Raw genomic sequence first — 71834 nt, forward strand, 5'->3', positions numbered from 1 at the left:
TATTTTTCTGGACATTGCAAGTCTTGGCTTTCAGTGAGCAAGGATTACTTTAGAATCAGAAAACAACAAAGACATGTACCCAAGGTGTGGCTGCCCACTGTTCACTTCTGCTGGTGTACCTCCATCTAGCTCTTTTAGTTCAACAAACATTTATTGAGTACTTGTTGCAGTATTCCAACAGCCAGGGATAAAGCAGAAAACAGGACAAGGTGTTTACAGTCCAGCAGGGAAAGTAAACAAGCACAATGCATCATGTATCAGTCAGATGGGTTGATGCCTTGGAGAGACATAAAGCAGGGAAAGAGGATGGAGTGTGACTGTTGGGCAGGGCAGTTACAGTTTTAAATAGAGAATTCTGGGAAGGCCTCACTGAGTAGGTGCTGTGTGACTGATGAATTGCAGGAGGTGAGGACCTGAGCCAGAAGGTGTTGGGGGAAGAGGATCCCCATGGAGAGAACAAGGATTGCAGAGGCCCTGACATGAGAACATGCCTGGTGTGTATGAGGAAGAGCAGGGAGGCCACTGAAACTTGAATAGAGTGACCAAGGGGGAGATGGGAGAAGAGGGAACAGGGAGGTGACAGGGCTATCAATTAAAACATTATGGGGCTTCCCTGGTGGCGCAGTGGTTAAGAATCCTTCTGCCAATGCAGGGTACATGGGTTCCAGCCCTGGTCTGGGAAGATCCCACATGCTGCGGAGCAACCAAGCCCATGTGCCACAACTACTGAAGCCCACACGCTCTACAGCCCGTGCTCTGCAACAAGAGAAGTCCCCGCAATGAGAAGCCTGAGCACCACAACGAAGAGTAGCCCCTGCTCACCGCAACTAGAGAAAGCCCGTGCACAGCAATGAAGACCCAACGCAGCCAAAAATAAATAAATAAATTTTTTTAAAAAAGGCTATGCCCTGGGTCTCTCTCAGATTCAGCTGTTAGCCCTGGTGTAGAGAAGCCCAACATCCAGTTGCAGCATCTCCAAAGCAAGAGCTGCTCCAAGGAGAGAGTTTTCCTCTTGCATTGCCCTGCGGGGTGTGGGGGTGGGGTTGGTGTTCCTAATTTGTATGAAGGTGAGGTGTAGACTATCAGCGGCCCTGCTGCGGTCTCAGCCAGGAGCAGGCTGAAAGAGTGCAAGGAGGACCAGGAGAAAGAGGGAAAGGGCAGGAAAGAGTTTTCCTTAATGCCTGTGCTAGTTTTCTATTGTTGCCATAACAAAGTCCCACAAACATAGCTTAAAACAACGCATATTTATTATCTCATAGCCTTAATTAACTCAGTGACCTTCCCTCTGACGCTGCCTCCATAGGAACAAGTCAAACTTCCAAGGGGAGCCACCCCGGGGCTCCAAGGCTATGCCAACCAGTGTGAGCAGCTCTCAGCCAGCCAGCACTGCAGGGCCTCAGGAGGGATGCTCCCAGGTCCTCCCAGACCTCTCTGTAGCCTCCTACTCCCCATTCCCGGAGACCCACCCTCTTCTTCACAATAACACCCTCTCATGATCCAACTCCCAAAGAAAGAAGTTATTCTTAGGCCCTGAGCTGTGGGATGCTGATTCAGAGAAGTTTCTGCCGAGATGCCCCCATCCATGCTTACAACTGCCCTGCGACCCTGACTTAGCCACTTCTGGTTTTAAAAAGGTCCAAGGAAAACCCAAACTCACCTCTTTTTATCTCTACCTTTTTATTCCTCATCAAATGATTATAACAATGTATGATTTGTGATAGAAGAAAAATCATACACAAGTAACAGTCACTTAGGAGACCCCATGTTTATTTCTCCATGATCAACTCCCAACCTACATCCGTATGTGTGCACACTTTACATGGCAAATCTTCTATTTTATGCTTTTGGTTGCCGGCCATATTATAAGCGTTTTCAATATGGCAACAAAACCTTTATCATCATGGTTTGGCATGGTTGCATGGAGCAAATCATAAGTGTCCCAAATGAACAATGAGGGGTGACAACGTAAACATAACAACTCAGTGTTTTTCTGTTTGTTTGTCTCAACAACTAAAACAACGCATCATATTTCTCAGCAGCAGCCCTTTCCTTCTTAGGAGAACCTGCTTTGGTCTCCATATTAAGAGGGATAACATCACTGTTCATTCACAAGCGACTTCCTCACCCAGGTGCCCCTGCTGAGACGAGTCCTCAGCACCTGGCAGGAATGTAACGTGGAAATACATTCAAATGTCAATCCGCAGTAATTCTGTGGTTGCTGTGAGCTGGAGCACTGTGTGGGGTTTTCTCACCAGCATGCCTTTGCTGACACAGCTAAGACAGCAAGGGCTCCTGCCGACAGCCTCCCTTGCTGGATTCCAGTAAGAGTTTGCTTACGTACAGTAAGGCAGACACTCCCTCTTAAAGGATTCCTCTTCCTGATTACACAGGCTCTTTCCAGTTTAAGGACTCGGATGTACGGGTAGGTGAGTTCTCCAGGGAAGTATCTACCTGACTTTCTCAGGTTTTATTCCAGTGTATACACTATCATGTTTGGTACAGGCTGAATCATCCCTGAAGCCTTTGCCACATTTACTACCATCCTGTATCCTCTGCAAGAGTTCCCTAATGTATAGGCTTAACAGGATGGCTAAGGAATGTCTCACATCCACCAGTTCGCTGGACAGCTCGGAGCAGTCTTTTCCACTGACAGGGAGGAGCCACCCCTGAAGACACTTCTCCCTCACATAGGTTTTTGAGAGCCAGTCGGAAGATGAGTGTGGCCCACGTTCATTAAATATCCACGGGTTGTTCTCCAGGGTGTGATCTTTGGTGTCGGATGAGGGAAGAGCTCCTTCTGAATGTTTTCCCACACTGAGGACAATGACTGGGACCCTCCCTGCTGTGGAGCCTCTGATGTACTGCCAGGTGAGAGTTCTGCTTGAAGGACTTTCCACAATCTGGACACTGGTACGGGGTCTCCTTAGTGTGAATTCTCTGGTGTTTGGTCAGACAGGAGCTGTCCCTGAAAGCTTTGCCACACTGATTACACTCATAGGGCTTCTCGCCAGTATGAGTCCTCTGGTGACGGACGAGGCCGGCAATGTTCCTGAAAAGTTTCTGACACTGGTCACAGCCATAGGGCTTCTCACCAGTATGAATCCTCTGGTGCCTGATGAGGTAAGCACTCTCAATGAACGTTTTCCCACATTCTTTACACTCATAGGGTTTCTCCCCAGAATGGATTTTCTGATGCACAATGAGGTGAGAGTTACGGTTGAAGGATTTCCCACATTCCACACATTCAAAGGGCTTCTCTCCCGTGTGAGTCCTCTCGTGCTGGGTGAGGTATGAGCCATCTCGGAAGGCCTTTCCGCATTTGCTACATTCATAAGGCTTCTCCCCAGTGTGGATTCTGAGATGCACAGTGAGGTGGGAGATGTCAGTGAAAGGTTTTCCACACTCATTACATCTATATGGTTTTTCCCCTGTATGAGTTCTTTGATGCAGAATGAGGGACGAATTTCGGTTGAAGGTTTTCCCACATTCTAGACATTCGTAAGGTTTCTCCCCAGTGTGAATTCTCTGGTGTTGTGTCAGAGCTGACCCATCACTGAAGGCTTTCCCGCATTTACTGCATTTATAGGGCTTCTCTCCTGTATGGATTCTTTGATGCACAATTAGGTTATAGTTCTTGGAGAAGGATTTTCCACACTCATTACAGGTATAAGGTTTCTCTCCAGTGTGAGTTCGGTGATGCAAAACAAGAGAAGAGTTCCGTTTGAAGCACTTGCCACATTCAGTACATGTGTACAGTTTTTCTCCAGGGCTGTTCCTCCTGTTTTCATTAAGAGATGAACTCAGGGTAAAGATGTCCCCAAAGTCCTTACCTTCATACAGTTTCTTCCCTCTTTTCATTATTTTTTGTTCACCAAGAGGGGCAAAATGGTTGAAAGACTTAACACTTTCAGGGTATTTATAGGGTTTCTCTCTAGTTTGAGTTCTTCCAAATTGAATAACTTCCATGGAATGGTTGAAGGCTTTCCCACAGGTGTCACTGTCACCCGTTCTCTTAGCTATATAACTTTTCTGACAATTGTGTAAAGCTGGGTCACAATCCAGGCTTTTAACACCCGAGCCACGTACATGGAAACCGTTTCTTGTGGAAACTCTCTGACGTCGTGGAAGGTCTGGGCTCAGGCTCAAATGCTCCCCAAATCCGGGATATTCACGAATTGCTTCCTGAGCTCCTGGTTCCTCCTGAGTTAAGGCTGATTGCCTCAAATGTCCCTCCTGGTTCTCACAGTCCCAACTGTTACCTAGAATGGAGAAATGAGGACCATCTCGTGTAAATCCTTCCAGCTCCATGTCACAGGACAGTTCTTCCTCAGGAATATTCTCAGCTGTCATTTTCAATCTTCTGTCCCAGGCTGGAAAGCAAAGAATGAAAAAGACAGACTTAAATACATGAAGCCATGTGTGGAAGAGGAATGAAAGATGGTGACAGGCCAAGTGTGTGAGTTTGTCTTTTTCCTTGTTTTCTTTTTGAAATTCAGATCTATATGAGGGGGAGATACTGTGAGTCGAGGGATGGAGCCAAGAACAGGTTCAAGAAGAGCCACATGGCATTTCCATCCTCCTAGAGAACAGGCAGGGGGAATGGTGTTGGGGGTAAATATCACCAAAAGTATTAGCCTGAGACATGGGAGATCAGAGGCCAGGTGTCACTCTGATCACACAGGAACACATCTCGGCCACTGTGTGCTTGTCCCCATCACCCACTTCCCCTACCAATAATCAGTACACACTCCAGATCTTCCACTTCACAATGGGTTTACAATAGCATTGAACGAGCAGTTTTCACCCCACCTTTGTGGTCAGAGTTCTGCCTTCGTGGATGGGACACAACACAGGCCTGGTGGCCTGAAAGTTCTGAAATTCCTAGATCTGTCAACGATCTTCCTGCAGGGTCATTATGAGAATTACATCATGTGTGCTGGCTCTGAGCTGGGGAACAGACAGTACTGTAAGTGGCTGCCAGTGTCTTCACTGTTACGGCTATTTCTCTAACCATGCTCCCACCCCTTTGACTTGAAGATATCACGAAAACTGGCTTCGGGCTTCCTTGGTGGCACAGTAGTTAAGAACCTGCCTGCCAATGAAGGGGACATGGGTTTGAGCCCTGGTCCGGGAAGATCCCACATGCCACAGAGCAACTAAGCCCATGTGCCACAACTACTGAGCCTGCGCTCTAGAGCCCACGAGCCACAACTACTGAGCCTGCGTCCCACAACTACTGAAGCCCATGCACCTGGAGCCCGTGCTCTGCAAGAAGAGAAGCCACCAGAGTGAGAAGCCCGCGCACCACAATGAAGAGTAGCCCCTGCTCACCGCAACTAGAGAAAGCCCGTGCACAGCAACAAAGACCCAGCACAGCCAAAACTAAAATTAATTAATTAATTAATTTTTAAAAAATTCCAAACAACAAAAAACAGAGTAAGAGTCAAAATACAAGTGGCAGGTGGAGAGACGATACTATAAAGTATAAAAGAGACAAAGGAATAGTGCCGAAGATCTATAAAAAAATTCTTACAGAACAGCACATAAAAGGGAAAAAAATGGGTAAAGGATACAAAGAGGAACTTGATGGAGAGAAAATAGAAATGTCCTGAATACATGAATTCTTGCTCATTCGCACCTAAAGGTATTTACAAACTGTAACTTTAAGAATACAAAGTATGCACATTTCACACTAGTAAAAGTAAAACAAGGTATGATAATATAATGCTTGAGCAGGTCATGCAAGAAGAGAGTTGGTGGGCACGTAAAGAGGTCAGTCCACTTGGCGGTGTAACTTGGTAGTGGCCATCGAAACATAAAACAGGCACATTCCGCCACCTTGCAATTCCACTTGGTGGTGTCTTAGATTCAAAAAGCCTGAGTCCCAGGCATAACTGGACATCAAGCTATACCTAAGGAGATGGTCTTAAAGGCCACCAGGAAAAAGACCACTAATGAAGGAATGAACAGTACTGTGATTAACTTGGTAACAAAAATAGAAACCTGATAGTAATGGAAGATTACCATCAAAGTGCCGAGGGAAAAAACTGTCAGAGTGAAAGTAAGGGACTTCCCTGGTGGCACAGTGGTTGGGAATCTGCCTGCCAATGCAGGGGACACGGGTTCAAGCCCTGGTCTGGGAAGATCCCACATGCTGCAGAGCAACTAAGCCTGTGCACCACAACTACTAAGCCTGCACTCTAGAACTCACAAGCCACAACTACTGAGCCCTCATGCCACAACTACTGAAGCCCGTGCCCCTAGAGCCCGTGCTCCGCAACAAGAGAAGCCACTGCTTCTCACTGCCCGCGCACAACAAAGAGTAGCCCCCGCTCACCACAACTAGAGAAAGCCCACATGCAGCAACGAAGACCCAACGCAGCCAAAGTTAAATTAAAAAAAAAAAAAGAGTGAAAGACAAAGGCAGCTTCAGAAATGCAAAAGCAGGGTTTATATCCAAGGACACTTGCCAAAAGAATTAGAAAAAAACTGTTCTTCAGGGGGAAAAAAAACCCAGAAGGAAGGAATAGAGAGAACATGTATTTAAATAAAATCCAGCACTGACCACATAAAATGAACAGTAACAATGACTCAGGGGTTAACAATGGGATGGACTAAAATACTGAATGGCAGTGGCCTGTGAGATGAAAACAGGGTAGCAAAATTAAGTGTCCTGACATTCTCATATTGTTCATGATTCATGTTAGACCTGGTCAAGTCAGGAATATGTAAAACTTCCAAGCCCACAGAACAGTGGTTCTCAACCAGAGACGGTTTTACCCTCAAAAGACACTTGGCAACATCTGGGAACATTTTTGGCTGTCATGACTTGGCGTCAGATGCTATTGGAATCTAGGGATGCTGTGAAATACATTTAAAACGCAAGACAGCCTCTCACACATAGAATGACCAGCCTCAAAACTCAAATGTAAATAGTGCTGAAGTGGAAAAACCCTGTTACAGGAGAAAAGAATAATAAAGAAAAGGAAAAAAGATCAATCCAGAAGAAGGTGCTAAGGGGGAAAGCTCAAAAAGGACAGGTTAAGATAGAAAGTATAAAATAGGACATCACCAATAACAATAAATGTAAGTGGCTTTGATGGGCAAGATAAACACTGTGTCAGACTGTATTAAAAAATGTGTTTGTAACAGACACCAAAAGCAAAAGGACACAGAAGACAAAAGCAAAAGTTCGGAACAGACAAATGCTAACCAAACAAAGATTGAATGGTGCTTTGCTAACCAACAATAAACTTCAAGGATGATAACAGGGCAATATAACAATGGCAAAGATGTCTACATTAACAGCATGCCTCCAAACACAGAGCAAAGTCAGCAAATCCAACCATACTGGGAGGGTTTATGAACCTCTTTCAGAAATGGAAATGCAGAAAGACTGAATAGAGACAAGCATAAGAGAATGTAATTAGCCAGCCTGGTCACACAGCTGAATGAAGACCCACTACCAACAATTAGAGCCAAAGGCTTTCCAAGCACAAGTGGAACATTTGCTAACATTGGTCATAAACCAGGCCAAAGAATAAGTTCAACAAAGACCAGACAACAGTCTCTTGACTACAAATGTGGTCAAGTTAAAAACCAGTAACAGAAAGAACGCCAAATACAAAAAATAATAGTAAGTTTTTTTAAAAAAAAAAACCCTATTTATTTGGAAAAATGAAAACCTGTTTCTCAGTAGTTCACAGAGAAATCTTGATGCAAATTAGAAAGCATCTACTTAGAAAACACGGAGAACTGAACAACTGATGATGATGGCACATCTCAAAACATGCAGCAGGGCCTCCCTGGTGGCGCAGTGGTTGAGAGTCTGCCTGCCGATGCAGGGGATACGGGTTCGTGCCCCGGTCTGGGAGGATCCCATATGCCGCGGAGCGGCTGGGCCCGTGAGCCATGGCCGCTGGGCCTGCGCATCCGGAGCCTGTGCTCCGCAACGGGGGAGGCCACAACAGTGAGAGGCCCGCATACCGCCAAAAGAAAAAAAAAAAAAAAAAAAAACATGCAGCAAAGGAGGATGCTGCTAAAGAAGTTCCTAGGTGAAAAATGCTGGTCTTTGTGGGGCTTTTTTTTGGTTTGGTTTTTTTTATTATTGTTTTTTGTTTTTATTTTGTTTTGTTTTTGTTTTTGTTTTTTGTGGCCATGCCATGCGGCTTGCAGGACCTTAGTTCCCCAACCAGGGATTGAACCTGAGCCCTCAGCAGTGAAAGCGCAGAGTCCTAACCACTGGACTGCCAGGGAAGTCCCTGATGCTTGTATTTTAAAGAGAAGACTGAAAGTTAGTGAGATCACTGTTCGACTTAAGAAGTAAGGGAAAGAGCCACAGAGAAAACCAACAGGAGGTGAAAGGAAGGTGATAATAAAGGTAAGATCAAAAATTACAGAAACCAAAAACAAGGAAACAGCCAAGAACATGAAGAAAACCAAAAGTCTGTTATTTGAAAAGACTAATGAAATTACTTTTGGCAAGAGTAATCATAAAATAAAGAACAAGAAGGCATACATAGGTGATATTCGTCATAAAAAGGGGATTTAATTAAGAAACAGAAGAAAGTTATCAAAATGGCAACATTAGATTTATCCTACAAAGGAAGGCCTATGAAACATTAGAACACCTACTGATACGATGCCCGACATTTTCAGATTAAAGTAGAAGACAGCCCCCTACATCCTATCTCAATAAATTCAGAAAGTAATTTGAACAAATCTCACCCAGACTCTTGATCAAAATGCTCTCAGATTAAAGTAGACCCCTTTACCCTACGTCAATAAACTGATAAGGTATTTTAAGGAAAGCTCCAACTCATGATGAAAATTCTTATCAACTATGAACACAGGGAATTAAGGTAAACATCACACGTGAGGAAACATGAGAATTGTTCAGTCTGAAGCCAAGGCCAAGACCCCAGATGCCTGCTAGGTCCACAGCATTCAACAGTGATGCGGAGGGGCCAGCTGGCCAGGAGGACCATATCCCCAGCTGTCACTCCTGGCCGCTCCTGCTTTTCAGACCTCCGGAGGCTGCCTTATTACCATGCTGCATGTTTCCTCTACTGAGCCTTCTGAGTAGACTGGGGCCTGGGTGGCCTACAGTTGTCCTGTGGAAACAAGAGATGGAGAGCACCTCCCTACAAGTCTGTAAGGGGAGGATGTATGTGTGCACTTAAAAGAAATGAGGTAAGTCAGACATATATAGGATGATACCACTTAGTGAAAATTTTTAGACACACAAAGTATTCTCGAAGTAAAAATATTAAAATGCCCTGGCAACACATCTACCAAAGCTGTGATCATGACTGTCTTGGGAGTGTGGAAGGGAACAGCCCTAGAGGAGCAAAGGGAATGTCCATTTCATCTATAATAGATACTTCCTTTATTGAAATAAGACTTACATACCACTAAGAAAGTGAAAAGACAGCCTACCAAACAGGAGAAAATATTTACAAAGCACGTATCTGATAAAGGACTTGCAGAAGATATAAAAAACTCTTATAGCCCAATAATTACAGAACAACCCAAATTTTAAAAATAGGCAAAGGATCTGAATAAACATTTCTCCAAAGAAGACATACAGATGGCCAATAAGCACGTGAAAAGATGATCAACATCATTAGTTATTAGGGAAATGCTAATCAAAACCCAGGCTTAGGGGCTTCCCTGGTGGCACAGTGGTTGAGAGTCCGCCTGCTGATGCAGGGGACATGGGTTCGTGCCCCGGTCCGGGAAGATCTCACATGCTGCGGAGCGGCTAGACCCGTGAGCCATGGCCGCTGAGCCTGCACGTCCGGAGCCTGTGCTCCACAACGGGAGAGGCCACAACAGTGAGAGGCCCGCGTACCGCAAAAAAAAAAAAAACAAAAAAAAAAACCCAGGCTTTCACTGCCATAGGCCTGGATTCAATCCATGGTTGAGGTCAAGCTGCACAGCACTGCAAAAAAAAAAAAAAAAAAAAAAAAAAAGACAATAACAAGTGTTGTGAGCATGTGGAGAAACTGAAACCCTCACACACTGTTGGGGGGAATGTAAAATGGTACAGCTGGGACCTCCCTGGTGGCGCAGTGGTTAAGAATTCACCTGCCAATGCAGGGGACACAGGTTTGATCCCTGGTCCGGGAAAATCCCACATGCCATGGAGCAACCAAGTCCATGTGCCGTAACTACTGAAGCCCGCGCACCTAGAGCCTGTGCTCTAGCCCCTGCTCGCCACAACTAGAGAAAGCCCGCGAGCAACAACAGACCTAACGTAGCCAAAAAATAAATAAATAGATAAAATGGTGCAGCTGCTTTGGAAAAAAGTCTGACAGTTTCTCAAAAAGTTAAACAGAGTTATCATATGACCCTGCAATTCCACTCCTAGGTATCTACTCAAGAAAAGTGTAAACATATGTCTACACATAAACTTCTCCATGAACTATGAGTACATAACCGCACTATTCATGATAAACAAAAGCGGAAACAACCCAAATAAATGTCTACCAACCAATGAATGGATAAACAAAGTGTCGAAATACACACAATGGAGTATTCTTCGGGCTTAAGAAGGAGTGAAATACTGATAAATGCTTCAATAACACAGATGAATCCTAAAAACATTATACGCAGTAAAAGAACTCAGACACAAAAGACTCCATATTGTATGATCACACTTAAGTGAAACATCCGGAAGAGGCAATTCCATACACACTGAAAGTCAATTAGTGGCTGCCAGGAGCTGAGAGAAGGCAGTATGGGGAGTGACTCCTAATTGGTATGGGGTTTCTTCTTGGATTGATGAAAACGTTTTGGAAATATATAGTGGTGATGGCTGCACAACTTCGTGCATATACTAAAAACCACCGAGTTGTGCACTTTGAATGAATGAATCATATATGAATTATATCTCAATAAAGCTGTGATAAGTAAATTTACACCTATAAGGGGACAAGTTTCACCTAGGCTGACCTGCAGCGCTGGACCTTGGCAGTATTTCCCCTGGGGGCATCCAGAAATCTGTGGAGGTGTCAGGTTGTCACAAAGGTGGAAGCAGGGGGAACTCCTCGCATCTCATGGGCCTGGACCAGGGATGCATAGTTGCTAACACACGTGGGACTGCTCCACGTGATGTTTGACCAACCTGTGGACCAAAGTCCCTGCACGTATTAACCTGGAGTATTGAACTACGGAACAATACTACATGTGTTACAAGACACCAGGGAAAAGGTGCCTTCATTTAGGAGAAGGAAGTTGAATGGAAATCCAGATACAGCCCTGAATTTATGAACTCATTCCCTATTTTGCATCTCTCTCCTTGACCAAAACTGGCCATTCCAACTCTACGCTCAATCAATGAGGGCCTGAGTGCCATAGCGGTTACTGCAAGAAGAACAAACAATCACAAGCATACAGGAGGACATTAGGACAGACTTCAGGGAAAGAGTATTAAATTAGGGTATTTAATGCAGGAACTACACTGAATTTCATTAATTAAGGTTGTTTTAAAAATCTTGTATTATTGCCCTCATACATATCTGTGTAGCTATTTCTGGCAGTACAATGATACCAAAACTATGTTGTAAAAACTTCACCTTGATGCTGTTCACAAATTTGGGGGGGGGCGTCTCTATTCCCCCCCACACCCCACTCATCCTCTGACCTCAGATATTCACAATACCACTTCTCTGGAGCTCCGGTATGACTCATTTCCCCCAGCCTGTCCTTCTCTTCCCCATGGCCGCCAAAGAAGGTGGTCTCTAAGACTTTCTATACACTGAATGTTGCCCCAGCACATGCTGAGACTTCAGGTCTGTTTGGAGAACTGTTTTCTGTGATAGTGTCCTGATGTTGTTCCAGGTCATAGCAGAGGGGGTGACGGACCCTTCACCTGTCACCCCAGATCATCCAGGCAGCCTGGGTTGCCTTAATTGCGTTAAGTGCTGAGAACCTGCTTCCACCAAGGTACTTTCTTCCATTCCTATTTAATACACCTGGTCTGGATCCACCCACAACACTCACTGTTCCAGCAGCATCCAGCCATACCTCAGCTCATTCAACTGCACTGAAGACAATGAATTCTGACTGTCCTATTTCTCTTAATCCAAACCTACAGTCTGCAGCAGCAGACTGCTTCTTATGTTTTCAAGGTAGCTGTGCCAAACATTTAAATAGAGAAATATTTTTTAATACAAATGCCTTTCCTTTTATTGATTCTTTACATTTAATTTTTAAAGTTATATGGATATTTAATATTATCTATAAAATTCTTTTCAGGACAGTAAAAGGCATATTGCTACTATTGATCATAAAGACTGAGCATTGGGCTTCCCTGTTGGCACAATGGTTAAGAATCCGCCTGCCAATGCAGGGGACAGAGGTTCCAGCCCTGGTCCGGGAAGATCCTACATGCCGCAGAGCAACTAAGCTTGCGAGCCACAACTACTGAGCCTGCACTCTAGAGCCCGCGAGCCACAACTACTGAAACCCGCGCGCCTAGAGCCTGTGCTCCATAACAAGAGAAGCCACCTCAGTGAGAAGCCCATGCACTGCAACGAAGAGTAGCCCCTGCTCACCACAACTAGAGAAGGCCCGTGCACAGCAACAAAGACCCAACACAGACAAAAATAAATAAAATAAAATAAATAATTTTTTTTAAAAAGTAGAACTCCTCCTGTGGAAAGAGCAGAGACAGAATGGCTTCAGATAATCCACCTTTAAAAAAAAAAAGACTGAGCATTACACAAAAAATAACTCAAAATGCATCACAAGCTTAAATATACAAGCTAAAGCTATAAAACTCTTAAATGAAAAACATAGGCATAATTCTTCAGAAACCTGAATACAACGCCAAAAGCACAAGTGACACAGTAGATAAACTGGACTAATCAAAATTAAAACCTTTTGTGCTTCAAAGAATGTTACTAAGAAAGTAAAATGACAATCCACAAGATAGGATAAAATATTTGCAAATCATGTATCTGGTAAGGCACTGGTATCCAGAATAAATAAACAACTCTTACAGTTCAATAATTAAAAGACCAATAACCCATTTCATAAATGGGCAAAGGATCTGAATAGACAATTGTCCAAAGAAGATACACAAAAGGCCAATAAGCACAATGAAAAGAAGCTCAATATCATTAACCATCAGGGAACTACAAATCAAAAACACATCGAGATACCATTTCACACCCCCTAGGGTGGCTACAATCAGTTCCACTCCTAGGTCATCCAAGAGAAATGAAGACATATTTCCACAAAAAAAAACCCACAAAACTTGTCTGTGAATGTTCACGGAAGCATTATTCGTAATACTCCCAAAATGGAATCAACTCAAATGGATATCAACTGATGAATGGATAAACAAATTAATATATTCATACAAGGGACTATTATTCATCCATAAAAATGAACCAAGTACTGATACACTGTAACATGGATGAACCTTGAAAGCATTTTTAAGTGAAAGAAACCAAAACAAAGGACTACATATTGTATGGCCATTTGTATGAAATGCCTACAATAGGCAAATGCAGAGACAGAAAGTAGATTAGTAATTGCCTGGGGCTAAGAAGGATGGAGGAAATGGGAAGTGAGTGCTGACGGGCAGGGGTTTCCTTTTGGGGGACGATGAAAATATTCTAAAACTAATCTGTGTGATGGATGCACCACCTGGTGAACATACTAAAAGGCACTGAATGGTATACCTTAGAGGGTGGATTATATGGTATATGAATTATACCTCGATACAGCTATTTAAACAACTAAGCAGGTGTTGAATCTGCTGGAGTCAGAACTACTGGTCTAGGCTCCACTTGGCATGTTTCTGGTATCTTGGGATTAAAGCTTGCAGAGAGGGCTTCCCTGGTGGCGCAGTGGTTAGGCACATGCCTGCCGACACAGGGGACACGGGTTCCAACCCTGGCCCGGGAAGATCCCACATGCCGCGGAGCAACTAAACCCGTGCACCACAACTACTTAACCTGCGCTCTAGAGCCCACGGGCCACAACTACTGAGCCCGTGCTCTAGAGTCCGCGAGCCGCAACTACTGAGCCCACGAGCCACAAGTACTGAGCCCGCGAGCCAACTACTGAGACTGCTCTCTAAAGCCTGCAAGCCATAACTACTGAGCCTGTGCGCCACAACTACTGAGCCTGCACTCTAGAGCCCGCAAGCCACAACTACTGAGCCCGCGCGCCTAGAGCCCACACTCCACAACAAGAGAAGCCACCACAATGAGAAGCCCATGCACCAAAATGAAGAGCAGCCCCCGCTCGCCACAACTAGAGAAAGCCTGCGTGCAGCAACGAAGACCCAATGCAGCCAAAAATAAAAATAAATAAATAAATAGATAAATAAAATAAAGCTTGTGGAGAATTCCACTCCCAGGCACTCACCTCTGAAGGGCTTTATACCCAGTCTCTATGACCCTGCAGAGGGATCCACTTAAGCCCAACGACTGGATGTTTGACATCAATGGCTGCCAGACCTCAGATGCCTGACCCCACCTGCATGGTTCTTGCCATCTCTGTGGACCACACGTGATAATGTTTACTTCTTCAAATGATACATTCTTTGACAAAAATAAATTGTTTGCCACTAACTTTAGCCCTGTCCAAATAAAGTTACCCACCTCATTACCAATTGTGGTTAACAGCCTGACTTCATTTTTTTTTTTTTTTTTTTTTTTTTTTTTTTGCGGTACGCGGGCCTCTCACTGTTGTGGCCTCTCCCGTTGCGGAGCACAGGCTCCGGACGCGCAGGCTCAGCGGCCATGGCTCACGGGCCCAGCTGCTCCGCGGCATGCGGGATCTTCCCGGACCGGGGCACGAACCCGTGTCCCCTGCATCGGCAGGCGGACTCCCAACCCCTGCGCCACCAGGGAGGCCCCTGACTTCATGTTTGATGACTCACTGCCGACAGCTGTCAGCCCCCCGTCCTCACCACCACCCACTGCCCCTTCTCCTTCTGCAAACGAGGCAAGCTAACAGGAAAGCCTCAGTGTTTTCTCCTCGGTGTTGGCAGGAAGTTCAAACCATGCAAGCCCCAACCAATGCAAGGCCACCCTCATCCCAACTCCATTAATCACTATAAAAGCCCAGCGAGCCGCCTTTTCCTGCTGGCTCACGAGTTTTGTTTGTTTATTTGGTTTTTAGCCGCGCCACGTGGCATTCGGGATCTTAGTTCCCGGACCAGGGATCGAACCCACGCCCCCTGCAGTGGAAGGGAGAAGACTTAACTATTGGACCACCAGGGAAGTCCAACTCACACTTCTTTGGATCATCATGGGAAGTCTGCCCTGCTCTCCAAGACAGTCTCATTATGTGAGTAATAAACCTTTTGTCTTCTTGTGGGAGGGTATGTAAGATATAAAAAGATCTGTGTTTGAGGCAGGGAGAAAAGAAGGGTAAAGCTAATGAGGCAAAGTATTAATAACTTGACAATCTGGATGGTTTTACAAGTGTTTATTGAACTATTCCTGCAACATTTCTGTAGGTGTAAAACTTCAAAATAAAAAGTCGGGTGCTAAGGGAGAGAAACAATCAATAGAAGTGAGAAAAGTTGCTTGCTGTGGGTGGACAAAATAACAAAGTCTTAGTGTTCAAAACATATTTTTACAAGCCCAAGTCGCTAACAAGCAATTTTTTTTAATTGGCAAAGGACAAGGGATCCTTCTGGGGTGATGGTAAATTTGATAAAGGTTTGGACTGCATTTGCCAAAACTCATCCAGTGATACAATGAATATCTGTGCATTTCAATGTAAGTCAGTTTTCCCTCAAAAATTTAAAAAGCAATACTGAACTCTAATTGATGTTAAGCGTAGTAAGGTGTTTGAGGGGGGAGTGGAGTGATATCTGCCATTTACTTTGACTGTATCCCAAAAAGATTAGTGGGTGGCTAAAAGGGTGGACAAAGGGAACAAATATAGGGCACACAGCAAGTACTGCAGAGAGTTAATGAGTTGGTATAAGGACGCACAAGTGTCTCAACTTTTCTATATGTAGAAAAACTTTTATCATAAACTACTGGGGGAAGAGGATCTAAGGAAACGAACCCACTAAACCAAGGAAGAGGAAAGCGAAGTGGCCACCAACAGTTGGAAAAACGCAGCCCGCACTGAGAAGTGCTGCAAAATCTGATTTTGCAGCTATTAGGTGGGGAGAAAACAGGTGATTTGACACCTCCCGGTCTGCCGAGTGGTGGGAAACGGCACAGTCTGCGGGCGCAACGCGGCCACCTCGGCCCGAGACCCACCGACGCCCACACGGGCCCTCCCACTACCCGGCAGCAGAAGGGCGGCAGACCCGGGGCTCGCCCCAGCGGCCGAGCCAGGACACCCAGCAGGCAGGGGCAAAAAGGTCCCTATGGAAGGACGAGCTCAATACGAGCGCGGAACCGCCGGGAAACGCGGAGGAAATCGCTGGGGCGTCCTCACCCTAAGAGGGAGCTTCCACACCCGCCGAGGTACGTCCACACCCGCAGCGGGGCGTCCACACTCGCCCGGGGGCGTCCTCAACTGCATGGGACGTCCACACTGCAAAAGGGGGTCGTCCACGCCCGGCGGGGGACATCCACACCGTAGAAGGGGGGCGTCTACACTGGCTGGGGGCGTCCTCACTCGCTAGGGCCGCCGCGCCTCGGGCGGACTCCCGGCCCTGCGAGTCGGACGCGCCCACTGCCCGCGGGAAACCCGCCGGCAGACGCTCCGCTCCTGCGTCACCAAGACCCAGCGGACACCGCCCCCCGCGACACACACACCGCCCTCAGGGGGAAATCGGGGCACCGAAAGGGCGAGGGGCGCAGCGGACTCACCGGAGGCTGCCCGGCGGCACCTGCGGCAGCGGCAGGGACTGCCGCGGCCATGTTCGGTGCAAATGCGCGTGCGCGCGCCGGGACCCGGATGTGCGCGTCCCAGGAGACTCCGCGGTCACCGCTGGACCCGTGCGGTGTAGAGACCCGAGTACCTGCCTTTCGCTTCTCCTCGGCACCGCGCCGGATCCAGTCCCCTCGCCCTGGGCGGGGGTCAGCCGCAGGGTTCCGGGCTCCCACCGCCCGCCCTGCGCCCAGTCTTCGCCTCCAGCCCAGGGACTTAAGAGCGGTGCTGTCAGGAAGAGAGGTTCCTTCGCCGCATTTACTTACTCAGTTATTTATTGATATCAATGTGGATTCACTGACATTTATTTTCGCTTTATCCCAGGACATCATTATTGTGCAGCCTTATTTTTATGTACTGCATAGTTTGCTGAAATAATTCTATATCATCACATTTTTTAAAGAAAAATATGTTAAAATTCAGATAAGGGCAACTCATTATCCATTGACAGTATAGTTATTTCCTTAGGAATCTAAACAGAAGCTGCACATTTTTGGAATTAATGGGAGTTAGATAAGGATTTTAGATGGACGATTAGGAATGCAAATCAATGTATGTGTTGTGGAAAAATCAGTATATAAAAATTAGCAGCAAGCAGTTAGAAAATGTGCTTTTAAAAGAAATAAATGTTCGCAGTTTTATGTATGTGTATAAAATAAAACAATTTCAAAAAGAAATAATTAGTATATGTACAAAAAATAATAAATACCCACACTTACACTATCCAGCATGAATGTGGGGGGGGGCAACCCCCAGAGTAGCCCAGGCGGGATGTGTGTGAGGTCTAGGGTACCAGGCACAGTTCCTACACAGCCTAAGGTGAAGGAGACAATTCTCAAAGGATCTCGCCCAATATATACACTTTTTTGTTTTCGTATTGGTGATTGTGGATTTTTTTAAATTGAAGTATAGTTGATTTACAATATTGTGTTAGTTTCAGATGTACAACAAAGTAATTCAGGTTTTTTTTCAGATTCTTTTTCCACTATAGGTTATTATAAGATATTGAGTATAGTTCCCTGTGCTTACAGTAATCCTTGTTGCTTATCTATTTTATGTATCATAGTTTGTATCTGTTAATCCCATACTCCTAATTTATCCCTACCTCTCTCTCTTTCCCCTTTGGTAACCATAAGTTCGTTTTCTCTGTGAGTCTGTTTCTGTTTTGTATATAGATTCATTTGTATTATTTTTTAGATTCTACATGTAAGTGATATATTTGTCTTTCTCTGTATGACTTACGTCACTCAGTATGATATTCTCTAGATCCACCCAAGTTGCTACAAATGGCAATATTTCATTATTTTTTATGGCTGAGTAATATTCCATTACATATATACACATATATGTATATGTAATGTGTACATATATAATATATACATACCACATGTATATATGTAATATATACATACCATATCTTTTTTAATATTTATTTTATTATTTATTTGGTTGCACTGGGTCTTTAGTTGTGGCAGGTGGGCTCCTTAGTTGTGGCATGCAAACTCTTAGTTTCGGCATACACGTGGGATCTAATTCCCTGACCAGGGATCGAACCTGGGCCCCCTGCACTGGGAGCGCAGAGCCTTAACCACTGCGCCACCAGGGAAGTCCCCATACCTTCTTAAACCAATCATCTGCTGATAGGCACTTGGGTTATTAGGGTTTTCCTCTTAGTCCCCACCCAGGGACACAGGTCCCAACGTGGTCGCTTTTCTTCCCTTCCTACCCAATTACTTGTGGATCTCTCTTACAGCCTTGGATGTACAGGAGTCCTTCTGCCAACTTCCAGTTCGTTTTCAGTGAGAATTGTTCCACATGTAGATGTATTTTTCATGTGTTCATGGAGGGAGGTGCGATCCATGTCCCTCTTACTCCACCATCTTGATCTATCACCAATAATCTCCCTTTTGATTAGGTTAAGGTCAACTGATTTAAAACCTAAATTACATCTTCAAAATCCCTTCATCTTTGCTGTACAACCGAAATGAATCAGGGTGTAATACCAGGAGGTGGAAATCATGGGTGCCGTCTTAGAATTTTGCCTACCACAATGTCCACTCTAGACGTTGAAATGCATTGATTTAACTTACAGGCCCTTGACAACCAGCAAGTCTGCACACTTCCTGTATGTCTGTTCATTAGCTACCCAATCTTTTTCGGGACTGGTCACTTCACATTGTTTATCCATGTATATGCTGGAGTCTACCTCACAACTGTGTATGAACTTCTATGTAGCAGCTCCCCTGCCTCCTTTTCCTCTGATGTTCCTGTCTGGCTTCTCCAGGTGTCATAGTCAGGGTCAGCATACCCTGAGATGGAGTCAGAAGTACAAAAGGTTATTGGGGAATAATACTAGTAAAAGAATGAAAAAGTGAAAAGGGGAGAAAGCAGGACTGGCCAGGAGGCACTGTCAGACCGCCATGCTGCCCCAGCAATAAGCTCAGGGCAGACTGCCGGTGAGAGGAGTCTTGTGTGGGGTGCAAACATCCAGGCCTGTGGACCATGGACTTGCGTGCTTGGTGGCCAGAGGCTGCTGGGAAAAGAGTGTGACCTGGGCTCCTAAGGAGCTCACAGCTGACAGCAGGTCCCTCTTTGAAGGCAAGTCAGGGTAGCAGCCAACCAATAGTCTATCCGTGGTGCCTTGTCCTCTGTTGGTGCACATAGTGCCCTTAAAGAAAAAGATCCTTCACTCAGGTTACAAAGCCTTGCCTGGTCGAGTCCTGCCCCCCAGCTCCATCAGGTTCTAGCCCCTTGGTTTCTGTGGCCTCTGATCCTCTTTCAATTCCTAGACTTCTCCATCAGGAACAGAAGCCAGAGTGCTTAAGGTTCCTTAAGGGTCTGCCAAAATGGTATCATTCCTTTTAAAATTAGAGGAGAAAAATGAATGTAATCCAGTCTGGCTTATGTTCATCTTTATACCAATGTAGTCATAAAATGTATTTTTTTCTATTTTTTGATGGAGGAAGGAGCCCACGAAGGCCAAAGTGCCTCAGGCTTGAGAAAGAAGGTCGGGATCTGCCCCTGCCTCACCCCTCCTCACACCAGGTTCCCCATTATCAGACTCCCCTGCTCTGCAGAGCGCTCTCCTCTGTACTCCCTCTTCTGGTCAGTGCCTCATCTTTTCAGATTTTCCATTGCTGATGATCCCCAAGTACATCATACCAGCCCAGGTCCCTCCCTGTACTCCAGACTAAAACAGTCTCCTGCCTCCTTGACTCTCCCCTGGAAGGCCTGATGAGCATCTTACACGCCCCAAAGCAAATGCCAGTGCTGTCCTCAATCCCAGCTCCTCTCACAGCATTGCCTGTCTTGGTCACCAGCATTTCCATTCTTTCCCTGATAAAGGCCAAATCTTTTTATTTTTTGGTAATAAACTTATTTATTTATTTATTTATTTATTTATTTATTTATTTAATTTGGCGGGGGGCTGCGTTGGGTCTTCGTTGCTGTGTAAGGGCTTTTTCTAGTTGTGGTGAGCAGGGGCTACTCTTTGTAGTGGTGCACGGGCTTCTCATTGTGGTGGTTTCTCTTGTTACGGAGCATGGGCTCTACGTGTGCAGGCTTCAGTAGTTGTGGCACGTGGGCTCTAGAGCACAGGCTCAGTAGTTGTGGCTCGCGGGCTCTAGAGCGCAGGCTCAGTAGTTGTGGCACACGGGATTAGTTGCTCCGCGGCATGTGGGATTTTCCCGGACCAGGGCTCGAACCTGTGTCCCCTGCATTGGCAGGCGGATTCCTAACCGCTGAGCCACCAGGGAAGTCCCAGGCCAAATCTTCTTTGGTGTCTGGACTCTGCTAATTCATATCCTACCTGTGACTGGACAGCAGGTCCTGCCAGCATCATGCTCAAACCTACCCAGAATGCAGCCAACTCTCACTGCCTGCCTGACGGCCAGCATCTCTTACAGTGATCATGTCACCAGCCCCCCTGGTTCTATCCTTCTCCCCAACTAAATTTCCCCATAGCAGCCAGAGACTTCCCATGGCACCTCCCTCCTTTGCTCAAAATTTTTGAGGGCTCCCAGCTCCCTCAGTGGGGAAAGTCCACACCACAGCCTGCAAGGCAGCCAGGTCAGCACTGAGCTCACTGTCCACACCTTTCTTTCTCTCTGCCTTACTCAGCTCCAGCCACACTCGTCCTCTCCCTGGTGCTCACATGCATGATATGCTCCCACGTCAGGGCCTTTGCACATGCTGTTCCCCCCTTGCCTGGAATACGTTTCCATCAGATATCTGCCCAGCTCATTCCTTATCCTCTTTAAGTCTTTATTCATACCTGGCACATACTAGGTACTTAATGAATATTCATTGACTGAAAACCAGTCAGTTGAATTGTTGGTCCCAATTTTTCACTGCCCTCCTTGAAGAAGGATTACATGTCCTCACATGTTGCTAGTGACTTGCAAAGCCTCCCTGTGCAAGTGGGAAGGAGGCATATATATGTGATATATATGTATATGTATATATACACACACACATATATGTCTATATTTGTATAATTATTTATATTTTTTCCAGGTTTGGAAACTGGATTCAAAAACAAAGAGTTAGCCAGAAATCAGGGCATTTCTCTTAGAATCCTATGCTGTCCTGAAAATACACAAAGGCTGAACTACATCCCTCCACATTTGGCAGAGACCAGGAATGTGAGGCTCACTTAAAGAAGCAGCAGGAGAACCAGAAAAGAGGTGTGGAACACATGGCCCTTGAGGAAACACTGATTCAGGACAGAGGCGGCAATAATAATACATTTTGGGGAAAAGTTAATTAGAATTCAGTCCTTCCTTCTTCCACTATATAATGACATCAGAAAAGTCATACTCAAGAGAGATCATACCAATGTATTGAGTGTACAGAAGTCTTAACAGAGCTCCACCCTTATAATGATGAGCAAATTCACTCAGGAGACAAATCTTACAAATGTGCTGAGTGTGGGAGAGTCTTTACTGAGAAAGATTGTCTTTCAGTACATTTTAGAACTCATATAGGAGAAAAATTCTATAAATGTATAGGCACAAATTATCCCTTACTCAGTATGAGAGAATTTATACTTATGAGACACTTCATATTTGCAGTGAATTCAGGAGCTTATTTTCAAGGTATGATTGCTTTATGTTACATCCAAGGATCTATAAAGGAAAGAAAGCCTACAACGTAATCATTCAGGGAAAAGTTTCGTGCTTTTCTCAGTTACTCAACATCACAGCACACACACTGGAGAGAAACATATGGATATATTCACTGTGGGAAAAGCTTTAAACATAGCTCAGAACTTATGATGCTACATCAGAGAACTCATACTGGGAAAACCCTATACATGTAAATGGTGTGGAAGAGCCTTCAGGCGGTGTTCTCACTTTATCCAACACGAGAGGACTCATACTGGAGAACATTTTGAAGAGAGGCAATATTGGCAGGTTTTCGACTATGGCTTTCACATTATTTGACACCAGGAAATTCATATAGATTAGAGAAACCATTGAACATAATATGGAAAAGCTATTGGTTGGAATTCCGTGTGATTTGATATCAGAAATAAACCACAAAGAAGGCAGAATCCACAAGTTATTTTTGACCCATAAACAGGTACCTGAATATAATAAGACTCTGCACTTGTAACTCGCTGCAGTCACAGATAATGAGGTATGAGCAGTTATGCTCTGCATATGCCCTTGATTTCCCATAGAACGTCATTTAATGGGACTCGGGGTCTAGGCCTGATGGACAATGTCTCATAGAAATGACTGCCATAGATAATAAAATGTAAATGTTTCAATGACAACAGCATATTTTTTACATCATATAAAAATCAGAGAACCACCAAATTTGAAGTATCATGCAGAGATCATTTATCTTATAGTATCATAGAGATCAACATATGTACAATTTTATAGTAGTCACAGAAGAGAGCTGAAAAATATGCCAACAATTTCTTTCTTGCATAGTCCTGTCACGTCAAGCAAATTACAGGCTTTTATAAAAACTCACAAATGTTTCACAAGTGGCATTCCACTACTAACTTTAAGAGAGGTATCATAAAGAGTTGCCTGCATCTTCATGTTTCTAGGAGCATAGTCAGTGTTCAGGCAGGACTAAAAAGACATACCACACACAAAACTATGAGAACTCATCAGTGAATTCTGTAAAGTTGCAGGATACAAAATTAATATACAGAAATCTGTTGAGTTTCTATACACTAACAATGAGCTATCAAAAAGATAAATTAAGAAAATAATCCCATTTACAATTGAATCAAAAAGAATAAAATAACTAGGAATAAATCTAACTAAGGAGGTAAAAGACCATACTGGGAAAACTATAAGACATTGATGAAAGAAACTGAAGATGACACAAACAGATGGAAAGATATACTGTGCTCATGAATTGGAAGAATTTATATTGTTAAAATGACCATATTACTCAAGGTAATCTACAGATTCAATGTGATCCCTATCAAAATACCAATGGCATTTTTCACAGAACTAGAACAAATAATTCTAAAATATGTATGGAGGGCCTCCCTGGTGGCGCAGTGGTTGAGAGTCCGCCTGCCGATGCAGGGGATACGGGTTCGTGCCCCGGTCTGGGAGGATCCCATATGCCGCGGAGCAGCTGGGCCCGTGAGCCATGGCCGCTGAGCCTGTGCGTCTGGAGCCTGTGCTCCGCAATGGGAGAGGCCACAACAGTGAGAGGCCCGCGTACAGCAAAAAAAAAAAAAAAAAAAAAAAAAAAAAAAAAATATGTATGGAAACACAAAAGACCCCATATAGCCAAAACAGTCTTGAGAAAGAAGAATAAATCTGGAGGTAGCATGCTCCCTAATTTTAAACTATACTGCAAAGCTACAATAATCAAAACAGTATGGTACAGGCACAAAAACAGACATATAGATCAATGGAATAGAAAGACCAGAAATGAACCCACACTTCTATGGGCAATTAATCTACAACAAGGGAGGCAAGTATATACAATGGGGAAAAAGATGGCCTCTTCAATGAATCGTGTTGGGAAAACTGGACAGTTACATACAAAAGAATCAAACTGGACTACTTTCTCACACCATGCACAAAAATATATTCATAATGGATTAAAGACTTAAACATAAGACCTGAAACCATAAAACTTATAGAAAAAAACAAAAGCAGTACACATTCTGACAATAGTCTTAGTAATTTTTTTTTTTTTGCTATGTCTCCTCAGGCAAGGGAAACAAAAGCAAAAATAAACAAATGGGACTATGTCAAACTAAAAAGCTTTTGCACAGCAAAGGAAACTATCAACAAAATGAAAAGGTTGCCAGCCAACTGAATGGGAGAAGATATTTATAAGTGATATATATGATAAGGGATTAATATTCAAAATATTAAAAAATCTCATAGAGCTCAACATCAAAAAAAACCAATTTTTAAAAGGGCACAGGATCTGAATAGACATTTTTTCAAAGGAGACATACAGATGGTCAACAGGCACATGAAAAGATGCTCAACATCACATTCAAAACCACAATGAGATATCACCCCACACCTGTCAGAATGACTATTATCAAAAAGACAACAAATAACAAGTGTTGGCAAGGATATGGAGAAAAGGGAACCCTTAGCCACTGTTGATGGGAATGTAAATTGATGCAGGCACTGTGGAAAACAGTATGGAGGTGCCTCAAAAAATTAAATCAGGGAATTCCCTGGCAGTCCAGTGGTTAGGACTTCGCACTTTCACTGCTGTGACCCAGGTTCAATCCCTGGTCAGAGAACTAATATCCCACAAGCCACGCAGCACTACCAAAAAAAAAAAAAAAATTAAATCGAACTACCATATTAGCTAGCAATTCTACTCCTACGTATTTATACAAAGAAAATAAAAACACTAACTTAAAAAGATATACGCACCCGTGTTCACTGCAGCATTATTTACAATAGACAAGATATGGAAGAAAAACTAGTGCCCATCAGTAGGTCAGTGGATAAAGAAGATGTGGTATATATACACAGTGAAATATTACTCAGCCATGAAAGAATGAAATCTTGTCATTTGCAACAACATGGATGGACCTAGAGGTATTATGCTAAGTGAAATAAGTCAGACAGAGAAAGACAAATACAGCATGATTTCACTTATATTTGGAATCTAAAAAACAACAAAAAAGAACAAACATAACAAAACAGAAAGAGTCACAGATTCAGAGAACAGGTGATTGCCAAAGGGGAGAAGGGTGGGAGGAGGAGAGAAATAGGTGAGAGGTATTAAGAGGTACAAACTTCCAGTTGCCAAATAAATGAATCATAGGTATAAAATGTACAGTGTGGAGAATATAGTCAATAATTATGTAATATCTTTGTATGGTGACAGATGGTAACTAGACTTACCATGGTGATCGTTTTCAAACATATAGATATATCAAATCACTATGTTGTGTATCAGGAACTAACATAGTATTGTATCGTAGGTCAATTATACTTCAAAATAAACAACCATATAAAGTTATAGAAAAAAAGATCAGATTTGTGGTTACCAGAGGGGGGGAGGGGGCGGGGGGAGGGGGAATCGGATGAAGGCAGTCAGATGGTACAACATGATAAATATACTTAATGCTGCTGTATGCTATATACGAAAGATGTTAAGAGAATAAATCCTGAGTTCTCATCACAAGTAAAAAATTTTTTTGTTTATTTAATTTTGTATCAATGTGAGACGATCGAAGTTCACCAAACTTATTGTGATAATCATTTCACAATGCATGTAAGTTATTATGTTGTACGCCTTAACCTTATACAGTGCTGGATGTCAATTATATCTCAATAAAACTGGAAGGAAAAAAAATAAAATGTTTATTTTAATTTTTTAATTTTTTAATTTTTTTTGCGGTACGCGGGCCTCTCACTGTTGTGGCCTCTCCCATTGCGGAGCACAGGCTCTGGACGTGCAGGCTCAGCGGCCATGCCTCACGGGCGCAGCCGCTCCGCGGCATGTGGGATCCTCCCGGATCGGTGCACGAACCCGCGTCCCCTGCATCGGCAGGCGGACTCTCAACCACTGCGCCACCAGGGAAGCCCCAAATGTTTATTTTTAAAAAGACATACCACAGCCTGGTGAAGTGTCCATACTCCAAGGGTGATACTGGGACTGGGAGCAACGTCACCCATAGCTGCTCAAAAGGGTATATGGTTCTGGGGAAGGGATGAAGGGAAATGTCCCACACATGAACTCTGAAGACCTTCCTCTCCCTCTCCCTTTATGAGAATCCTTTGAAAATCTGATTTTCCTCCTAAACCCAAGGGAGAGCTCCTGCTCTTCCCTTATACTCCATGAATACCACCTTTCCTTTCCAGCACTACCATCAAATCCTCCATCAAGATCCCCATCTCCTTGCTGCTCCCTGGATGTTGAGACTTTGTTCAGTTCCAGATCTTTGCTGGTAGCAAGTCCAGAAACTACTCGCACCAGCTGCTCTCAGATGGGGCATATGTCCTTAGACCTCAACTTGAAGAGAGGCTTCACCCACGCCGGCTTCTGTGCCAGCCACTGTGGAGGGGTCACCTACAGATGCCCAAATGCGAGCCACCCTCTTCCAGCTTTTGTCACAGCCAGGACACGGACACGTGTGTCAACCTGAGCCAACGGGGCCTGAGGAAGTCTACAAGAAAGAGTGCTTCTGAAGAGAATGTATTCCTTTGTTGAGGTAGGCAAGGTAATGGCTCCCCAAAGCTGCCCACATCCTAATGCCTGGAACCAGTGACTATGTCACCTCACAGGGCAAAAGGGGCTTCGCAGATGCAATTAAGTTAAGGATCTTGAGATGAGATTATCCTGGGCCCAATGTAATCACAATTGTCCTTGTTTTAAGAAGAGGCAGGAGAAGTCAGAGTCAGAGAAGGCAATGTGATGAGGAAGCAGAGGTCAGAGCCAGAGAGAGACTTATAGATGCTACACTGCTGGCTCTGGTGATGGAGATAGAGGCCACGATCCAAGGAGTGCAGGACGTCTCTAGAAGCTGGAAAAGGCGAGGAAATTGATTCTCCCTAGAGCCTCTAGAAGGAAGGCAGCCCTGCCAATATGTTGATTTTCGCCCAGAAAGACCCGTGTTGGACTTCTGACCTTCAGAGCCGAGATGATAAATTCGTGCTGTTTTAAGCCACAAAGTTTGTGGTAATTTGTTACAGTGGCAAAGGAAACAAACACACTCCCTGATGGCTATATCTTCAGCCAAAGGTTGTATGGCTTCATGTGATGCATGAAACTGTGACAACCTCCTTGAGGCCATGAGGACACGAGCCTTGGGATTAAGCAAGACAATACACTGAGGAGAGCTGAGCAGAAGATGCAGAAACCTGAAACCATCCCTGGAAGCTCTTGCTCTGGATTTCACGCAACGAGATAGTGCATGGTGGCACGTTCTGTTACTCATGGCCCCCCAAAATCTCACATGATAACCTTTCTTGCTCCCAACCAGCTTCTGCTCTCAAGTCTCTTGTTTAATCATGCTGAGACACAAGTCAGGGACTCCTAGGAGCAGCCATCACAGGTAATAAGGCTCTGCAGGCTCAGGCTGACGCTTGCTTACCTGACTTAGAGTCACTCCTCGGGAGGTGGACACCCCACAAGGAGCAGAGACCCACTGGTGAGCAAGAAGGGTCAGCTGCAGCCTGAGAGGCACTGCCAAGGGGCTACAGAGGAGGCAAAGAAACATTCCAGAGCTCCAAGGATATGATGTGAAAACACACAGGACCAAGGGCATATGGTGGATTCACCAAATTACACTTGCAGACATGGGTACCCTCTCCCCCTCAGTCTTCATAGTGGGTGACATGAGTCCTCTCTGGGTAGGGAAAAAACAAAAAGGTGCTTGAAGAAAACCATACCTCCATTAAAAAAAAATGTGCCAACTTGCTGAACAAGATGAATGCCCTGTCACCACACACACACACACACACACACACACAATTCTATGATTATTACTGCATGCTGTTGATGGCTTTGAAGTCTAAATTTATTGGAGAGAAAAAGAATTTTTTTGAACTAGTACTTTCTGAGGGCATTTCTCCTTAAGATGAGTTTGAATCCAACTTGATTGTTCTTGTGAAGACGGCAGTCAGCTCCTTCCCTCACATTTTAAAGGGGAAGGAAGTACAAGCAAAGTCAAGGGCCAGGCTCCCAAAGAGCCCACTGTAGTCCCGCAATCCCATTTGCTGTTGTACTGAGCCTAATGATTTGGGATTTATAGTTGGGCTTCCCAACCTGGAACATAATACTCATCTTCATCTATGCAATTTTACTTGTAATTCTTTCCAGAAACTTATCTTCCTGTAGGTTCCCTGCATTTCCCAACAAATTAATCCCAGACAATTACGTCTTTATGCTTCTACTCTGAATCTCCTTTTCAATATACTTGTTAAGGTTATACAGATTTTGTGTGTACCTGTGTGTTGATTCATGTATCTTTTTTTTTTTTTTTTTTTTGCGTCACGCGGGCCTCTCACTGTTGTGGCCTCTCCCGTTGCGGAGCACAGGCTCCAGACGCGCAGGCTCAGCGGCCGTCGCTCATGGGCCCAGCCGCTCCGCGGCATGTGGGACCTTCCCAGACCGGGACACGAACCCGTGTCCCCTGCATCGGCAGGTGGACTCTCAACCACTGCGCCACCAGGGAAGCCCTATCTTTATTTCTTATTGTCTGGTTTATTACAATCTTATGGATTTTTAAAATTTCCAATTGGATTTTTAAAGTATTCTAATGTTATATATATATTTTAATATTTATTTATTTATTTATTTATTTATTTATTTAGGCTGCGCTGGTTCTTAGTTGTGGCATGCGGGAGCTTTGTTGTGGCATGTGGGCTCTTAGTTGCAGCATGCATGCAGGATCTAGTTCACTGACCAGGGATCGAACCTGGGCCCCCCGCACTGGGGGTGGGGTGTCTTACCCACTGGACCACCAGGGAAGTCCGTAATGTTATCTATTAATAGAAGCATTTTTATGTTCTCTTTTCTAATAGTTACAGCTCTTACGTCTGTTTCCTATCTTTTTTGTGGTAACAAGGACATACAGAAACCTTAAACTTCATGTTGCTGAAAGCAGATATCCTTCTGCACTGGATGTGTATATCAATCCATGGTTATCGAACAGAGGAGTGAATAAACAAGAGAATGGAGAAAGATGGGGGTCAATTTTCATCAGAGAGGAAAAGGTCAATTTCCTAAGGCAGAGAGAAATATTGAAATGGGTTGTATTCAGGACCAGCAGTAAGCAGGTTGCTGGCTTATCCCTTGTCTACATCCTAGTGGCCAAAGGATGAGACACTCCTACACTTGATGATACCAAGAGGGAAAGTAGGAGCCTCATCCTGGATGACACTGGTGGCAGCTTAACCAGTACCAGGAACCTCCTACTTGTAGACATCCATTTCAGTGAGGAAATGGTGTTTATTTATGGTAGTTGGATTTTCAGTTATTTACAGCTAAACACACCCTATAGGATACAGGGTACAAAGCTTTGAACTGGATTATTCCAAAGTCAACTTACTGGTTTGTCCAGTATTCTGTGGACTTCCTACACTCCTTTTTGAAACAGATCACTTTCTGGAAGCTGTACGTGGTCTGTCTCTGCTCAGAGCTCAGGTTCTTCACCTTTCCCCCATGTGCTACATCCTGTCTGGATTATCGTGATTTTGAACTTATTCTTGACGTGTGGGAGAACAGGCGAAGAACAAATGTGTAGCAGTAATAAATAGACCCCAAAGCCTATTTTCAGGAAATGGTTATGATACTAATAATTTACAGGTAAAATGCTGATTCATTTATTCCTCCTTCTCTAACCTGAAGTTCTTAAGCTCTGAGGAGTTGAGAAGTGTCCTAGAGGTTCATGTTTTAAAGACAAAAATATACATCTTTCTTCGTTTTCTTGTTTTTTAAATGACTTCTAAAGTGTTCCCCTTCACATAGAACACTTTGAGATGCTATGTGTGATGAAATAATAACGGTGAATGGAAATCAAACTGTAGGTCCATGATTCAGTCGATTGAATGCCACCAGCTACCACAGTGATTTGGTCAATATATAGTTTTATATCTCTTATTCTTAGTCATATATTGTTTAAATTAAACCAATAGTGGACTACTGATTTTAAAAAGCATATGAAAGAATGTTAACATATTTCAACAATTCAGTATCTCAATAAACATGTTTTTCAGACAATACTAAGAGAGGAAAAGGGCAAATTAAACTTTGCAATTGAATGAAACAATTATTACTGCTAATCCAGCAATTTTCATAAATGATCCACAATGCCTTTTCTGCAATTCTAAATTCTAAAACGTTTTCTGATGAAAAGCTTCTTCCCCCTATTATGTATCTGCAAAATTTACCTGAACTAACACGGCTATTTACACTTTGTTTCTCTCTTAACTTAGTGGGACTCCTCATATATTTTGATAAAGATATACCCAGACGCTGCCCCAGACCTGTTGGGATGTTACATATTGCACAGTGTATGCACCTTACTATACTGCTAAAATCCAAATGCTTATGAGTTCTAAAATACTTCTGGCCCTGAAGGCTTAGAACAAAGGATTAGGGTCCTGTATGCAAACAGGATGCATAACATTTTTGACGTTTTACATGCATAATAGTTAACATCTGTTCAGAAATTTTTTAAATGTAATCAATTACAGTAAATTAGTGTGCTTAATTTGCTAAATGAAAAAAGAACATGCAATTTATTATTAAAAGTTGTATTCAAGTGGGTTTCATGAAATCAATCTCAAATACTATACTTATTTAAAAACACTTTTTAACCTAAAATCATGTTTTTATTCTATACCACACAAACAGAAAAAACTGAACTTCCAAGAAGGCTTGCTTTCTTAAGATGTTAAGGCCTCCATCAGACTTGATGGTGAATCACTGGAAGCATCTCTAGTCACATCCAAAACAAAACAATAATATGGCTAATTAATTGTCCAGTCCCACTACCTAGGGCTATAGAACATCAATTTTTTTAAAGTCAAAGTACGGAAAAGAGGCCTAAATTATTTAATGAATGGGATGTTGTTTTATCAACAGCCAAGTAAAATCCAGGGAAGTGCTGTTAGAAGTAAAGACATCTGCATAGTCTCTAAATAATAATATGCAAAAGTCAACAGATACACTGTCTTAACTGCAACAAATAAGATGAACAATGTGCACCCTGCACGTGGATTCTCCACAGTGGCCATAGAAATTAACAACTCCTGGATCAAGTTTAGCATGCAGTGGACAGGATGATCCAAGCAGAGGAACAGGGCTGCTGAAACCTGCTAGGAAACCCCAAGGAAGGGGAGAAAGAGTACACTGCGCCCTGGGTCAGAGTAGGATAAGAGAGCCCCAAGCACCGAGGAGGAGAGAGGACATCAGAGCCTGGGCCCTGGGACCTAAGGAAGGTGAAAGGACACCAGATACTGGACTCTGAGGAAGACATGACAATAATTTGTCCTGGGCTCCCAAGAAAGATGAGAGTGGGCTGGGTTCAAGGAAGAAGAGCACACACCAGGTCCTGGGCAGCGAAAGACTTCTCCCATTTCCTAGCTATGGGCATCTCGCTCACAGAAGAGGACACAGGGCCGAGAACCCTGTCCTGCCCACTCCAACTCCCTGATTCTTTGCTTAACCAAACATCAGACAGGCTACCCTGAACCTTCTCCCCAGTAAGCTCCATACGTGTACTTTCTCGTAGAATCCCATTTTAGCAAGAATTCTAAGTCAGTTTATCAAGAATTCCTTGATAAAGCATCTGGATATCTGATCAAACTTCTCATCTCCACTCTCTATCCCAGGTGATATCCCATCACCTGGGCCTGCCTTCAGTAAAAAAGCCTATTATCTTGGTTCAGCCAGAATCCCCCCAGACTTGATGTCTCCTTTTCTTCATTTTCTATCCACCAGTATCCCACTCCGCCAATCCTAGGCCATAAATCCCCACTTATTCTGGTTGTATTCAGAACTGATCTCAGTTCTACACTGGAGTCTCCCTTCCTCGGTTGCAATAGTTTATTGAATAAAACCTGCTTTCACCGCTTTAACTTCCGTCTAGCTCTGGTTTGCCGTAGACAACAGCCACACCCCCATCCCTGTGCCTTGGGTCCACTTAACCCTGCCCTTCGCACAACTTGAGTAGACAGTCCTGACCCCCACTCCCCTCCCTGGACCTGGAGGACATTTAGTCTCACCCCCTGCACACTTTGGGGCACACCCGTCCCTCTTTTCCTCCCAGGACCTCTGGCAGATTTCAGTCCCGCCTCCAGAACATTTCCCACCCTCCCAATCCGCCCCTTTTTCCTCTCCATTAGACGTGGACGCACCTTTAGCACCGCCCTCTTCCCAGAACTTGGCAGGACTTTAGCCCCGCCCCCCCATGTTGGGTGTGAGCAGAAGCTCGCCCCGCCCCTCAGCACTTCCGGCCCTGCCCCTCCCAAGCTTCCCTTTCTCCACTTCCGGCCGGTCCCATGCGTTGCAGCCCTCGTGGCAGGGCGTGGATCCCTCCCGGCCTGCGTCGTCGCCCACCCAGGTGCTGGGGGCCAGCGGCCTGACTTGCCCCTCCCAAGGCCTCCTCCTGCCCGGCGGGACCGCCGAGGGCGCTCTCCGCCGCCTGGGCTTCGCCTGCCGCCCCGAGTTGGCCGGGCAAGATGGCCGCCGCCCGCGAGGTGGGGCGCACCGCGCCGCGGGGATGCCTGGGAGTTGTAGTCCAGGCCGGCGCGCTGACGCACTTCGCCGCGGGCCGACGGGCGCCATTGTGCGCCGCGCGCGGGGTGAGTGCGGCGGGAAACTTGCGCCTGTCGGGGGCTCAGTTCTAGGGCCACTCCGCGGGGAGCGCCCAGCCGCGGCCCCTACCACACCAAGCGTAGCAGCCCAGAGGCAGCCTCGCCTGCCGTCCTTCCGCCGTGTGGCCTTTAGGGGCAGTGGGAGTCGGGGAATCGGGGCCCAGAGGACGCGGGGCGGGGCCACCCCCTCCCGGCGCTTGCGGGCAGACGGGGCGGGGGGCAACTCCCTCTCGGTGAGGAAGGTGGGAAACCGTCCCTTTGCGTGTTCAAGAGCAGGTGGAGACATTCCTTTAGGGCGTCTTCCGAGGTGGGGAATGGACTTGTCATTTCCCGTTGATTGGGCCGAGGGGGGCGGGGGGCCTTGGCGTAGCACTCACGCCCCTCCCACCTCCCAAATTCGACCTTCTCAGGACTCTGCCCACTCCCACGAGACACGTTGAGGAAGAGGAAGGTATGGCCACCGGGCTTCCGACGGCCTGGTTCCGTGTGAGTAGAGGCTTCTTTCTGAGTTTCTGAGTCTACCCCTGGATTTGGGAGCGCGGGTGGCGGGATGATGGTGGGACACCACCTTCCCTGAGATGCCCCCGGGCCCCGTAGCATCTCGGGAAGGGGAGGGGGAGTGGATGGGAAGAAGAGACCCTCGTGAGTGGAGAGATAGCAAGTTACTTTCCAAGGGAGTGGTTAGAATAGAGGTCCAAGTATGGGGGATACTAATTTACCGTTTAAACTGGAGGTGGCGTGGGGGTATGCATTGTCAGGTCTAAACAGGGATCAGGCTTATATTTAAACAGTACTTTGGCATTAGAGCTTAGTCCCTGAGAGAAGAGAGCTGAGGATGAATCCTTGACAGGTGAAGGAAGTAGAAGCAGTATGGGCAGTGGGTGGGGGCTGAAGGCTGGGGTTTGATGATTCAGCTCACACAATCTCCTAGCAGGAGGTATACACACTGATACAAATGTTGGAATCCCCAGGTCAATAAAAAATGGAGAGGTTTTCAGAGAATGAAAAATCTTCTCCAGCCTCATGGGTTGTCTTCCTTGCTGTGACCTGATAGGGTCAAGCTTGGGCTTGCTGTTTTAGACAAATGCAGGAACTCATGATGAGACACACCTGGAATGCTCAGGTCACCTTGTTGTGCCTACATGTGCTCAGTCAGCCTCCCCTTCCTGTCAGCATGGGTGAACAGGCCCTGGCTGAACACACACCTGTGGGTTTTAGGAACCAGTGACCTTTGAAGATGTGACCCTGGGTTTTACCCCGGATGAGTGGGGAATGCTGGACCTCGAACAGAAGTCCCTGTACAGGGAGGTGTTGCTGGAGAACTACAGGAACCTTGTCTCAGTGGGTAAGGATGGTCTCTGTGTCAATAAAGATCTGCGCTTTGCAGCACGAATGTGGTGCCTCTGAAGTGTGTGTCTGCTTCGGCTCAGCCTGCAGGGATCCGAGTTCAAGTGTCAAGGCCCTGGAGCCTGAGGGAGAGGGCCTTACTCTGTACCCATTGAAAAAGGGCAACTTCACATATAACTTCTGAAGCTTTACCTAGTCCATCCGTCAGAGGCGTTGAATACCAGGGAGGTGGGTCTATCAGGGATGTTTCCAGCTGCCGCAGTGGATGTTTACTGTGTTTGTAACAAGAATTTCAGGACGTGGTGTCTGTGTCTGACAGCTCAGGAGTATCATCAGAGACCCTGGTCCTTTCCATTTTTTCATGGTTAGTGTGAAGTTTTCCATTCTTAGGTTAGTATATGCATGGCCGTGATGCCAAGCATCATGTCCGTGTTCAAGGCAGAAAGAAGGAGAGACGGCAACCCTGGCTAGTCCTCTTTCTACAGCTGTCATACTTACAAAGAAAAAAAAAATGCCTTAGGGCCCTAGCTGACAAACTTCCCTTTGTGTCTTGCTGGCCAAAACCAGGTCCCAGTGCCTCCTTTACTGGCAAGAGTCCAGAAAAGCAAGCAGCTGGCAAATGGGATGGGTGGGGTTATTAACACTGCCCTAGACCAGAAGTCATGCCCTAGCAGGGGAGAACACAGGAACAGAATTGCTACAGCAGGAAAGTATTTTCTCCCGAACACAGACCCCCCCCCAAGCACTGTCTCTTTTCCCTTGGGCAGAACATCAGCTTTCCAAGCCAGATGTGGTATCTCAGTTAGAGGAGGAGGAAGAGCTCTGGTCCGTGGAGAGAGGAATTCCTCGAGGCACCTTTTCAGGTGAGAACCAGGCACATGGGAGTCCTGGCACGTGAGTCCTGGTTAGTGAGGAACTAGTGTTTTAGAAAAGGAGGTGGATGGGGAAAACCCCCAGTGGGGTGTTGTGATGAGTAGCTGCAGACATGCTGAATCAAGCCCTGCATTTTCCTCTGGCTTCAGAATCAGGGGTGTACTCCTTGGGTGAACGTAAACCTGTTGCCGGTGCCGCGTTGGCAGCAGGGGCTCCCTCACCCTGCTTCACTCGTCGTCTAACTGCCCTTCCATCCTGTCATCTCCAGTAACTGGTGTGTGTCTCGGGCTAGATGTTTTACGTTTACATTTACGGATATATGTTTGTTTTGGGGGGGTGTTTCCATACTCAGTGCAGACAGGTCTCCATCATTCATTTTAACAAATGCAGCGTAGTCCACATTTGATTTTTTGACTTTTTTTGTTTGTTTTTTGCGATACGCGGGCCTCTCACTGTTGTGGCCTCCCCCGTTGCGGAGCACAGGCTCCGGACGCGCAGGCTCAGCGGCCATGGCTCACGGGCCCAGCCGCTCCGCGGCATGTGGGATCCTCCCGGACCGGAGCACAAACCCGTGTTCCCTGCATCGGCAGGCGGACTCCCAACCAGTGTGCCACCAGGGAAGCCCTGGATTTTTCTCGTGATGGACATTCAAGTTGTTGCAAAAAACTTCCTCGCATACTTTTTTTTGCAGTCAAGTTATCTTTTTGTAGGTAAGGATTTCTAGAAATGGAACTTAGAATCAACCAAGATGTAAATGAAAAAATCTGGTAGCAACAAACTGTTGCTAAGATCTTTTAAAATACATATAGCTGCTCAAGAACATGAGAGCTCCTTTTCCTTTTCATAAGATACCAGCGATTTATAGTCCTCTTTTAAGATTTGCAGATCTGATGGGAAAAGATATGTTCAGTTTAGTTCATATTTCCCTCATGAAGTTGCACGTATTTTCATAAGTTTACAGATCATCTGTATTTTTGCTTTTGTTAGTTTATGTATTTTCCCTTTTCCTATTTGGTTTGTCTTTGTGTGGTCAGGAGGACTCTATATACTATATGTTATGGATGTTAATACTGCAAATACCAGTCCAACATTTATCTTTTACCTTTATTTAGTCTCCATAAAGAAGTTTTATGATTTCAGATATTTTTTCTTTCAAATCTGTCTTTACTCGTATTCTAGGTTTCACGTCATACATAGGCAGGTTGTACAAATACTTTTGTCAATTGTGGTATTTTTGTGGGGGTTTTTTAGCTGTTTCCTATAACTGGGTTTTCCTGTGTATATGATGTGGGGCACAAGGTTTTTCAACACCGTTTTCTGACTTGGTTCTTCTGATTATTGGAAACGCCATCTTTATCACAGACTTAATTCCCATAGTCATCACCATGTGCAGGCCTTCTTGGCCCCTTATGCTCCCTTGGTCTGTCAGTGTCTGAGTAAACACCATATTGCTGTACTTATTGTAACTTTACAACAAACTTGGATAAATGGTAGTTCCTCTCATTATTTAAAAAAAAGAGAAAACAACACACCTGTTATCTGTTCTCAACCAAATGAACACTCACCATCAGCTTGTCAGGATTCATTGAGAAAATCTTGTTAGAATGTGTCTTACATTTGATTGAATTCAGACATTCCTTGATGCAGAACTGGTCTCAGTTGAGCTTTGGCACAGGTGTACAGAGGGATCTGCTTACCTCACCGTGCTAGTCAGGCCTTCCAAGTGCTGCTGGGAGTTCACTGTAGTTGCTGTTAATCTGCTCAGGTTAATCATCCCTTGCAGTTTTCCTTAGTTGTCGCAGATGAACCTGTCATGCTGCTAAATTCTCTTATTATTTGTAACAGTTTTGTTAGAGTCTCACTAATTTTCTCAGTACAAAGTCATCTTACTGGCAAGTGTAAAGGAGGCAGTTGTATTATTTTACTTCATTTGCATGATCATGTAATTGCATTCATCGTATCTGGTACTTCCAAAACACTGGGCTGAGAGTGTGATGATTTGAGTATCTGGTCTTAGACTTAAAAGGGCAAGTCTCTGGGTTTTGACAAGCATGCTGCTGGATTCTGTGATTCAAATCAGTTTTTATCTGGATAAAGAAATAGTCACCTCACCCTTTCTAATAAATGAAAATTAGTAATAGCCCCAATTTCCCCCCTCCAAAGCGACCATGGGGATTTTCTCATTTGAACAATTAACAGTGACATAATCATAGAAGTGCCCTTGTTGTAATGTGTTGCTGGTGTCTGTTAACTTATTTTTTTAGGGGTTTTGCATCAATATTCATAAATTAGGTTGGGGAGGTGGGTGGTTTTCTTCTTTGTGTTTGTTATTTTTGGACACTTCTGTATCAGAGTGTCCTGGCTTTATAAGGAAAACTTCGGGTGTTCTCCCCGCCTTTGTTCTCTGCTCTCATGAAAGTGGCTTCGGAGCAGCCTGGCAGTCTTCGGCTGTGAAGCCTGCACCTGGCCCCACCTTTGGCGATGACCTTCTGTTTGCCACAACACAGACCAGAGTCTCCACTGACTCTTTGTCCCCCTTTCCTGGACTCCTTTGTTAGCCTGATAGCTCAACATTAGTATTTTGTTTTTCTTTTCCATATTCACGTCATTCCTTTCATTCTCTACAATGAAAACCTCCCTTCTAACCATGAGCACAGGTCACTAAACCAAACCTTACCTGGAAGGTCCCCAGCAACACAAGCACTTTGTATTCACCCAACATGGTTTCTGTTCCCCCTGGTTGATCCAGCCTCCTAAGGTCTCTTCCCATCTTTGTGGCTCTGGCTTAGGTCTGTGTCTCATCCTCTCTGGAACTTAAGTCCCATGTGGGCAAACCTCCCAGCCATGCAATTCTGGATGGTCTAGTAGTTTCCTAAATCTAGCTGCTGTCGGGGGGGGCACTGGGCACCTATGGTTCTGCACATCTCAGGGGACCTGGCCTGACAGGTGACAGGAGATGCAGGGGTGGTGCCCCAGAACAAGAGACCTTGTGCAGGGAGGCTTACCAGGACACTTGCAGGCTAGGCCTGAGGTGATAGGTGCTTAACACGTTTCTGCTGTGTCACAAAGAGTCCTTTATGTGATTTTTTTCCTCCACTGCCTCCTCTTTCCTTCACAAATATTTGTGGAAGGCCTCTTGTGTCCTATGCAATATAAAAAAAACAAAAACAAAAAACTGTACACTTAGGTAGTAAGCCAAAGACCTAACATAATCCCTGCCATTGTAGACTCCTTAGTCTAATAGATGACAGCCTTCTACAAACAAGCTACATAGATATAACTGTGTAAACACAAACAGTGGTAAGTACTGAGAAGAAAAAGAACACGGTGTAAAGTAGGGAGCAATGGGGAATTACTCTAGAGGAGTTGGTCAGGTGACAATGCAGGGGTGAGATTTAAGCCGATTCCTGAAGAAAAGAAAGTCAGCAGACGTGTAAGAGTGGTGGGGAAGAGTTTCCAGGTACAAACACCACTTGGGGTTACTGTGAGGATGGAGCAGGCATGGCACATTCTGGGAATGGAAAGTCACCCAATGGGCTGGGAGGAGGTAACCGAGGTGTACTGACGTGCAAGTTAAGTTTGGCAGAGCACACAGGGCTTCCTGAAAAGGGGGTTTGATTTTCATTGAGTACGTGTGTGGTGTGCTTTTCACAGCTCACTCTGTGAAAATGGAAGGGCACAGACGGAAGCAGGCAGCAGGCTGTGGTACCATCTAGGGAAGAGGTGCTAATACCTGGCCTGAGAGCGTAGCAGCGGGTTGGGGAGAAGCTGGCTCCTCCCCATTCGTAGGTGGATTCAGTGGGGCTAGTTGAGTAATTGACCCAAGAGAGCAAAGGAAAGGAAACTGCTGAGAACTGCTCATAGGTGAAAGCTTCAAGGGATTTCCTGTGACTATTCTTTGTAACATATACATTTACTATATACATTTTTTTTAACGTATCAGTATTTCATTTTAAAAATACAATAACAGCGATATTACGACCCTGGAATTTTTGGCATTAGTCAGTGACGTGGTAAGTCTGATAAAGGCAGAGACTTTTGAAGGGTGGAAATAGAGGTTTTCTTTGGTTTTTATTTTTATGTTGAAATAATTTTAGGCAAACAGTTAGTTGACTAGTACAAAGAACTACCTAATAGCTTTCACGTAGACTCAAATGTTTTTAGAACTCTGCCATGTCTTGACTGGCTCTGTTAATGACGTGTGAATGCGAGGGGACTTGAAACACCCAGGTAGAGGTTTGTGAAGCCAGCTGAGTGTATCTGCCTGGACCCCCCCCTGAGGCAGTGCTCAACCACACGGGAATCAGGTGTGTGGGGTGGCCTGCTGTACTGGTAGGAGAGCCGTCTCCTGCCGCGGTCTCTTTCTCCCAGCACTAGAGTAGCTGTGCCTCTCCTCAGTGCAGAGGACTGGGACTGAATGAAAGCTAGGCCTCTCTGATGCAGCGCATTTCGCATGTCTTCAGCTCTCCATGACAGTAAAAATGGCAGCATAGGCATTGGTTGAAGTAGAAGGGGAACTGGATAAATGCTGAAGACAGGTATTTATCCTCAAGAAGGCACTAATTTGAAAAGATGCTATGAAGATAAGGAATGTGGAGAAATATTTGATGGCACTCAAATCTCCCGCCTTCTCACTCAGTGTTCTTCAAGAAAGTAATACTATATGTGTGGTTTGGGTGGAAAGCTTGAGACATAATCTAGATTTAAACATTAGGAAAGCAATAAAGACACTATTTTGAAGGTCATGATTGTAGGAAAGCCTGCAGGATATTTAACTTTTTTTGACTGGTTAAGAATTTAAGCAGGAGAAGAGCCCTGCAAACATGAACGTGGCAACTCTCAAATTAGTACAAACATCAGTAGAAAAAAATAGCTTGTACAAGAAGATTTTTTTGCTGGAAGGAAAAGAAGGAAATTCTTCTCCAGATTTCATCCTTTGTGTAGCCTGAGAGGACTCACATGGGCTATATAAAACCAACATGTGGGGGATGTAGGAAATCAATTGTCTTATACAAAGGATAATTCTTTCAAGAACAAGACTAGTGTGAGAAAGCCTATTCTCAGCTCAGCCTTTAAGAGAAAGCTCACACAGGAGACTCACATGCAGACTCACAGGAGACCCTGAATGGAGGAAGTCCTTTTCATCATGAGTTTTCCAACATGAGAACTCAAACATGGAAGAAATCTCAGGAATATAATCATAGCAGGAAAGGCTTCTGGCCTGATATAGTCTGATTTGAGAGAATTCATACTGGACAAAAAATTCCAGTTCTGTTCAATTTGGGAAACTTCTTATACCAAATAATTATATCTGAGAACTCTGAAATCATGGGAACATGATTGCTACGGAAAGGTTTCATGAATAGCTCTCTTTTTCAGCATCATAGAAGTCATACTGGAGAGTGTCTGAGAAAATAATTAGTGTTAGGAAGGTTTCAGGAGTCACAGAACCCACTGGCAAGAAGCCCTTCAGTAGGAGTCCTCATTGTGTTCAGCATCAGAGGACTCATATGAGAGTAGACTCTCAATGCAATATGCACAGGCAAGTCATTCATCTTAGCTCTCACCTTATTTGACAGAACAACAGAAAAACTTACACTGAAGAGAACCACACTTAATATAAATGAAATGTCTCATTGTTTTTATATCAGGTCATAAGGAAGGCAAACTATGCAAAACATTGATCACGTAAGGATAGCCATCCCTTGGTATCCATGGGGGATTGTTTCAGACTCCTATGGATACCAAAATCCGTAGATGCTCAAGTGCCTTATATAAAATGGTGTAGTACAGTGCTCGCTTTGGCAGCACACATACTAAAACTGGAACGATACAGAGAAGATTAGCATGGCCCCTGCATAAGGATGACATACAATTCATGAAGCGTTCCATATTTAAAAAGAAAATAAAGTGGTGTAGTATAGTCAGACATGAAGGGTCAACTGTACAAATACATAGCAAAACATTCTGTTTTTCCAATTTGGGTTCTATTATCTATCTGAACTGAACATCTAGAACAAATGTTAAGTACCATGGGTGAGAGCATGCATCCTTATTTCAGTGTCCCTTGTAAGTCCCCAGTTGCTAGGACAATGACTGACTTTCTAGCTCAGGAAACTGTTGAGAGAATAAATGGTTGGAAAATTTTCAAGAGACAAGAGGGAATCTTCAAAGAGGAGACTCTGAAGACTAGGCCAGGCTCTGAGACAAGACAGTGGGTAAGGGATGATAAAGGGAAATCTTAAGATACTGCTACAAAGAACTTTGAGAGGGTCACATCCTTGGGGACGGAGCAAAAGTCTAGAATCTTGAGTGACCATCAAACGTGTTTTGGCAGGAATCCAGCCTATCAGGGTGTGGTCACATACTGTGCAGTCTTTATTCAAGAATACTTTATGTTCTCTGTTACCATCCACCTGTGTGTTCTCTAGGACCATGTAATCTTAATCCTTTTATCTGGGGACCACTCTCTCTGGTGTCCAGATACAGTCCCTGGAGTAATTTCAAAGCCTGAAGTGCTTTAACTGTTAACTGAATAAGAAGGAAAATAAATGAACTAAGCATTTGACTCAAACCTTTTTTGGCGAAAAAATACTTCCAAAAGTCCTGAGGGAAAATAAGATAAAAGCAGGAATAAATGAGTCAGAAATGAAGAAGAAAAAAAGCCCATTTTCTGGATAGACAGAATAAATAAAAGGCAAGCTAAAAACCTATACGGGGAAAAGAAACTCTATTCAGATATTCAGCAATACATGTAGTTCTCATTATAGTACTTTACCCAACTGTCATAAAGAATAAGCCAGCTCTATGTACTGATATGAAGCAATCTCCAAGGAATATATGTTTCTTAAAATATATATCTTTTAACATACGTATCTTCACATATATATATATATATGTACATGGGTTTTTTTTCCTTAAAAACATACAAACACACACCAAGTATGAATGTGTCAATTGGTTATCATTGGGAGAATATAGAAACTGATAGGATGTAACTGTCTCCCAAGAAGGAAACTGGGTGGGAGGGTGACTTTCCATTTTTAGAGGTGCTGCCGGTAACTATGCTTATAAAATGGAAACGACTGTCTTCTTCCTGCTATGTCACCAGTTCCTGCCACAACGTAGGTGCTCAGTAATTATCTGTTGAGTACAGGAATGAACCAACAATAAGATGGAAAGATTTCTGGAAAAGTGTAAAGTTGGCAAAATTGGTCCCAGGAGAAATGTTAAAACCACTTTTTCTTAGAACAAAGTGGCCAGTTAGTTGTGTTTCTATATTGACCTGGGCAGTGAATATTTTCCAGCTTCCTGTTAAAAGATAGTTTCCATGGAACATGAGCTACTCAGTGACAACACAGGGTGCTATGTTAACAGGTTCTTCTGCAATGTATACATAGCATCGTTCTCACCAAAGCACAAAATGAGAAAAATGTTGAAAAAGAGGAAATACTTGTAGCTTGTAACAATTAACACCTTTTTTAAAAAAAAGCTAATCCTCTGAAATAGTTATAAGAGTTGAGCAGTTGCAACAGATTGCAAATTACAGAAGCTAATAGCTCTGGCTTATACCAGGAATAACCAATTTAACAGATAGAAGAAAGATTTTGTGAGTGATACTTTTTTGAAATGGAACCGAAGAATAAATTGTTAATGAGCAGGCTCAATAAATTGTTAATAGAGCCTGCTCAGAATGCCATGCAAGACTTAAGTAAGTACTGTAAAAGCATTGACTTCTTTTGAGGGCTTACAAAGGCTAGAAGTGTGTGAAGTCCCTTTCTTAAGTCCTATAAGTCCTCCACAGAAGTGCTGCTGTGGGAGCATGAATGCAAGTCCCTGACCTGGCTGGTCTGGGAAGAAGCAGGTGGGGTGCAAACCAAGTGTCCTCTTACCCCATGGCCTGCTTAGGCTCCTAAGTAAAAGATGGGAACTTTGTAGCAACAGCCATCCTCCCATGATAACTTCAGACGGGACACTCACAGTGCCAGTGAGATTTCCTGGAATTTGAAATATGGGTAAATCCAGACATAAGGCTAAAAGGCCCAAATGTCTTGGTGAACCGTTCACCAAGGCACTTAGTAGCTGTGTTGTGTCAACAAATACTGCTTGAGCACCTGCCAAAATGCCAAGTACTGTTATAGGGGTGGGTCACCACGATGAACAGGGTGGAGAGGCCCCGTCTCACTGGGCTTACATTCATTCCAGAATAGCCACTAGCACGTGTGGCTGATGAAACATAAACCGACTAAAATGAACTTACCAGTCAGTTCCTCAGTCACACTGGCCGTCTTTCAAATGTTCACTGGTCACCTGCAGCTAATGGCTACTGTGTTGGACAGTGCAGATCTAGAACATTTCCTTCACCAAAGAAAGTTCCACTGGGCAGTGCTGTTCTAGAGGAGGTGGAGAGAGAAATTAGTGGGTCAGATACTTTAAGGTGGCAATCAGTGCTATGAAGAAAAATGAAACAATAGGATATCTATCGGGGAGTGGGGAAGCATGGGTCAGCAATACTAGTTTAGAACTGGGCGGGAAGATAGCTCTGGGATGATGACATCAGAGCTGAGAGCTGGATGGGGAAGGAGATCAAGGTGGAGATGCTAGGAGAGACTATCAGGCAAGTGCAATGACTTCTGGATAAGACACATTTGGGCACGTTTGAGGAAAAGTAAGATAGTTGCTGTGTGACGCCCTCTTTGGTGTAAAGGGCATAAAAGAGGGTTTGGATCCCAGCTGCTCCCTTCCCCAGTGTGTGGCCTTGGGCAGGTTCCTGTCCTCTCCCAGCGTGGACTTCTTTTGTGTAAAGGTTGGACGCTATTGCATAGTGGGGCTGTGGTGGTGTAAAAGCCCAGGTCTTGGGGGGCCTTCATGAAATCTGTTACTGATTCAAAGACTTTGACTGATGTAAAGATCGCCATACGTGGCTTTGGCAGATCCTCCTCTGGGTCTGGCCTAGGGGTTTCCAATGCACGAGACCCAGTTAGCAGCCTTAGCAGTGCAGTGGGGGAGACACGTTTAGAAGGCGAGATAGCAGGGTGCCCAGCAGAGCTGAAGAGAGTGATGGGGAAAGGAGGAGAAAGGGTGAGAGTTGGGGGCATCCTGGACAAGGAGGAAGAGGGACAGGGGAGTATGCAGCAGGGATGAGGGGAGCTGACCCTGCCCCCCAACAAGCTGGTAAAAGATCATTGTAATTAGTTACTATTATATTTGTGGACTGGGAGCCCTAGTGTACCTGGTTAATCAGTCCGCGTTCACTAGGAAAGTGGGCACTATGAAGGAGACAGCTTACCTGGAAAGGGGGCAGCAGAGAGAACATGAGAGAAGAAAACGGTAATTAGAAGAAGAGAACAGCGGCTCCCATCAGCCTTTACCATTGTTCATGCAGTACTGGTTTTGGGTCCCTCATCACTTAGGACTTAGGGGAAACTGAGGCCCAGAAGAATTAAGACCCTTGCCCAAAGGCTCAGTGAATTTGTGTAATAGCCCCCTAGCTAGATAGGGAGTTGGGGGGAGGGGACTAAATTGCCCAAATTCCCCCCAGGGTTATTCAGCTGGTGGGTTGAAAGCCAGTACTTGGAGCTGCAGCTGATAGGGATGATTTTATGCAGCCCCAGGCAGGTGGGTGGGTAAGTGGGCGGGTCAGTCAGCCCCGCCTCAGTGAGGTGGAGATCCAGTTTCAGCCTTGTTAGCTGTTAAACACAGCTGTCAAGTGGGGCGAATGCCGTGAGGATTACCTTAGAGGTTTCGGGGAGTGGTCCAAGAGATGAGACGGTTAGAGGACTGAGGAGCCTAGGATGACATTTACGCATGGGTTTAGAGGCTTGTGGCCGTCTCACATACTGCAGAGTACCCTGTAGGTGCTTTATGACAACTGCAGAACCAGTGTCCGCCTGAAGGGCTGCTACAGCAGGGAGAGGGCGGATACACTGGACTCTCAGCACCAAAAACATCGGCAGAGTTCCTGGCATCCAAACCCAGACAGGCTCTACAGCTTAAAACAGTTAACACTTTAAGTGAGCATTCAATGCAAGATTCTAGGAAAACACCCTGGTGCCCCCGAGGATAAGAGGAGGAAGTAAATACATGATCAAGATGAAAGGAGAAGGGCTGGGGATGGAGGGGATGAAGTAGAATAAAAAGAACCCAACGTGGTTTTTTTAAAGGAGAAAGCATGAAATAAAAATTCCTCTGATTAACCAAGGAGTACAAAACGGAAGTTTCAGAAGTTAAAAAGCTATGAAGCAATACGGAGACTTAAGTTTGTTCTTAAGTGTCATGCATGATTATTGCTCAAAATGGTGCCTGTGGCCCAGCACGGAGCCGCTAGGGAGCCCCACGCCCACCCCTTGTGGGGGCTGCTTCTCAGGCCAGTGTTGCTGAGATTCTGGTATAAACTCCTATCCCTGGCTTCCCAAGTTATCCTCAGAGAGAAATTCCAACGAAGCCTTAAGAGCTGTTAAGAGCTGTAAGTGAAAGAAAAGTGAACTAAGCTTTCAAATCAAGAATGACCGGGTTGCGGGGGTGGGGGGTATGTGGAGATAACCCTCCAGAAATCCTAAGGAACAGGAAGGGAACTAAACGCTCAAGATAACGCAGATATGAATTGGGCGGGCAAGCCTCCCGATGAAACGAACTCAAAACCTTATTTGGGAGGAAGTGGGGGGAAGAGGTTAGAAATGGGAGATCAAATGCCTGTCATGATTTTTATCAAGGAAAAAGTCACTTTAAACGTAGGAAAGAAGTGACTGGCAGCGGCCGGTAAGTCATAGTATGGCCCAGGACCTGTTTTTCAACCCTGGAGCGCCCAAGGCCAGTCTGGGGTGGCGGGGCGGCCCCACCCGGCACTGGGCGACTCCTGACCCCGAGCTGACTCACTCCTCGGATAGCGCGCCAGCAACGGGCGACGCCCGTGAGGCCCGTGGAGGCCGCCGCCGACCCGAAGTGTGTAGTCAGGAAATTCCGAGAAGGGAAGACAAAGCCGTAAGGAGACAGGGGAAGAGTGTGGGGGCGGGGGAGGAAAGTGGGTGGGGAATCCGGGTGCTCGTTGCTCGCGGGGAAAGCGGCCGCGCTCCCTCACCCCGCGTCACCCAACGGGGAAGACCTGCAGCTCGGATAGGTGTGTGTGGAGGCTCCGCCGGCGTCGCCCCAGGACGCGTCCACTGTCGCCGGGGAGGCCGGGAGAGAGAACGCGAGTGGAGGCCAGAGGCGAAAGCCCCACCAGTAGCCGACCGGCTGCCATCCTGCCAAGGGCCTCAGGCGAACCCAAACCCTCAACATGGCGGGGCCGGAAGTCCGAGGCGTGGAGGCTCCTGGGAATTGTAGTGAGGAGGGGGCCTGACGCACTTCCGTCCAGGCCGGAAATCGCGGCCCCGCGCTCCTGGAGCTCTGAGAGGAGCGAGTGAGGCTTCAGGGTGGGCGGGGTGGGGCATGGGCCTTTTACTGCTTCACCCTTCGGAGGAGGGGCCGGGCGCGCTCCGCGGACTCTGCCAAAGCCAGCTGCTCAGCAGCCAACGCTGTCTGATAAGTGCGCCCGGTGGCCGATGTGACAGGTGCTTGGGAGGCCGCAGACGGCGAGGAAAAGCAGAGGCAGCGTATGCAGGGAGCCGCTGCTCCTAATCGCTTCCTGAGTCTTTTTTTTTTTTTTTTTTAACGCAATTGCAATTACTCCACAGTAGTGTGAGCAAAGTTGCTCCTGTGCTCCAGGCATAGAAAGCCAAATTCTGACAGCAGGAGTTTGCAGCAAAGTAAGAGGTTATTGCGTGGAGACAAGTCTCAGATCCACTCCAACTTGGTCTTTGACTTAGGAGTGTTTTAAAGGAAGAACTGAGAGTCTAGGGTTAATCATCGTTTTGTGACATTACTTAATCGTGGTTTCAGGAGTCATCATGTCTCTGGTTTAGGATTCTCTGGCCAGGTGGTCCATGGTTCCAGGATCTGTTAGCTCATATTACCGTGAAGAGACAACTTGAATTTGTATTTTAATGATATTATCAATCACAGCAGTATTGGTCACCTGACACTGGTTGATTGATGTTCAGTTAGCACAGGATTGAGGTCAGCAGGGACAAGAAAGGGGATAAAGTTTTGGATAACAGAGGTTAATCATAAACTCGGCAGGGGAATCGGTTTTAGGAGGACTCATTCAATAGTAATTTCCTGTTCTGCTTCTTACTTCATGTGACAGGAACATTCCTATGTTGTCATAATCCCCCTAAACCCAGTGTATTAATTTTTTTAATGCTTACATGGAAATCTTTCACAATTTTCTTGACCTGTGTTTTAACACTACCTGCGTCTTCCAGTTTTATTTCATCATTTACCACATTGCTAGGAAGTGAGTGTTGTGGAAATAAAGACCGCTCAGAAGAGGACATGCAGAGGCTGCTGACTCAGAGCAAGGGGGCAGCCACCGTCCCTTATGTTTGGTAGAGACTAAGGCAGGCTGGGAGGGGGAGGATTCATAGTGGGAAAAAGGAGAAGGTTCTGATTGGAGATTGTTGGCTTGGGGTCAAAAAGAAAACTCTATAAAACAGAAATCTAACCAAAAATAAATCATAGTCTGTGTTATTTACTTTTTTTTAATTTATTTTTTTAAACCTCTAAGTCATTTAGAATTAGCATTTCTTCTTGGAGTTACAGAGAGCTTTCCTTAGCATTTCAGGACCATCCTGGAGTTCTGTTCAGCAAATGCTCTGTGGACTCTATGACAAGACCCAGCGTCCCTGCCTTTCCCAGACATCCTTGTTCTTGGCCCCCATGGAGGTGGGATCAGGTTCTATTCCCCTCATGGCTGCAGGCATATACAGCATACCAATTCTTGTTATCTCTTGGTCTTTTTTTTCCTTCTATGTTGAGATATAATTTATATACCATAAAGTTTACCCTTTGAATGTATACAATTCAGTGGTTTTTACTATGTTCACAAGGCTGTGCAACCATCAGTATGATCTAACTTCAAAACAGTTTCTACATCCCAAAGAAGAAACCCTGTATCCATTAGCCATCACCCCAAAGCCCTTCAATTCCCCCATCTCCTGGAAACCCCTCATCTGCTTTCTGTCTCTATATATTTGCCTATTTTGGGCATTTCATATAAATGGAATTATACAGTATGGGGCCTTTTGTGTCTGGCTTCTTTCACTTAGCATAATGTAGTCAAGGTTCATCCATGCTGTATAGCTAGACCATATTTTGTTTGTCCATTTATCATTTGATGGACATTTGAGTTGTTTTCCCTTTTTGGCAATTATGAATAATGCTGCTGTGAACATTCTTGTACAAGTTTTTGTGTTGACACATGGTTTCAATTCTCTTCGACTGAAACTCCCGGATCATGATACAACTCTGTGTTTAACTTTTGGAGGAGCTGTCAGACTGTTTTGCAAAGTAGCGTAGCAGTCTGTATTCCTGCTAACAGCGTACGAGGGTTCCAATTTTTCCACATCCTCACCAACAGTTGTTACCACCCATCTTTGATCATAGCCATCCTAGAGAGTATGAAGTTGTATTTCACAGTGGTTTTGACTTGCATTTTCCTGGTGGTTAACGATGTTGCTCACCTTTTCATGAATTTTTTGGCCATCTGTCTTGCTCTGCTTTTGACTTACAGAGTGTCCTGAGGCTCCGTTGGACCCTCAGTTCCATCCTTTTCCTGCTGGGAATCCCCTGATGAAGATCGAGGTTGTTGAAATCCTCACACTGAACGAGGAGGTGGCTCTTCCCCGGAACGCCCAGATCCGCGCCCTCTATGCTGAAGATGAGGGCCTGAGCCCAGACATCCTCAGGGAGCCCACTCAACATCTGGATAAGCATCTCACTGACCCTGAGACCGCTCGCCAGAGGTTCCGGGGGTTCCGCTTTGAGGAGGCGGCCGGGCCCCGGGAGGCGCTGGCCCGGCTCCGGGAGCTGTGCCGCCAGTGGCTGCGGCCCGAGGTGCACTCCAAGGAGCAGATGCTGGAGCTGTTGGTGCTGGAGCAGTTCCTGGGCGCGCTGCCCGGGAAGCTCCGGGTGTGGGTGGAGTCGCAGCACCCAGTGGGCTGCCAGGAGGCAGTAGCCCTGGTGGAAGATGTGACCTGGATCTCTGAGGAGGACGGTGAGTGCAGTGGACGGGTGGGGAGAGGGCAGCTCCTGTGACGGCATCCTGGAGGGAGGGGGCGAGGGAACCCCGGGCTTCCTGGGGGGGGGGGAAGGCTGGTGCCCACTCCAGCTACACCAGGGACATCTGCTTCCCCCCCCTCCCCCAACCCCAGTTCAGGAACCAGAGCTTTAGATACTTGCTTGCTGACGTACCTGTCACCACCCCTGGGCCAAGGCTCTGAGAATGGCCTTCTCTCTGGACCCTTTTGTGGAAATGGAAGGTCTCAGGCCCCACGTCAGAGCTGCTGAAACCCTTGGGTGAGGCCTGGCACTGCGTTCTTTTTTTTTTTTTTTTTTTTTTTTTTTCGGTACGCGGGCCTCTCACTGTTGTGGCCTCTCCCGTTGCGGAGCACAGGCTCCGGACGCGCAGGCTCAGCGGCCATGGCTCACGGGCCCAGCCGCTCCACAGCATGTGGGATCTTCCCGGACCGGGGCACGAACCCGTGTCCCCTGCATCGGCAGGCGGACTCTGAACCACTGCGCCACCAGGGAAGCCCTGGCACTGCGTTCTTTAATGAGCCCTCCACACATTTCTGATGGAAGCCAGCAGATAATGTGCTTCATTTTCATCCCTCTGGGATCGCTGCCATATCAGTATCAGTCACAGAGGTTTTGTATTTCTGGTACACCTTCTCTTTTTTTTTTTAATATTTATTTATTTATTTTACTATTTGGTTACACTGGGGCTTAGTTGCGGCACGTTGCCTCCTTAATTGCCGCTCACGGGCTCCTTAGTTGCGGCAGGCGGGCTCCTTAGTGACAGCATGCGAACTCTTAGCCGTGGCAGGCATGTGGGATCTAGTTCCCTGACCAGGGATCGAACCCGAGCCCCCTGCATTGGGAGCGCGTAGTCTTATAACCACTGTGCCACCAGGGAAGTCCCTTGGTGTGCCTTCTAACGTCATACACTCAGTGGAGGCTGTGGATAAAGTGGTGACCGAGATAGGACTCATGGACTTATGAGCTCAGCAAGCCTCCGATCTAGTAAGAAAGACGGGAGTCTGACAAATGAATGTGTGTTTGACGGTGGTGGGGTAGAGAGGGTACCGGTGGTGGTGGGCCAGGGAGACGGCACAAGTTCGGGACGTATTTGGGAGCCAGCCTCCATGAGGCTTGATGTCCATCAGGCTGAGTTCCGTGGAGCACGGACACCGCTTTGTGTGTCTGTGACGGGTACCGGGAAGATGTTTCTTGAGTGAATGAATGATTGACTGATTGACTCTGATGCTTGAGGAGGAGGGGGGAATCTGAGGCTGGATGGTGGGGTGCAGAGAAGAGGGCTTCCTGGACAAGCAGGTGCGGGGAAGGAGAGGGCCAGGCGGCAGTGGGAGTGGTCTCTTCCACAGGCACCGAGTGTGGGGTGCTGTTGTCTGCGGGGTGAGGGCCCCAAAGTTATCCACATTGGAACCCCTTGAACCTCACATGGCAAAAGGCACTTCGCATGCGTGATTAAGTTAAGCATCTTGAGGTGGACGGATTATCCTGGATCATTTGGATGGGCCCAATGTCATGAGGGTCCTTATGAGAGGCAGGCAGGAGGGTCAGAGTCAGAATAGGAGGTGTGAAAACTGAGGCAGGGGTGATGCAAGGAAAGTGTCACGAGCCGTGTATTTTACACAGCCTGTAAAAACTGGAAGGAGCAAGGAGTATGTTCTCCCTGAAGCCTCCGGCAGGAATGCAGCCCTGTGCACACTTTGATTTTAGCCCTGTGAGGCTTGTGGGTCAGGCTTCTGATCTCCGTAATTGTAGGACAGCAGATTTGTGTTATTTCGAGCCACTGGCGTGGCAGCTTGTTACAGCAGCACTAGGAAGCTGATACAGGTGCCAGGGAGGCGGTTGTCGAGCCCACTGAGATGAAAGGCAGTGAGTCCGTTTCACACCTTGGGGGTGAATGAAACCAGTTAGTGTTACAGGGGACGACGAAAGAGGCCTTCCAGGGAACCTATGAGTCCTGCGTTTGTGGTCAGCATGTCCATTGAACCTCTTGGGCATGACTGCCACAAGCCTTACACAGAGTGGCCCAAGGGAGAAGGACAATATATTGAAAAAGTCTAAGGGTAATCCAGCTTCAGGCATGGCTAGACCCAGCAACTCCACTCGTCTTCAGGACCCGTCCTCTCTGCTATATCATACTTCTGCTGGCCTCTGATGGCTTCACTCAAAGGCACTGTTTCCATGCAGGGGCTCCCAGGATGGAATTTCTCTTTCCTAAATGTTCCAACAGATGCTCCTTTGGCTCTGATTGGCTGGCTGGGGGGCCCATGTTCATCCCTGATCCAATCATTTTGGCCAGGAGGAAGCAACGGCCTGGTGGGCCAGCCTGGGTCACATCGTGTGTCCCCCTTGATAGTGGGGTGGCGTCATCATTATAGAAGCCCAAGGACCATGTGGGGATACATAGGGAAAGTCAGACATCAAAGAGCCATGGTCAAGAGGGGCCATAAAGCCAGGCACAGCTGTTTTCTGAGGTGGAAGAAACTTGGTAAAATTTGCATCGAGATGAGTTTGGGGGAATGAGTCTGGTCCTGGGGCCAGGGGAAGCTCCCCACTCCGTGGGGTAACAGAAAGGAAGGATGAAGGGCTGGAGGGCATGGAGGCCAGAAATGGGGTCTTTGTCTCTGAGGAGAAGGTGTGAGGCCAGCTGCTGAGGTGAGCGTGGCGGTGAGGCAGCTACTTCGGTGGAGGGATGGGTCCGGAACAGTCCTTGGAGGGCGAGTGGGTGGGACCCGCGGTGGGGACAGTGGCGCCCTTTGGTCACACACATGGGGATGTGGGCACAGGCTTTGGGAGAAGAATGGGGGGCACAATAAGCTATGGGTCCTGGAGACAGACGTGGGCTGTCCTTGCCCCACCTAACCCCGCGCTGCCATCTTTTCCCAGCACCGCCCACCCAGGGCCCCACCAGCTCTCTCCAGACCACAGCTCAGCAGGAGGAGGACGTGGCCACCAGGCTGGCGAAGGCACTGCCTGAGGTGAGTGGGGAGTGTCACCCTTTCCTTCTCTGGTCCCAGCATCCCCTGCAGGCCTCCCACGGGCAGGCCTTTCAGAGTTGCTGAGTGTGGAGGGCAGGCCTGCCCTCCGGCGACTGTGGTGTCATTGGAGACCATGACAGGGCCCAGTGACCAGGAGTCAGGAAGTCTGGAGGGAGGAGGGGGAGGGCCCAGGCGTCCAGATCAAGGCTGGATCCCAGTTAGAACAAAAGAGGCTTCATCCCTCAGAAACGCAGAGCTGGGTGTTTATAACTGAAACAAAGCCTGGGATTTGCTTCAAAATAGTCAGAGCTGGGGTGTAGACGAAATAGGACTGGCCCTGTCTTGCTGACTGTTGAGGCTTAGAGAGCAGCCAGTGATGGTGTCTGTGTGATCTTGGTCGGGGCTTACATCTGGCTTGAGCATAGGAGTGAATTTATCAGCTCTCATGTAGTGAGTGGTCTGGTGCAGGCTTCAGGCACAGCTGTATTCAGGGGCTCCAGCCTCTTCCTTCTCAAGCAGGCTCTGCGCCTTTTGGGCAAAATGCCTCCCAGATCCAGACAGAGGGCGGTGGGAAGCCTCTTCCTCCCGGAGTGCTGGTCAGCTCCTCGGAAAGGACTCATCATGGTGCGGCCCAGGCAGCCACCCCACCCCCAGGCAACCCCTGTCCCCATGGGGAGGGGCTGTTCCAGAATGGGGTATGCCCAGGGAGGTGCAAGGCTGGCCCGAGGGTTGGTCTCCGGCGGGAAGTCATGGGCAAAGGGTAGAGGCAGTTTGTTTGTGGCACTTTGTAGTTCCTTGTGAAGTAGGGCTCTTCCTCCAGCCTGGGCCCCAGACTCTGGTTTTGTGAGAACAGACCCATTGGACTTTCTACAGGCCCCAGTCAGTGTTTCCAAGCAAACCCCCAAAGCTGGGGCATCCCCAGCACAGCGAGCTCTGTCAGAATGTCCCCGCCAGCCTCTCTTCTGTCCCCACCAAGGACTCCCTGACCCTCCTGCTGAAATACAAGGTGTGTGACATTGCAGGAACCGGTGACCTTCCTGGACGTGGCTGTGGACTTCAGCAGGGAGGAGTGGGGGCTGCTGGACCTGACACAGAGGACCGAGTACCACGACGTGATGCTGGAGACCTTTGGACACCTGGTCTCTGTGGGTAAGGCCCCTCCACGCTTCCGGGACTGGGATGCCATGGGGGCTCTGAGTTTGGGCTTACACACTTTCTGGGCCCTGGACATGCCCTCGAGTCCCCTGCACTGTCCAGGGCCTTTAGCTGACACTGTACATCTGGAGGGGTGGGACTCGTATGAACAGAGGCAGCCTCAGGTCCAGTGAAGGACTGATTTGCTGTCCACCCTGAGGGTGAATGAGAACAGGGACTCTGAGAGCTGGGAGACGCTCGCAGCCCTCGCCCAAGCTCAGTGTGCCGCTCTTTGCTGCTTCACTGCTTTCAGTCTCCCTCCCCAGGGTGCATGACTGTACTTGGGGGAAAACACAGCTTCTGGATATTGACTTATGTTGTACTGTCGACCCGTTTTAGCACTTTCTGTTTACAGTATCTGTACCTTTGTGTTTCTTTCAGGGTGGGAGACTACTCTGGAAAGCAAACAGTTAACTCCAAACCCCAACACGCCCGAGGAAGAGCCAGCCTGCCACCTGAAAGTGGAGGAATTCTCGAGGGATGACGCCCAGCCCTCTACCTCAGGAGACACCTTGCAGGCTGGGGCCCCGGAGGTCTTGGACACAGCGTTGAAACCAGTAGTGCTCACTCAGGAAAAAACCCTCCCTCAGAAGCCACCCGGTGAAAGCCCCAAACCCCAGGCAAGCACAGGTCCCGCCACAAGCCACATCTCCCTTCAGAAGATCATTTCTAGAAAACGCTTGCGCAAGCGTGACCCCAGGGTCAAAAAGATGACACACAACCCCTGTGTAAAACTTCATCAGAAGAGCTGCAGCAGGGCAAAGGACCAGGAGAGCGGGAGCTGTGGGAGGACCTTACCCCGGAGCACTCAGCAGATCACGTTTACGCGAATTCACAAAGGGAGCCAGGTGTGCCGATGCAGCGAATGTGGGAAAACCTTCCGGAACCCCAGGTACTTCTCCGTGCATAAAAAGATCCACACGGGAGAGAAGCCCTACGTGTGTCCGGACTGCGGGAAGGCATTCGTGCAGAGCTCCTCCCTCACGCAGCATCAGAGGGTTCACACTGGGGAGAGACCCTTTGAGTGTCACGAGTGTGGAAGGACTTTCAACGACCGCTCGGCCATCTCCCAACACCTGCGGACTCACACCGGGGCCAAGCCCTACCCATGTCAGGACTGTGGCAAAGCCTTCCGCCAGAGCTCCCATCTCATCAGGCATCAGAGGACTCACACCGGTGAGCGCCCCTACACCTGTAACAAGTGCGGAAAGGCCTTCACCCAGAGCTCGCACCTGATAGGGCATCAGAAAACACACAGCGGGGTGAAATGCAAGAAGAAACAGCCTACCTCGTAGCCCTCAAGCCAAGTGAAGAGACATCGCCTTTGAAGCCTGATCCTGCAGTGTCACATGAGCGAGCCTGGTTGAGATTCGGGACTGAACGTGGAAAGCCTTGAGTGATGAAGTTCTCAAGACCAAAGGATGACCAGGGAGACCGCCCTGCACGTAAGTCAGTAAGAAAAGCAGTGGGGAGTATCGCTAATGAATACATCAGTTGGAAAAACATTTAATTTTTCACTTAGTTGATTTGCCATTTTAATTTGTTCATTGGTTATTAAAACTGATATTAGTGAAACCTGAAAATGCTTATAATCTAAGTTTAAAAAGCCAGGTACCAAAAAGTCTGTGCACTGATATTATATTTGTGGTAAAGTATTTATGCATATGGACAAGGATTGAAAGAGACCATAGATAAATAAACTATATATTTCTGTGGTAGGATCTCTGTGTGTTTTTTCCCACCTATTTGATTAAACGTCTTTTCACTAATGACTTGATTAAAAGAAGCAATGTTAAAACGAAAGGGGTGGGCCCTGGGTAGACCTGGGAAGTTGTGCTGGGGTAGATAAGGGGAGTGGGGGCCAAGGCAGTGAAGGAAGTGCTCTGGGAGCATGATCAGCAGGTGGCAGGGCAGGTGGTTGCACGAACCTCCTTCAGATGAATGGACATCTGTCAGGATTATAGGAGGAGCCTGGATGATGAGCTGGAGGATGATCAACCAAGGGAATGGTGGATGATGCCACCAGGAGGGCCAGCAATGCCCTAGTCTCATGGCAGGAGCCTCTGTACTCACCACTCTCACTAAAAAAAACCTGAAGGTAATAAATGCTGAGTTAGGAAAGATTTAAGGCTATAGATAACTTAATATCATAAGTTGACTTCTTCAGAAGGTCAGAGAAACTCATCTCTGAGGTGAATGGAAGAGTTTCCACTTTCCTTAACGTAGGATGAAATGATGCAGGATTTGAATATACATGCGACTTCCCTGCTGGTCCAGTGGTTAAGACTCCACACTCCCAATGCAGGAGGCCTGGGTTCGATCCCTGGTTCGATCCCTGGTCAGGGAACGAGATCCCACATGCATGCCGCAACTAAGAGTTTGCATGCCACAACTAAAAGATCCCCCATGCCACAACTAAAGATCCTGCATGCCACAACGAAGATCCTGCGTGCTGCAACTAAGACCTGGTGCAGGGCTTCCCTGGTGGCGCAGTCGTTGGGAGTCTGCCTGCTGATGTAGGAAATGCGGCTTCATGCCCTGGTCCGGGAAGATCCCACATGCCGTGGAGCGGCTGGGCCCGTGAGCCCTGGCCGCTGAGCCTGCGCGTCCGGAGCCTGTGCTCCGCAGCGGGAGAGGCCCGCGTACGGCAAAAAAAAAAAAAAAAAAAAAAAGACCTGGTGCAGCCAAATAAGTCAATAAACTGGTAGCTCCTAATCCTTCCCCAGCCCCACGTAATTCACACGTGTACCACCCAGCATTTCAGTCATAAATTTGCCATCAGGGCTCAGAATGTGTCTGAATATCCTGGGTGCAGGGTTGTGAGTGGCAGAATGATGGCCCCCAAAGATGTTCACTGCTAATCCCTGGAACCTGTGAATATGGTACCTCACGTGGCCAAAGCGACTTTGCAGATGTGATTACATTAGGATTTTGAAACAGGGAGATAATCCTGGATCATCCCAGCGGACCCAGTAACATCACAAGGGTCGTTACAGGAGGGAGACAGGAGGATCTGAGTAAGAAAAGAAGATATGGTGACAGAAGCAGAGATTTGAGTGACGCAGGACCATAAACAAAGGAATATGAGGGGCCTCTAGAAGCTGGAAAAGGCAGGGAAATGGATTCATTCCCTAGCGCCTTCAGAAGAAATGCAGTACTGGCAACACCTTGATTTTAGCCCAGTGATAGACTTCTGATCTCCAGAGGGTAAAATAATAAATCTGTATTGTTCAAGCCACTGGGTTTGTGGTAATTTGCTTCTGCAGTAATAGCAGGGGGTGTACATGATATGAAAGTTTCCACTAATGGATACTGTACCCAAAGGGATGGTGTATCCCTCCAGGAAGCACTGGATCTGGGAAAGGGAGAGGGGGCAGGCACTGTGCCTAGGGCTGGCAGACCGCAAGGAACTAGGGGCTTGGAATTGTGTGGAATGGTTCTCTGTTCTCACAGAAACATGGAGATTGCGTAGGAAATTCCAACAGTCTGGAAGAGTAGGCTGCTCAGACTTTTTGGTGAGCCTGGGACTTAGACTTTTGTCTGGTGGAAAAGGGTGCACATGTATCCTCTGGGGCAGAGGCAGCTGAACTTGTGGAAATGGATGAGGATAGTAACTGGAAGAATTACAGTGAGTCAGCTGAAAGCTGGAGAAAGTGGAGAAGGGTGCCATTCACAAGGTAAGATGTGGCCTCAGATTCCTAGATCACAGAACATAGAAACAGCCACCATTATGGTTCCTTTGGAGCTGGAACTTAATGAAAGCCAACCAGCGGATTCTTAACCACTGCGCCACCAGGGAAGCCCACTGTGGTAAATCTGTTAAGTGGAGTTCTCATCTGGCTGCACATTAAAGAACTCATACCTAAGAAAAACTGTATAATGTAATCAATGTGGGAAGTCTTTCACCTGGTGCTCCCAACTTGTTGACATTACATAATTTGTACTAGAGAGAGACTCCATGAATGTGAATGTGGGAGAGCTTTCAGCAGGAGGTCTTAACTAATTAGGCATCAGAAAACTCACACTGAAGAAAAACTGTTCTGTTGTATTCGATGTGGGAAGTTTTTTAGTCACATCCTTGATTTTAATGTGTATCAAAGAAAGAATAATGCAGGCACTTACCTGGTGGCGCAGTGGTTAAGAATCCGCCTGCCAATGCAGGGGACATGGGTTCGAGTCCTGGTCTGGGAAGATCCCACATGCTGTGGAGCAACTAAGCCCGTGTGCCACAACTACCGAGCCTGCTCTCTATAGAGCCCACGAGCCACAACTACTGGGCCTGAGTGCCAGAACTACTGAAGCCCGCACACCTAGAGCCCATGCTCTGCAAGAAGAGAAGCCACCTCAATGAGAAGCCCACGCACTGCAACGAAGAGTAGCCCCTGCTCACTGTAACTAGAGAGAGCCTGCGTGCAGCAACAAAGGCACAATGCAGCCAAAAATAAATAAATAAAATTTTAAAAAAAGAATAATGGAGAGAAGCGTTATGAATGTAGTTAATATAGGAAGTGTTGCCTGCAGAGCTCTGGCTTTATTTCACATCAAAGAACTCACATTGAAAAGAAAGAAACCTTATGATTGTCATCAGTGCAGGAAATGCTTCAGTTGGAGTTCTCACTTTGTTACTCTTCAGAGAACTCACACAAGAGAGAAATCTCATGAATGCCATAAGTGTGAAAAGTCTTTCCACTGGAACTGTCACCATATTGGACATCAAAGGATCCATATTGGAGAGAATCCATATAAATGTAATCAATGTGGGAAATCTTCAGACGGAGCTTTTATCTTACTGTGAATCAGAAAATTCATAAGGGTGAAAAACCACATGAGGGACTTCCCTGGTGGTGCAGTGGTTAAGAATCTGCCTTCCGGGCTTCCCTGGTGGCGCAGTGGTTGAGAGTCCACCTGCCGATGCAGGGGACACGGGTTCGTGCCCCGGTCCGGGAAGATCCCACATGCCGCGGAGCGGCTGGGCCCATGAGCCATGGCCGCTGAGCCTGCACGTCTGGAGCCTGTGCTCCACAACGGGAGAGGCCACAACAGTGAGAGGCCCACGTACCGCAAAAAAAAAAAAAAAAAAAAGAATCTGCCTTCCAATGCAGGGGACACAGGTTCAGTTCCTGGTTGGGGAACTAAGATCCCGCATGCCTTGGGGCAGCTAAGCCTGCACACTGCAACTACTGAGCCTGCGCTCTCTAGAGCTTGAGCGCCACAACTGGAGAGAAGCCCACTCCCGGCAACAAAGATCTGGTGTGCTGCAACTAAGACCCAACACAGCCAAGTAAATAAATATTTTAAAAATTTTAAAAATAGAGGCTTCCCTGGTGTCACAGTGGTTAAGAATCTGCCTGCCAATGCAGGGGACACAGGTTCGAGCCCTGGTCTGGGAGGATCCCACATACCGCAGAGCAACTAAGCCCGTGCGCCACAACTACTGAACCTGTGCTCTAGAGCCCACGAGCTGCAACTACTGAAGCCCGCGTGCCTAGAGCCTGTGCTCCACAACAAGAGAAGCCACCGCAATGAGAAGCCTGCACACTCAACGAAGAGCAGCTCCCACTCGCCGTAACTAGAGAAAAAGCCCGTGCACAGCAACGAAGACCCAACACAGCCAAAAAGAAATAATAAATTTAAAAAAAAAACAAAAAACTTGAATGTACTGTGAAACAGCCTTCAGCAGACCATCTGACTTATGGAACACCAAAGAATTCATAGTGAAGGAAACCTTATGAATGTAATCAGTGCAGAAAGGCTTTCAAATGGTGCTCTCCCCTTGTTGGACATCAGAGAACTCATTCTTGAAGAAAACTGTTAAACAACAGTTTTTAGTGTAATGACATATGGTCAATCTCTGCTCTTATGACACAGTCCTACAAAAGCTGATCTACTAGGCAGTGTTCTTAACAGCACTGAGGCCTAAATCTGAGAAGGAACAAGAACGCGAAAATGAATAATATAAACACTGAGGTGGGGAAATTGTTTCCTCAGATGATTACAGTATTTGTACAGAGATTGAAACAGTTGATGGAAATGTAATATCAGTGTTCTTTTTTACTTAGATATTTTACCATTTGGGGACATTTGTGTAGTTTCTAATCTGCTTTATGCAGATTCTGTAAGACATAATTTTGATGTGAAGTGAAAAATGCATGATGTGCATGATTGTGCTGTCATATTAAAATATGTTTGTACATGGGCGAGAATAAAAGTGGAATGGATAAATAGTTGATTTGATTTGTCCCATTTAAAAATATTTAAATGTTCCTGTGATAATTACTTAACAACAAATTTTAAAAGTCCAGAACAAAAATAGAATCCTGTCGACCTTTTACCTCCTTTGAGGATATCAGGAAGAAGGACAAGGAACTAAGAAGTTAAGTGCTACCTGGCTTCTGGGAAGGATTTCTAGAAAAGCGTGTGACGGCCACAACTCCTATCATTCTCGGGTTCCCCAGAGAGTCACCATTGAGGACCCAGTAGTTTCTCAGGAGGTGACTTGAAATCCACTGGAGAATCCCATCACAGAATTGAAAGTGCCTGGGCAGCACAGAAGGTATGTATGCTCCAGTCATTGTACTCACTAGTGCCATTTACCCAGAACGTCCTTACATCCTTCTGTGTCCAGCCTGGGGAGAGTGATCAGTGATGCAGGAAACCTAGAAATGGGAATGTTACCACCCAGAGTTCTTGGCTTCCTTAATCAATAGAAACTGCTGAGAGGCCAGCTAAGAAATTCAGGTAAGTCTTTATTAGGACTCATGCTGCAGCACAAGGAAGCGAAAACAAGTAACAGGTGCCCTTTCTCGCTCCATGACGGGGAGCCAGCTGGTTCCTTCCATGGGGTGAGGGTAGGGGTGAGTCCAGTGGTTGGCCCAGAGGGGTGGCTTAGGTGGTCTGCCCACCCGCTTGGTGGCGGTGTGTGAGGGTGCATGTGCGGTGCGCTGCTCTTGCTCCCAACACCCTGCTTTTGCTGGGTTTTTGGTCTTTTTGTATCTTGTCCATAATTTGCCCCAACTGCACATGCGTGCAGCTGTTTTGTCCCTTATAGTTTCTTTGCATTTTGTTGCTCGAGGAGACATTTGTCCAAGTGCCAGCCCCACGGCAGAGGATCCTAGGTCCCAGGTTTCAGGTCCCAGCCTGTCTCAGGAAGGAAGAGCTTCAACCCATTGCCCATCACCTGAGTCTATCTCACTTGAGTGTCTGACATGAAACCAGAGTGAGATTCATTCCATAAGCTGGCTGTAGTTTTCCTGGAGGTCAGTGTTTGCTGCTTTCCCTTAATGAAAGAAAGTTTATATTTTAAGGCAGGATGAGAAAAAATTAAACATAAAATTCTCTGTTTGTTTGCACCTCCTCTCTCCCTCCCTAATGTGCAGTGTGCATTTGAATTATGCAGTAACCAGAGGGCCTCAAAGATGGGAATGCCTGCTCAACCATTCTTCTGACACTAGCAATGAAACTTCTTAAGAGAATGGCTTTCATTCCCGGCTTTGTAGGGGGTCTAAAAGATCCTTCCCTACACTAAGCCCATAGGATCTTGTTTTTCACTGAAACCAAGCCCTCAGCAACAAGAAGCCCTCGGCCAGGTTCACTCTGCACCACCCCGAGGTGCATCTTAGGTATTAAGTTGGTGTGAGGCTCTGACTTTAAAATTCTGTTTAAATAAAACATGTAGGGGCTTCCCCGGTGGCCCTGTGGTTAAGACTCCGCACTCCCAATGCAGGGGGGCCAGATTCGATCCCTGGTCGGGGAACTAGATCCCGCATGCTGCAACTAAGACCCTGCGCAGCCAAATAAATAAATAAATAGAACATCTAGCAGAAGCCTGTAATTCCACCCCAGGCATGGGGCTTGTGGCATCCACCGTCTTCTGGGGCTTTAACAAAGGGAACTCTCGGGATCTTGCAGGTGTCAAATGAAAATAGCTCTGACCACAAGATCTGCATCTCAAAGGTCAGGCAGAAAAAGGCTTTGCTTTTACAGGGATGCTAAAAGGAACAGGCATTGGGCAGTTGATCAAGCAATTTTTTTTAAATTTTGTCAGCTGATTTTCTGGAGGAGTTGTTAAGGAGGGGCTGGTCAACATTCTGACGCTGGCCCAGGCTGATGTCAAAGTTCACGGTCCTGTGGGAAGGACAGAAGATTAACTAAAACTTGGTCAACAAAAGTTCTAACTGGCAAATGGGACAAACAGCTCAGTTAATCATGGGTGAGACAAAGAATGGAAAAGTGTCTGGTCTTATCCTAGATAAACAAGGGGGTTATCCGCGAGTCTTAGCTAAGTCAAGTGTGGAAAGGTGGTTCTTTGCAGTAAGAAGTTTCCAGGAGCACAAGGTAGAGACGCTTCTTCTATTGCTGCTGTTTCCCTGGAATACAGGGCTGGGTAGCAGGGTCAACGTTCTCAGAAGTATATCATCAGGGCCACACTGGTGATACGACAGTCAATCAGAATTAGAGACTTAACTTAGAGGTTAACGTTTACTCACACAGGGGATAGCAACAGCTCCTACAGTCCAGGTGGCTGACAAGTGTCCTTACCTCTGCAAGGTGATCCCCTGATACAGCAGCGTAGCTGCTGCAGCTCTAGTGGCAGAGAATATCCCTGCTGTCTTCCCACTGGGAACAGCCAAAGGCAGGAATTCCTTTCCTTTCATGACACCAAGAGAAAGAAAAGCTGGTTTCAGAAGTTAAAAGCCCACGAAATGGGAAGGAAAGGGATGTGTGAGCAGTGCGTGGGAGTGGCGCCCCCTGGAGTTTTGTGAGGGGCTGCCCAATGGGGCAATGTTTTGTTCCTGGAACTAGGAGCACACCCAAGCCTGCGGGGGCCCAACTGATCGAAGGCGAGCTAGTCAGCAGTGTTCCATCTGGTCCTGGGTGGGGTGCTGGGCTTCTTCCACCTGCAATATTCCCTCATCCATGTGAGGCAGAGTGGTTCCTGCCAGTGGCACCAACACTCAGCTTTTACACCCCAACTTTGAGGGCTCCCCCAGTAACAATGAGGAAATTGATCTTCCAGAGAAGAGGAGACATGTCTTAGGCCAAACCAGGAGTTGAGAGAATCTGGGATTTCCAAGTCAGTCTGGTCTAAAACTGTCAGATATTTGAAAACAGACGAACAAACAAACAAAAAACACAAGCTCTGCAGCAAGATGGCCTCGGTTCAAATCTGGGCTTTGCGTCTTACCGGCTGTGCCCTTCGAGTTAGTTACTTAACCTCTCTGTGCCTCAGCTTTCCTATCTGTTCCAAGGGGAAGTTCGTATAGAATCTATCTTATAAGGTTGCTAAAAGGAGAACTGAGTCAATACACACGTGTGCTTTACCAGGCTGGTAGTCAGTAAGCCCTTCATCTATTACTATGGTTATTACTATTATTACTAGCTCCTCTTTCAACACTTGACAATTTATAAGCACTAAATAATAATAGAGAAAAACCAGAAACACCCTGAAAAACAAAGGCAATGAGGGAGAACCAGCACTGCTAGATAGTAAACTGTATTATGAAACATCTATAATTTTAAAGTTGTAGTATTGGCACATGAGTAGACAGACATATTCAACAGAAAAGAAAATCCAGAAATAGACTCAATTACATATGGAAAGTTAGTGTATGATAACAGGAGCACCTCAAACAGTGAGGAAAAAGTAGACAATTTTGCTAAACTACTTAGTCTACCTGTGGCAAAAGATAAAATGAAACTCATTCCTCACACCTTACACTAGGATGAATTCTGAGTGGATCAAAGATTTAAATGTAAAATATGAAGCTATACAAGTACTAGGAGAAACATGGGTGAATGTCTGCAAAACTTGAGAATATTTCCTACCCACGAATCAAAATCCCGAAGCAATAAAGGAAAATATAAATTTGATGGTGTAAAAATAACCATTTGCATGAAAAAAAACAACAAGAACACTATTAGCAACATAAAAAGATTACAAACTGTGGAAAATTGCAATTTGCAAGGTTAATATTGCTAGTAGGGAACTTCCAAAGCTAGAGTAAAAGACCAACCAAAAAAAATGGCTAAAATATGAACAGTTCACAGAACAAGAAATGTAATAGTTCTTAAACACATTAAAAGATGCTCATAACTAGAGAAATTCTCACTCACTAGAGAAACACAAATTAGAACTGTATTGAAATACCATTTTTTACCTATCAGGTTGGCAAAGATTCAAAAGTTTGGTGCCATACCCAGCTGATGAGACGGTGGGGAACAGGTCCTACCATACATTGTTAGTGGGATGCAAAAGGTATAACCTCAAAGGACAGGAATTGGGCAAAATTAAAAACACATCTATCTTTGACCCAGTAATCCCACTTCTAGAGATCTATTCCAAATACACACTGCCAAAAATGCAAAATGACATAGGCACGGGAGTATCCATTGCAGCACTGTTTGTAATAGTAAAATACTCAGTACAGCTTACATGTCATCAGTAGGGGGCTGTGGTCCTGCAACACCATGGTGTCCTAGCAGCTGGCAGAGAGTGATTGCCCACCAAATCATTAGGTATAAGCAACGAAGTACATCAGAGCACTATGTGTGGTATGGAATATTTTACCCAAGGAAGAGTGTGGGATACACATGCAGAATGTATTTGCTTAGATAGTTTTTTAAATGGAAGGATGATCCAAAATTAATATAAATGATTACCAGTGGGAGAGGGCAGGGATAGAGGGAGGAGCAGCCAAAGAGGCTAGGCTTCTCTAAGCGTAATTTTGCTTTTGTAGTTTTCATTTTGGAACCATGAGAGTGCTTTGCATAATTAGAAATTACTTAAGTTTTAAGTGATCTCTAAAAATTGAAAGTGTTCAGTGAAAAGCTTATCACGTGAATAATTATTTCCATTAACTTTAAAACACAGCAATTTCACTGTAGAGATAGATCCTAAGGACAAAAAGAACTGCAGATAACTCTTGAACTGTCAGTAATAAGATTGGAGGTAATTTGAAACACAAAGCAACTAAGTAATTCTGCTGATGTAATTGGGAGCCAAGATTTTCAGCTTAAAAAAAAAGATCAAAGCATAAAATAAATAATTAAAGCCCTGTCACACTAAATTTGATATAGAAATATCAGGATAAATCTAAAATGTTTCTCTTAAAAAATATATATATATATATATATATATATCCCAATTTTTAAATGTCCACTGAAGAGGTTTTTAACAATAACTACCATAGTAGCAATGAGTACTAATAGTACCCAGACTATGGTCTCTAAAACACATTTCCCATGAAAAAGAACCAGGGTTCCTCAGCAAAATGGTCAATTCCAAGGCTGGGACTGGAAATTTACAGAATGAGCCTGTAACATCTTCTCAGACAGGAAAGTAAATAAGCTATCAAAGGCTACTGAGGTCGTGTCAAAAGGACACAGGAGCCAGACTGAAGGAGCTGATCTTGGCCAAAGTTTGGTTAACTGAAGCATCAAATTGTTCACTGAAATAGGTTAAAACACAGAGAATATGTTTAAAATCCAATTATATAAAACACACTCATTGTCCACCTTTGAAGGATGCTAACACATCTCAGTTTTTTCAAAGCAAAGGGAAAGAATGAAGCATTTATCCTCTCTCTCCTGTACATCTTAGGGAAACCAAAAAAGTTGGTAAGGGAAAAATTTTCCTTATGGAAGAATTCCAGCAAGTAGACACAGAAAGAATGATATAATCAGAAAACCACTATTTTGTAACTCCTAATGAAATAATGGGTGTAAGGCAACGATCATCAATGACTGCTAGAACCCATTCTATGAAAAATGTTGGAGAACTTTGTAATAGACGGATCAGGCTGTCAACACCTGAATGATCAAAATAAACATCAAAGAAGCGCGCCAGATATCATGTGCCTTCTGATATGATGCAAAAGGAAATGTGCAACACCTATGAAAGACCGTCAAATATACATAAAAATCTGAATCTAATTAAGCCTCTAGATCCAACTACCAGTTTACAGGATAAACAAGGGAAAGAGAAATGACACCATAAGGATACCATTACCAAAATCCAAAATGTAGTAAAAATTTACAGGAAAAATTTACCTGGTTTCAACAAATAAATGGAAATGAAAAAGCATTTGTGGAGGAAATCCATAAACTACAAGACTTAAGCACACATTAACCAAATGCAAGGTGTGAACCTTTTTCAGATCTCAATTTGAATAAACAAAAAAATTTTTTAAAGACACAATTTGGGGTAATTTAAACACTGGATATTTGACATTAAGGAATTATTGCTGATATTTTTAGGTGTGTTAATGATTTTGTAGTTATATATTTAAACTCATTTTTTCCCATGATATCTTTTTTTTTTCAATCGCTCAGACATCCCAGGAAGTTATGCCATCATTAGCTCTTTTTTCTTTTTTATAACATTTTATTTATTTATTTAAAAAAATTTGGACTATAGTTGATTTACAATGTTGTGTTATTTTCAGGTGTACTATCTTTTTTCTGATAGATATTGGTAACTTTATGTACTGATTATTAACAGCTTTATTGAGACATCATTCACATAAAATTCACCCACTTAAACTGTACAATTCACCCACTTAAACCGTATAATTCAATGGTTTTTAATATACTCAAGAGTTTTACAATTTTAGAACATTTTCACCACCCCCAAAAGACACAGATATCCATTTAGCAGTCACTCACATCACCTCAAAACTCCTCCAGCTCTAGGTAACCACTAATTTACTTTCTCTATGGATTTGTCTATTCTGGAAAAAATCATTACCTTTTAGAGATACGTTCTTCGCATTTATGCGTGAGATGATGTGTCTGGGATTTGCTTCAAAATCATCCAGCGGTGGCTGAGAGCAGGTAGGGATAGATTAAATTTAAAAAGCAGAATGCTGACAGTAAATGCAGCTGAGTAGTGCATAGAGGAAGCATGGGGTTTCATCATACTATTCTCTCTACTCTTGTATGTTCGTAATTTTCTGTAATAAAAACAAACAAGGTCGTCTATTTTACCATAATGAAAAGTCCCAAGGTGGGCATAGGCAATATTGATTCAGTGACTCCGGGAGGATCCCATTACTTATTCTGGTTCTTTCCATCTTTCTGCTCTGCCATTCTCAACATGTTGACTTTGCCTCTTGGGCTGGTTTCCTCATGGTGCTGGCATGGCGGTACTTTTCTATACATTACATGCAGACAACACTGTCCAGAGGCAATATAAGGGGACACACTAGTGTCTTATGTCCATTTTTAAGAGAGAGGGAAGCTGCCCCAGAAGCCCCCAGCAGACTTGTCATTTCTCCTTGGCCAGAATGCCCTTGACTAATTCAATCACAGGGCAAGAGGCATGAGACCACTCCATCAAGACTCTCCTTTGGGAAGTTAGGTTCCAGACATTCTGGAAGAATATACAAATTGCAGAGTCACATGAGCAAGTATGAAGTGTACAAATAAGAAGCAATGGCCTTGGGTAAAGCAACCAAGAAGGTCAACTCCATGAGAGTCAAGGCAAGGAAGACTGGTCACAGGAGCAACCCCGACACAAGAGCACAATCCAGGAGCTTAACGATGCTTGAGGTTCAAGTAGAGCCAGAGTGGTTCCCACCAGAAGGCAGGCCTGGGAAGGTTTCCTGTGGTCTCGCCCGCCTTGAAGAGCCAGGGCAGGTTACCAGGTCTGTGGGTCTTGGCCCCACAAACAACGGCCAGACCACATAGAACAGAACTCTCTGACCCACAACCTCTGTAGCAACAGGCCCAAAACAGGACTTGGTCACTAACTGCCAGCTTCCCTATTTTTTGCCCTTGTCCCACTTACGACCCACTGGAAAAAGCCAGATAAGCTCCCCTGAGCAATCACATAGGATGACCCACTACTAGTTAGCCGGCCTCCAACTTCCATACTCCACACTCAGGACACACCTGAGGCCATTTCTGTTTGTTGCTGTCAAGCTTTCCCTCTCCTGTGCCGGCCTTTGAGCCTTTGCCAAACGCAAAGACTGTGGTGGACTCCCCTGCTCTAGCGGGCTCTGAAAAAACATCTTCTGTGGTCCTCATCAGGTGGTCTCCCTTTACTTCCACAGCAGGTCTGGCCGTTGCAAAGGCCCACGAGGAAAGCACGAAGCCGTGCACGGTTCAGACACGAACGTCGCGCCCTCGACCTCTGTCGCAGACGCCCATGAGGAGAATCAGAGTCGTCCATTAATTCGGGGCCGAGGGGCAGAGCTAAAGGGGAGCAACATTCTCAGCCACAACCCGAGCTGTTGTAAGAGATAAAAAGTTGGGTCGCCGACGCCCAGACACCAAAGGCCTCGACGCTGCCGCTGCCGCCGACGCCCAGAGCAACGGCCGCAGCAGCAACTGGAAAAACTGCCACCGAAGCGAGAAAAACGGCCGCCACCCCCACGGCCTTCTGGGACTTGTAGTTCGTTGCGCCGAGCGCGCGCACTTCCGCCACCAACCGGAAGTGCCGCCATTACCCGCGCGCGCAGGTGAGCCTGGCCCGGGAACCCGCCTGGGGGGTCCGCTGTACCCCCGAGGCCACCCCAGCCCCAGAACATGGACACGTTTTCTTCCACTGGTACGTGGACTTTGAATTTAACTGGAAGAGAAAGCGTATGTTGTCCAGATGAACAAAGAATTAGGGGCAGTCCTGGCAGAGCAAATGGCATCGGGCAAACTCCGGACCAGGGTGTTGGCCTGTGTTGGTTGTGTTTGGTGATGCCCCAAATTAAGGGCTTGGTGTGAGAAGGGGTTGTATTGGTGAGCAGGACTAGTGGTGTGAAGAGCAGGGACACAAATTCCCTTGTGCGTGAGGGCTGGGGTTTGGATTACAGAGCCTCAGTAAGTAGAAGCATCAGGTGGTGGTTAACGCAGTGCAAGGGATAGTGCCAAGGGAGTAGAAAGAATGAGGAGGACTTTGACTTTCCATGTCTAGTGAGGAGCCAGGATGGAGGCCGCAGTGCAAGAGATGAGGAATCCGTGGTCACTCTCAGCTGTGTTGAGTCCAGGAGTCTTGTCAATGATAGATTTAATCCATAGTTGATCTAAGAAAGAAATGGAACTTAAAATAAATTATTTGTTTTATTTATTTATTTTTGGCTGCACTGGGTCTTTGTTGCTGCGCGCAGGCTTTCTCTAGTTGCAGCGAGCGGGGGCCACTCTTCGTTGTGGTGTGTGGGCTTCTCACTGGGATGGCTTTTCTTGTTGCGGAGCACAGGCTCTAGGTGCATGGGCTTCAGTAGTTGTGGCTCGCAGGCTCAGTAGTTGTGGTTCGCGGGCTCTAGAGCACAGGTTCGGTAGTTGTGGAGCACGCACGGCCTTAGTTGCTCCGTGGCATGTGGGATCTTCCCGGACCAGGGCTCGAACCGGTGTCCCCTGCATTGGCAGGCGGATTCTTAACCACTGTGCCACCAGGGAAGCCGAGAAATGGAACATTTTATTCAAGCGAACCTGAGGATTATAACTCAGGAAATAGTCTTTCAGAAAGCTCTGAGGACTGTTCCACCCTAGAGATCAAAGCACAGTTATATACCTTTTTGAGACAAAGGGTCATATATCAAATGATGAATTGACAGTTTATGTAATCCAGAGCTGCAGTACAAAGCCAGTAGTGGGTCACTGTGACTCCTTACAAAGAAGGAAGTTTGTCTCCTAAGGAGATAGGGTTAATGCAGATACAGGATACACACTAAGGGGGAGGGAAGAGACCCAAACAAGCAGAGAAAAAGTTTATGTTTAAATTTTTCTTGTCTTGCCATAAAATATGAATTTTATTTCATCAAGTCTTTAGAGGCATGGTTGGATGTGAAGGAGGGAACGGCAGTGACAGGGAACCTGGGAGGGAGCTCTAGGCTGGACATAAAGCCTAGGGCAGCCCTTGAAACCCCACCCCCTCACAGGGAGGGAAAGAGGAAACTAGAAAAGGAAGGAGAAAGAGAGGCCACTAGAAAGAGGGACCTCTGCCAGACCAGCCCCCTCCTGGGTCCAGCATGATGAAAAGAAGGGGAGTTTTATGTCCAACTATAACCAGTATAATGAAATCTGCTGTGCCCCTACTGTGTGTCAGCACAATGTTAAGCAATTGTAAATGCAGCTCACATAATCATCACAGCAGCACCACAAGGCAGGGCCTGCTCTTCTCCCGGATGTCTAGAGATGAGGCTCAGAGAGGTTACGGAGGCCTGTTCAGAGTCCTACAGAGGCACGTGGTGGAACTAGGACTTTGAAAGCAGGCAGTCTGGGGCTTCCCTGGTGGCGCAGTGGTTGAGAGTCTGCCTGCCGATGCAGGGGACACGGGTTCGTGCCCCGGTCCGGGAAGACCCACATGCCACAGAGCGGCTAGGCCCGTGAACCAGGGCCGCTGAGCCTGCGCGTCCGGAGCCTGTGCTCCACAACGGGGAGGCCACAACAGTGAGAGGCCCGCGTACCGCAAAAAAAAAAAAGCAGGCAGTCTGGCTGCAGAGGGGAGGTTTTCTCAGTCCTTACCCTGGGGTGTCTCCAGACTAGGAAGAAGAGAATCAGAGGGTAGAAATGGACACGGGTAGTAGGAGATTGCCCGTGGATGGATGGGAATGTCAGAACAAGGTAGCGTCATACATACAGAGTCTTCAGCGGCCTTCTTACGTGTGGTGAACATCTGTGTGTGTGCGTGGTGTGGGTGTGCTTTTGGTACAGGCAGGGTGAGAGGGAGTCAAACATAGGGAAGGGTTTGGGGCAAGATCCGGGAGGATTTTTGCCTGGCTGTTTCAGTGGGACTGTCACGTGACTACAGCCAAGCTACTAGATGGGCAGAGTATGGGAAGCCACGACAGTGGTGAGTAAAGCAGGGGATAATAGGTGTGGCCCACGGGCAGTAGGGCAGCACCCAGCAGCTCCAGAAGGATGATACCCGCCTCGCAGAGTGCCCTTAGCTGTCCTGGTGATTTTCATATCCTCCGTGTCCCCATCCCCCACCTCCATTTTTAGAAACCAGCTGATGTTTCATTGGGATATTTTTAAATTTTACGATTAATTGTTTTGACCCTGCCTCCACTTCTCTCTATTTAGTATCTTGAAATAAGAAGAAAAACTGGTCCCTCCCTTATTTGAGTGTTGAAGAACTGCTGTGTATCTTTGGGCTCATGGTTCAGACACCCCAGCACGTGCCTCAAGGCATTTACCTTGAGCCTAGGATAGCCCAGGCCCGGACCCAGGCAGACCGGCCCTCTCCACAACTGGAAAGCTGGCTCGGCCACCTCAGCTGACCTCAGAGCCTTGAACAGGGAGAACACGTGGTCAGAGCCCCGCCTCCCTGCCCCTCGCTCCCCAAGGGATGGTCCTCAGCTGGCATTGGCCACCCTCTTCTTTGGGGATGGGAATGGACTCAGGAGCGTGGAGATACTTAGGTGGGGCTGAATCCCTAATTGTTCCCCCAACCCCAGCCCTGCCTTCTGAGGACCTCTACCCTCTTCAGGACAGCTTCTCCAGGTATGAGGAGGAAATGGAGGCATATACTCAGCAGATCCTGTCTCAGGTGAGTTGGGGACCTTCACTTTCATTGCCTTAGTCTCCTTGGCTGTAAAATGTGTCCAAGGATAACAGCCAACTCCTCAGGCCAGCACACACGAGAGTTCTGTAATGCTGCCCTATGCCTTGGGGTGAAGTCTACAGGCTCCCTGCGTGAACAAGCCAGGAGCTTCACAGACCTGGTTCCCTGGGCCAGGTCTGTGCCTCAGACTTTTTATTTGTGGTTTTTGCTCAGTGGGCCCTTGAGGGCAGGCAGAGCTGAGCCTCCATAAACATGCAGGCACTCTGGGCCCATTGATCCTCGCTGAAACCACTCAGGAGGGCATCTGAGAGTGTCCCCATAAAGAGCCAGAGTCGCCCTTAGACAGCTCACGGTGCAGCACATGGTGGGTGGGGGCGGGACCCTGACCTCCTTCAGGGCCCCAGCATCATACACTTGCCTGTGCTTCCTGGGTGCCAGGGGTCAGTTGCACTCATGTCCTGTGAGACTCCCTGGTGCAGGAGGCTGTCTTCGTAGTCGCATCAGGGCAGCTCATGCCGAGAAGTTCAGGGACACGTCCAGGTGTCTAGCTAACAAGTCGTGAAGCAGAGAGGCCAACTTAGCCTGGCCCCCAAGGCCAGGGCATGTGGCCCCTTACCTCCTGGCCTCCCTTGAGCATAGGCTTGACCAGCCTTTTCTGTAAAGGGCCAGGTGGGAACTATTTTAAGTTCTTAAGGCCACATACAGCTTCTACCTCATGTTCTTTTTTTTTATGTGGTCCTTTAAAAACATAAAATCCTTTCTCAGCTCTATTAGTCTACTTGGGCTGCTGTAACACAATACCACCCGCTGGGTGGCTTGGACAACAGCCATTTGTTTTCTCACAGTTCTGGAGGCTGGAAGTTCAAAATCAGGGTGCTAGCAGAGTTGGTTTCTGGTGAGGACTCTTTCTGGCTTTCAGATGGTGCCTTCTCTGTGTCTCCACATAGTAGGGAGAGAGAGAGGCCTCTGGTTTCTCCTCCTCTTGTAAGGACACCAGTCCCACCACATTAGAGCCCTGCCCTATGACCTCCATTAGCATTAATTACTTCCGTAAAGGCCCTGTCTCCAGATAAGTCACATTGTGGGGTAGGACTTCAACATGGGGATTCATGGGGAAACAATTCAGCTCATGGCATTAGCCTTCTAAAAACACACCACAGCCCT

General features: G+C 46.2%; 3 protein-coding genes across 3 annotated transcripts in view; 2 read left to right on the forward strand and 1 right to left on the reverse strand.

The window, feature by feature from the left end:
- Positions 1-1677: 1677 nt before the first annotated feature.
- On the reverse strand, positions 1678-16852 carry ZNF329 (zinc finger protein 329). Its single transcript, XM_082606918.1, has 2 exons — positions 16803-16852; positions 1678-4370 (listed from the first exon to the last, which is right to left on the reverse strand). The coding sequence occupies exon 2, from the start codon at positions 4348-4350 to the stop codon at positions 2734-2736; it is 1617 nt and encodes a 538-aa protein (XP_082463044.1). The 5' UTR covers positions 4351-4370; positions 16803-16852; the 3' UTR covers positions 1678-2733.
- Positions 16853-32655: 15803 nt separating this feature from the next.
- Positions 32656-54894, forward strand: ZNF274 (zinc finger protein 274). Its single transcript, XM_082606570.1, is given in 8 exon segments — positions 32656-33003; positions 33005-33137; positions 33870-33996; positions 34766-34861; positions 48481-48963; positions 51888-51979; positions 53002-53128; positions 53555-54894. Coding segments are annotated over 8 exon segments (2010 nt in total). The 5' UTR covers positions 32656-32965; the 3' UTR covers positions 54469-54894.
- Positions 54895-67636: 12742 nt separating this feature from the next.
- The window catches only part of LOC309794852 (zinc finger protein 544-like), a gene marked incomplete at its 3' end in the record, with an annotated part of 10210 nt that continues 6012 nt past the window's right edge, over positions 67637-71834 (forward strand). Inside the window, exons 1-2 of the mRNA XM_082606722.1 lie at positions 67637-67721; positions 70564-70655. Coding sequence (XP_082462848.1) covers positions 67700-67721; positions 70564-70655 — 114 coding nt within the window. The 5' untranslated portion in view covers positions 67637-67699. The remainder of the gene's footprint in view (positions 67722-70563; positions 70656-71834) is intronic.

Source organism: Mesoplodon mirus (genome assembly GCF_964341445.2).
Source record: "Mesoplodon mirus genome assembly, chromosome: 19".
NCBI classification, from domain to species: Eukaryota; Metazoa; Chordata; class Mammalia; order Artiodactyla; family Ziphiidae; genus Mesoplodon; species Mesoplodon mirus.

Coding starts and splice junctions, on each gene's coding strand:
- ZNF329 (XM_082606918.1), bottom strand. CDS start 4,350: ATGACAGCTGAGAATATTCCTGAGGAAGAACTGTCCTGTGACATGGAG.